Source organism: Camelus dromedarius, chromosome 16 (assembly GCF_036321535.1).
Source record: "Camelus dromedarius isolate mCamDro1 chromosome 16, mCamDro1.pat, whole genome shotgun sequence".
Lineage (NCBI taxonomy): Eukaryota > Metazoa > Chordata > Mammalia > Artiodactyla > Camelidae > Camelus > Camelus dromedarius.
In genome coordinates this window covers 52,767,516-52,824,799 of record NC_087451.1, presented here as the reverse complement: position 1 = coordinate 52,824,799, position 57,284 = coordinate 52,767,516, and the positions used below count along the sequence as shown (strand labels likewise).

The 57,284-nt window shown below is 52.3% G+C and overlaps 1 protein-coding gene across 1 annotated transcript; it reads right to left on the bottom strand.

Annotated features, from left to right (window-relative positions):
- Positions 1-3,596: 3,596 nt before the first annotated feature.
- ITGA3 (integrin subunit alpha 3) lies at positions 3,597-31,338 on the bottom strand. Its single transcript, XM_031469649.2, has 26 exons — positions 30,680-31,338; positions 23,388-23,515; positions 22,984-23,063; positions 20,879-21,128; positions 19,286-19,372; positions 18,718-18,925; positions 18,078-18,274; positions 16,378-16,466; positions 16,116-16,252; positions 15,864-15,950; positions 14,755-14,822; positions 14,545-14,681; positions 13,820-13,969; positions 13,625-13,722; positions 13,247-13,394; positions 12,935-13,003; positions 12,264-12,343; positions 12,072-12,149; positions 11,446-11,548; positions 11,158-11,340; positions 10,863-10,985; positions 9,998-10,111; positions 8,949-9,047; positions 6,244-6,369; positions 5,718-5,860; positions 3,597-4,992 (listed from the first exon to the last, which is right to left on the bottom strand). The coding sequence occupies exons 1-25, from the start codon at positions 30,883-30,885 to the stop codon at positions 5,750-5,752; spliced, it is 3,156 nt and encodes a 1,051-aa protein (XP_031325509.2). The 5' UTR covers positions 30,886-31,338; the 3' UTR covers positions 3,597-4,992; positions 5,718-5,749.
- Between the last annotated feature and the right edge of the window lie 25,946 nt (positions 31,339-57,284).

Sequence of the window (57,284 nt, the reverse complement as noted above, 5' to 3'; positions counted from 1 at the left end):
GTGGCTGGGACTGTGAATGTTTGCAAACTTCGGGATCAGGATGCGAGACCATGTTAATCCTTTATGTAGACGTGCAGCCACACGCTTGCACAAAGATTCAAGCGGCTCAGGAAAAGACGGCATTTTGCTTTTCTGGTTAAAAAACACGCAGTCAAAACCCTAACTAACGCCTAGCTCGGCGGAGGAAACCCCTACCATCAGTGCTACAAGTGAAGTTTTCAAAACACTTTTATTTTATTATTTTCTACTCGACCTGAGCAAGCAACCCTTTTCGCACTAGGCTTCCTTCGAGAAAGGTCCTGGAAGGTGATTTGTGCTGGAGGTCGGGAGCCCACCCTTCCCCAGCAGCCTGGCTCTCTCGTGGGAACATGGCGCGCCCTCTTGTGGTAGAAAGTGGTATGTCCTGTCCTCGGACTTAGCCCTTTGAAGTGTTTTTCACTGTTGGTCCTGGCCGCACGATCACCAAGTGCCTAATAGGTGCTAGGCTTTGTGCTGGAAACGAGAAACACAGATCGGACTGGGACATGGTCTTTTTCCTGGGTCGTTTCATTTCCCAGTTAGGGAGAGAGCAGCATAAGTAAATAATCAAATGGTTATAACAAAATGCTATTATAGTCAACACTGAACTATGGGCAAGGCTTTACAATGGAAGGGACTTTCTTAGCTGAATGAATAATAACCTAGGTACCAGACATTGTTTGCACGTATTATCTCATTTAATTCTCCAGATGCTATTATTATCCCCATTTTATAGATGAAGAAGCAGGTTCAGGGGTCATTCTCAACTGAAATCTGAACGTGTTTAGTTCCCTTGCTCACAGCCTTTTGATGGTGCTCCACTTTTTTTTCAAGTTTCCCAGTCCTTACATTTTATTATTTTATTTTTTGAGGGGGATAATTAAATTTGTTTGTTTATTTTTAGAGGAGGTACTGGGGATTGAACGTAGGACCTCCTGCATCCTAGTGCTTGAGCTACACCCTCCCACCTCACCACTTCTTACTGGAGCCTTTCCAGTTCTTACACAAGCTCTCTGGCTTGCCGCTCCAGCCTCATCTCTTCCCATTCCCCTGCTCAGCTCCCAGCCATACTTATCTACTGCCTTGAACCTGTCTCCAAGCTCTAAGCTGTTGCAATGCTGTCTCTTATGTCGGGATCATTCTTTCTTCTCTCTTTCACCTGCCCATTCTTCAGGTCCCTGATGCACTGTTATGGGCTGGGTTATGGGCTCCTTCCACAGTTCCTTAGGCCTCCTGATCTGGCACCATTTTAGCTCTTATCACGCTGAGTGTTAATCATCTGCTGACTCACCTGTCTTCCCAACTAGACTTTAAACTCCATGAGGGCAGGGCTATGTCTGTCTTATTCACTGCTCTGTCTCAGCATCTGGCACAGTGAAGGGAAATGAAGGTGAAAAAAGAAGTTGGGGGTCATCAGGGAGCTATGCCACAAGGATATCAGGGAGGACCAACAAACATCCACCCAGCTAGCAGTTAAGTCATTGATGATGCTGGTGAGTGCAGTCTTCAGGTTGCCCGGAAGAGTATACAGAAAAGTGTATGTAAAAAGCCGAGCCCTGTGTCTGGCACACAGTATATAATCAATAAATGGCAGGTATTACTATTATTGTCAAAATTAAAGTAACAAGGAAAAGGCTGTAATCTCTGAGACTACGTGTAAGAGATTTCCTATGACTCTTCCCTTAGGGCTAGACTTCCATAATAGGGGCTCCGTGCTTGGGTCAAACTCCTCCTGCAGAGACTCCGCAGGATGGTAATGGGAGCGGTGTGGTGTATCAGTCAAGCTAGGTTGGGGGGTGGGAGATAATGAACCCCCAAATTTCCCACTACATGTAAGACACTGGCTGGTTGGGGGGCTCTCGGGGACTCAGGCTGGCAGAAGCTTCATCTTAACACAGGCTGCCGCGGCAGCAGAAGCAGAAGCAGAACTGGGAGAGTCTCATCCAGCAGTTAACTATCTCGGCCCAGAACTGATCCACTTCTCTCCTGCCGACTACTCATTGGCCAGAATTAGTCACATGGCCTCATCCAACCAGGGGGGCCCAGGAAGTGCAATCCAGCCACGTGCCCAGAAGAGGGAGAATCACTTTATGGGTTCTTTCAGTGATACAACAGCCAAGACCTCTTCTGAAACAGTTTGGAGGTGCTACAGCTTCAAGGAGCTCAAGAAGCTTGGCATTATAAATGGTCCTTTCATAAGAAGTGGGCACTGCTGCATCTCTGCTGGTATCTTTCATTAAAGTATAGCTGAACCAGTCCTGAAAATGACTTACTCGGGGTGTGTGTGTGTGTGTGTGTGTATGAGAGAGAGAGAGGGAGAAAGAGAGAGAGAGAGGGACAGCAGACTGTGAGTTCTCATCCAACAGGAGATGGGCTGGGCCCCTGGGAAGCTGGCCACAGGAAGTGGTTGCAAAGGACTGGACTGAGATGGACTGAGCTCTGCTTTGACAACCCACACGTGTGTTATTCCTGACCCAGTGAATAACTCAGATTCTGGAAAACAAACTGAAGTTTCCAATGACTGGTTCTGGGAGCTCTGGGTAGGGGCTGGGGTTTTTTCTGGAGAAACTGGACATTTCACTGTCAGTCAACCTGGGAAGGGACAAATCCCAGCACAGAAAGCGGGAGGCGGGTTCTGGTAGAGAGGGTGGAGGGCAGACAGCTGCCACCGGAAGGCAGCTTCAGGAGGGGCCCGGGACAGCGGCCTGGGTCTGTGCACTCTGAGTAGCTGACCCAAGGATCTGTCTCCAGGTTTCTCTGGGTAGTAATTTCCAGCTTTCTGTCTTGCCAAAGGTCACAGCCTTGGGAACAATTCACAGAAGAAATGTGCCACAATTTAGGACAAAGAAGTCATAGGGAAACAGCCTCGCTCCACCCCCCAGGTCTGTGTGGCAGAGATAACCTTGGCACAGAGAAGGCAGTGGAGAACTGGACCCGATATGGTGGCTGTGGGCTGGGTACAGAGCACTCCTGGAGGAACAGCCGCAGACTAGCGCTCCAGGTACTCCTGCCCGGAGGCTGGGGAATGGATACTATGACCTTTCAGCTTTCCCAGTCTTGGGTCACTGGTTCACCTTCTGATCTACTCATCATGGAGCCTAGGGGTGGTCATGGGGAAACCGAGGCAGTAAAGCAGGTTCTTATCTAAATTCAGCCTCCAGACTAGGACTCTCATCTCTCCAGCCAGGCACCCAGCCTCCCTCCATCATTACCCAGGACTACCGGTTTCTATAGCAAAGACGCTTCCTGCCTCTTCCAGACCCTCACACCACCACCTCTACGCCCTCCTCCTTCCCCAGAGATAGTGCACTGTCCACCAAGAAGCCATTTTGGATTCCATCCAGTCTACTCAGGTCTTTCCCCTCCTCAGATGTTCTGGATCTCAGTTACGTGTCTATGACCACCCCTTAGACAGGGGCACCCCTGGGAACAGAAGCAGGTATCTCCTCCACAGAACTTCACCCTCCCAGTGTCTAAGACCCCTGCACCTGGCTTTGTCCACCTGGGGGTCAGCTAGATATCATGATCCATCAGACTGAATGGGGCTGCAAAGGTGGGGGTGGATGGAGGCAGCTGCGGTGTGTACAAACTGGGAGCTGTTTACTGGTTGCCGTGAGAAGCCTATATACAAAGAAGGCACAAGGAGGGGAGGGAACTCCCCTGCTACAGTACCGTGGAAGGGGGTAGAGGCTGGAGAGGGGGCCTGCCAACAGGCAGGGGTCAGGAGAGGTTTTCTGGAACCAGCCTCAACATCTAATGGGTCACAGGGGAGGAGGCAGAGCCAAGTTGGCTCTGAAAGCCAAGGACAGCCAAGAGCTCCACTTCTCGGTCCCCAGCCCGTGGTCACTGGGGGCAGAGTGGAATCTGGCTGATAGAGCAGGCACAGGGCTCCATTCCTCCTCTACATTCAAGTGTCGCTCCCTCTGTGATCTTGTGGGGGTCGCTCCAGGCCTTCAGAGGCTGGGATGGTTAATGTGGATGAGAAGTGGTCTCTCCTCTGTATCCTTCCAACATCTCCTTGGCTCAGGACCGGTCTCCTCCTCTGTTGAGGATTCCAACATGCTCCCAGGGCAGTCCCAGCAGTGTGTCGAGGCTGTCTAGCAGCATGTCCATCTTTGTTTCTTCATGGCTGCATTTCCTGCTAGTGCTCGGATCGGCTGAGGCTGAGGACAAAGGTTTTGCAGTGATGCATGAAAGAAAGCCATCCTGGGGACCTTCTTTACAGTTCATCCTGCTCTTGGGTCTGCACATGCCAGATCCTGCAAGCAGCCCCAGGGACAACCTCAGGTAGGCGCCCCACTCTCTGGCATGGGTCCTGGGAGCTGCAGCCGGGGTCCTGGTTGCCTGGCTCCCTGTCAGTAGTTTTCATCTCGAGGGCAGAGTCAGTTCAGTGACTATGGCTCATGATGGGTCCAGTGTGAACAGAGGAGGTGTCACCACATTGGGGGCCTTTTCCTCCTGGCTCTGGTGGAGCCCCTTTGGCTTGGTTTTGGCACCTTTGGCAGAGGCTGGGACATGTAGGTCCACGCACCATCCAGAGTGCACATACACAGTCCACAAGCAGTGCGACCCACACATGTGCATATGTGTCCAGGGCACAGGGCTGCGGTGCTCAGCCATGCAAGGTCCATGGTCCCAGCCCTCCCTCAGGGAGAAGGCCATGACCGGGCGGCACATGTGTGCACCTGAGCAGGTGTGTGTGCCTGAGCCTGCTGGTGCCAGCCAAAGGCAGCAGCCCCTGCGGGCTGTCGGGGCATAACTTACGATAAATAGAAGAAAGGGACACAGGGGGAACAGGGGGTGGGATCAGGGATGGTGTCAGTAGTATCGGTCCCGAGTCTGCCAGCTGGTCACCCAGTGCTTCTTGGTAGGCAGGGTGCTCCCTGGAGGTGGGTAGCGCTCTTCCTCCCGGATCCGCACGGCATGGTACTTGGGCATGATGCGGTAATAGCGGGTCCGCTTGAAAAAGTCACACTGGAGGTGGGGGAGACGACGAAGGCCATTAGCATCCAGCTTTTGAGCCAGCAGGAAGATATGCCCAGCCCCTTCCTTCCCCACCCAGAGGTCCGCCAAGCTAGGACCCCGGACCCAAACACAACGCCAGCTCCCTGTGCTGAGACGGGGAGGACGAGGTTCCCCACCCCAGGCCCCAGAGGAAGGAGGAGTTGAGGAAGGCAGAGAGCAGAGGGAGAGGCAGATGGAGACAGAGGGGCAGTCGCCAAGATTGCTGCCGGAGTAGCTAGGAGGGTGGTGGTCTACCCTTACCACAGTGTTGGGAGGGTCACTTTGTCACCCTGAGGGTGGCTCACAAGAGGAAAAGTGCAGTCTCTACTAGTCCCCTCCTTCCCTGTAGAATCACTCTCAAGTTTGCGTGGTGGCCTACAGAGGTGGGTCCTAGCCTTGGCCCAAACCCAGTTCCAATCCCCAGAGAGCAGAGGAGGGCAGAGAAGGGTTTTTTAATGGATCCCTCTCGGGGTCTCAAGTCCTTGAGGGGCTCAGTGGAGGGCTGGTGAGAGCATACAGCCTGAGCTCTCCCAGGGTGTGGACGGGAGGCCAACAGAGTGGCCTGCTCTCTGGGGTGGTGCTGGGGACAGAGTGAGGTGCAGAGAGGGCCCATAAAGGAAGAGGAGCAGACAGGACAGAATCAGAGGCCCCAGCCAGCTGGGGGCTTGGGGAGGGGGTCCCAGAGGCCGCGTTACCCAGGTGGGCCGGGGGTGGGGGGCTGCCCCCCTCAGTAGTCGTCGGTCAGCCTCTCCGTCTCTGACGGCTGGCTCTTCATCTCCGCCTTCTGCCTCTTAGCTTCATACAGAGCGCGAGTGCGGGCTCGCTTGAAGAAGCCGCACTGCGGAGGGGGGGAGGTAGGGAGGGGCCATCAGGGGGAGCTGGGGGTGGTCCTTGCCAGCAGCACTCGTGGACTAGGGCTTAGGGCCGGGGAGCCTGGATACGTGGGTCCCAGCCCCAGTTTGGTGGCGTGGCAGGAACCAGAGCTCCTGGTTCCCCTTTCTGGCTTGCAGGTCCCCCCATTAACCCAGGCACGAGCATCCCAGTGGGTATGGTAAGGATGGGGCAGGGGGTGAGACTGGAAGCCAGGGAGAAGGTAGGGAGGACATGGGGGAAGGGTGGGACAAGATGGAAGTGAGGAATGAGATGAAGGGGGAGTCGGTGAGGGTCTGCTGGCAGGAGGTCCTGGAGGGGGAGACCCAGTGCGGGGCTGGGTGTCCTAACCTTCCACAGCAAGAGGATGATCAACCCCAGCAGCAGCAGCCCGGCACTCACAGCCACAAGCACCAGCCATAGCTCGATCTCGGCCGGCAGCTCCTCCACCAGGTCAGAGTCAATGTCCACTGAGAACTGGAGGAGGTGAGAAGGGGCCCCTTAGCACAATGCTCACTCATCCTTCTGTTCCAGCTAGGCCCAGGACCCTGCTGTTTGACCTACTGCCAGTAGGGGTCACTCAGAGACTGGAAAAAGCCCCTGCTCGCCCACTGACAGCAGCAAATTCCTCCATTCCCTGGTTTTTCCTGGGTGCAGAGCTGACTCCAAAGGAGCAGCCTCAGATCTGGGAGGCAGCCTGGAGTCTGAGTTTGTGACCCACACATCTGGGCTAGGGTACCAGCTCCATTTCTCATGAGCTGTGGGACCTTGGACAAGTAATTTCACGTCTCTGAATCTCCATTTCATGCTCTCTAAGGGGATCATAATGCCTACCTCATGGTATAGTAGAGTGGCCAAAAGCATGGGTTCTGGAGCCAGACTACCTGGGTTCAAGTCCTAGCTGTGCTATTCACTTGCTGTGCTATTCACTTGCTGTGTGACTTTGGGCAAGTCACTTAACCTCTCTGTTGTTCATCTGTAAAATGGGGATTATGATAATAATACCTACCTCATAGGTTGCTGGGTAGGATTAAATGCATTTAATATGAGTAAACTATTTTGAGCAATACCTGATACCCAGCAAGCACTCCATAAATATTTAACAAAACACCAAAAAATGCATAGTATATAGTACCATTTTTTCTTTCCCTACAATGAAGATATATATATAATACATATTATTGTAACATATTACAATATTTACATATTATATTTTATATATATTTATATATAGAAAAGTATTTTTCTGACTATACATGACTATTACTTCTTTAAAAATTATTTTGATTATTTTTAAAAATATAGATGATATAAAGAAAATTGAAGGTTCCCAGTAATTTTATTCTATAGAAATAGCTATCTTCAGCATTTCATTGAATCTCTTTCTGTATTTTTAAATGCATATGTTAAACATATATTCTTTTTTCTTCCACATAAATGGGATCCGTGTGTACTATACACACTCGTCTGTGACCTTTTTCATCATCTTTCAATGTCAATTAATAAAGATCAACCTAACTCTTCTGATGACTGCATAGTCACTGGAGGAAATGTACCATAATTTATTGAACCAATCTCCTACTGAAAGACATTAAGATCGTTTCCAATTTTATGCCATTATAAACAATGCTTTAAAATATCCCCATTTATTTATGTTCGCATACTTGTCCTATTAGCTCCTCAAGATATACTATCATGCTGGATGAAAGGAAATGTGCATTTTAAAATTTAATAGATATCGACAAATTCATCTCCAAAAATAATCCATCAATTTATACTCCAATCAACAGCATTTCTTTCTTCCTCATCAGCACCAGACAGCACTATTCTTTTTAATATTTTTCTAATCTGATAGGAAAAAGATTTTACTACTGCTATTTTTATTTCTTTACTATTGAGTTGAACACTTGTCTTTCACCCTATGTGCACTGCCTGTTTGTCTTTATGCTGCCCTTTATCTTTACATATTAAAAATATATCTATCAACGCTTTGTCATAAATGCTATAAACTTTTCAAAGAGCAATATATCATTTGCCTTTTTAGTTTTTTTTACCGTCTGTTTTGCTGTTTACAGATTTAAAATTTCATATTGTCTAATTTGTCAAATTTTTCCTTTGTGACTTCTGGGTTTAATAAAAGAACTCCCTCTCTGCATAATTAAAGATCATCAGTAAATTATTTCCTGAATTTCCTTCTGGTATATTAGATTTTATTTCCTGTATTTAAATATTTAATCTAACTCAAATGTGTTTTTGTTTATGGTGTGAGGCAGGGCTTTCTTTCTTCTTTCCAAATGTGTTCTCCCAATACTACTTAATCATCTACCTTTTTCTACTGATTAAAAATGCCATCTGTATAATAAAATAAATTTGTATTTGTTCCATTGATCTTTCTGGCCCTTCCTCCACTACCTTAATTTATTTTAGGAAATGTACCATAATGTAGCGAGCTTTCTTCTTTCACCTCCTATACAAATCTCCTACATATCTCCACTTCTATCTTTTTCACAGCATATTATTAGCAATTTTGTCATATTTATTCTTCCCGATGTAACTCAGGATCAAGTTTGGGAACTTTTTTGTTTTTGTTTTTTCGAGGGAGGAGGTAATTAGGTTTATTCACTTCTTTATTTTGAGAGGAGGTGCTGGGATTGAACCCAGGGCCTCGTGCATGCTAATCGCGTGCTGTACCACTTGAGCTACACCCTCCCCCACGTTTGGGAACTCTTTTTGCGAGTTTCCACAGAGATGGAACATATTCACAGAGATGCTGTGTGGATCAAATAAGCTCCAGCAGAGATTCTGAACCCTGGCTGCACAGTAGAATCACTGGGGAGTACTTTCAAACATACCAATACTGTGTCCCACCTCCACAGACTCAGATTTCATTGCTCAGTGGTGCAGTCCAGACACCGGAAGTCCTCCAGAGGATTCCAATGTGCTGCCAAGATTGAGAACCACATAGCTACAGTGTGTGAAAGTGCTCTGAGAAGATGCCCTGCGCCCCCACGCCCTAGCCAGGCAGGCACTGGGGTCTCTTTAACACGCTCACTCACCCGCACTGTCTTGTTCTCCATGTTGATGGTGGGGATGCTGGTTCGGAGAAACAGGGTGGCCCAGCTGGCTACCCTAACTCGGTCAAAGTCTCTGTAATCCTGGAAGGGGAAAAGAATGAGTCAAAAAAAAGCAGCTAAACCCTCTGAGCCTCCCTGCTGGTCCTAAGCAGCCCCCCACCCCAGGACACCCTCCTGCTACACAGCATCCTTAAGCAGCACCCCAGAGGACCTGACACCAGGTCTCTCCTCCATACACATACACACATCATTCATTCATCTGTGCATCACGTCCTGTGCAGGATGCTGGGACAACAGAGACAATGAAGGTCACACAGTCTAGGTCCCATCTTTGGGCTAAATCTGGCCCATCACCTGGATTTGTATATAAAGTATTTCTGGCACCCAGACACACCATTCATCCACGTATTGTCTGTGGCAGCTTTGTGCTAAGTCGCAAAATTGAGTAGCTACAACTGAAACTGCCTGGCCCACAAAGCTGAAAAGATGCATAATCAGGTCAATTATAGAAAAGGTTTGGTATAGATGCCATGAGAAAGCTGGAACTGCAACCCAGAGTAGAGCGTGGTAAGCGCCATGCATGGCTTCTCAGAAAGTTCTGGGGGTGTCCAGAGGGGGAGAGGTCATCTTCAGCTGGAAAAGTCAGAAAAGACCTTGCTGGTGGTGAAGTATCTGAGAGATCTTGGAGGATGAGCAGGGGTTGACATGCAGAGATAACAGATAGGAACTGGCATCCAGGGGAAAGGAACAGCATTAGCTAAGGCAGGGAGGTGCAAAAGTAATGGACACACAAAAGAACGAAGGACACACGAGAGAAGGTCATCTTGGCCAGAGCCAAAATGATGTCATGTGCGCACACAATTTCACGCTGGCACAGCACAGAAGAACCGGCATACAACCTATCATGCATAAATCTCAGTGCTGTCACTGACACACTCGGGCACACACGTGCAACTGTGGCCTCACCCTCTCCCTGTTGCTCTCCCCACTCGGGTGGGTGGCAGTGGAGACCTCCAGACCCCGGCACTGACCTCGATGAAGGTGCTGTTCCACACTCGTGCTTGTATTGTCACGTTGGTGATGATGGGGGCATCAGGAATGGGGCACTCCAGCCACACACAGCGGGTGCGGTCACTGCCACAGCTCTGAGGTGGGCAAGGCACACAGGACATGAGACAAGGCTGGGTCTCCAGATTCTCCCCGCTTGGCCTCTGGCTTTGTCCCACCCATGGCTGACCTGAAGGAGCCTGACCTCATCCCTTCACTCATGCAGACTCCCTGCCAACCCTGCTCTTACACATTTAAGAGCCGAGCATATCTAGATGCCAGGGGCATGGAGAACAGGAAACCTGATCCCTGCTCATGGAAACGGGGCCCAATCCCAGACACTCCTTTTCCAACCCCTTTTGTTCACCCCAGTTCCCTCCTCTTGGGATGCCACTCCTACCCCTCCATCCAGATAGGCCTCAACTTGCTACCAAGGCCCGTTCCTCTCCCTTCTAACAGAGGGTGCCCTGCACCACCCAGGACTCCCTGCCCACCCTTCATCTTACTCCTTCTCATTCCCCAGCCCTAAGGTCCAGGGCTTTGAGCAGCTACGTCATCCCCAACAGGCTGGGGCTCCTGGGAATAAAACCAGTGTCTCTTCCTTTGGCCAACTGTTTTGGCTGCTCCCCAACAGAAGGCAAGGGCAGTGGGGTCCCTCTGAGGGTAGGAGATGAGTGTCTCCCCACTGACTAGGGGCTCTGCTCCTGAAGGCAGAGGCCGCATTCCCTCATCAGACCAGGGTCTCTTGGTGAGTAGCACCTCTCTCCCTTGCTTCGTGTGCCCCCAGGTGCCCACACGCCCTGTGACAGGGGGGTCACAAGCCTCTCCAACTCTGCCCTGGCTACTCACCAGCTGGATCTCAGACTTGGCTTTTTTGGCAGCAGCCAGAGTGACAGGCGGGGGGCCCTGGCCTCCCCCGGGGTCCAGTTGTCGCCGCCTGCGCTGTGGGGATGGTGGCCTGTCCCCAGGAACCTAGAGGGAAAAGGCGATTTGGTGGAGGGAGGAGTGAGAGCAGAAGAGAGGAGAGGAAAGGGCAAGGGGAGAGGTAGCCCCCAGAGGGGAGGAGGAGGAAGATGCTGGCCTTTGTGCCCTGAGGCATGCAAGTGAAGTGAGATGGGAGTGAAGGATCCCATGGTGTCCTTACCGAGAGAGTGAGGTTGAGAGGGTTGACAAGGTCTCCAGGTGGCTGGCAGGGCCAGGACTCATTGCTGCGGACGGTGATCTCCGTGGGGTACAGCAGCCACTTCCCATTGATGACTTCGTACGGCCACTCCAGCCCCAGGACCAGGGTCCCAAGGGCTGCCAGACCTTCCCCCATTGGACCCACCTGTGGGTACACATTGGGGTCGGTCATGGCCACTGTCTCCTGGAAAACCACCTGCATCTCACCAACCCCAACCCTCACGCCCTCAGACCATGGACCCACTGGTACCTGGAACTCGTACTTGAGAGGGCTTCCCACATCCTCCACGGTTTTCATGCCAGACTCGCCCATCACTGTCCCCCCAAAGAAGCTTTGTAGCCGGTGACTCACCCTAGGGGTAAGAAAGATGCAGGAGTCAAAGGGGACAGGAGGAGCCCTGGCAGGGGAAGGTGGGCACCAAGGTTAACTACAGCTCCTCTGACATTAGGCAGACCTGAGATAAACCCCAGCTCTAGCATTTCACTAGCTGTATGACCTCAAGCAAGTTATTTATCTTTTCTGAGCCTCAGTTTCTTCATCTGTAAAGTGGAGTTAATCTGTTAAGTGGGGTCACTGTATCATGGGGCTGTTGTGAGAAGTCAATGAGATGAAGTAGATAAGACCCTTAGCACGATGAGCTCCCATGTAATTATCGGGCCACACCAACACCTTAGCCCCAGGGTTGCTGATCCCTCCACTGCTACCTGCTTTGCAATAATAATAACAATAATAGTAACAATAATGATAGTGATGTTGTTATGTGTTAGCCTGAGATACCAGGCCAAGAGAGGTGTGTCAGAGGAGCTTGAGAGACACCTTAGGGGACAGGGAAGCCCTAGCTTAGTCTAGCGGGCTGTTGGGGGAGTGGTACCCACATGCTGAGCGAGGCCTGGAGTGTGTAGTCTACCAGCAGAGTCAGGGTCATGGGCCACAGGTCATCCTGGTGACTTGAGCTGAGGAAGGAATGCAGAGCGTAGGGGAGAAGATGTTTCAGTTGAGGCTGGGGTTGGGGGAGGGCCTCAGGACCCCTCAACCCCTATACAGACTGGCTTCTCGAGGTCACTCACGTGGAGAGCTGCAGTTGTGCCTGGAGTTCCCTTGTGTGCAGGGTCACCCCGATGACCTCGAAGGCGATGAGCAGCTCCATCTGCCATGAGGGTCAGGGAGGCAGAGAGGGGTGTTTGCGGCCAGGCAGGGGTGAAACCAAGGGGGAGAGAGGGGATACTACCACGCTAGGAAGTTGGTTCTCCAGCCTCCTCCTCCCATTCTGGGTGAGGTCTCCACCTCCCGTATGTCTCCATTCTTCCACCGTCCCTGCCCCATCTGTTTCCCTTTTCCCCTTCTTTCCTGTTAGTGACATCTCTGATACTTCTGAGCTACACGACCTTGAGCAATCACTGAAACTTTCTAAGCCTGTGCTTCCTTTCTGTAAAACAGCATGTGTCTCTTCAGAAGATTGTGAGAATTATATCATATAAAAGAAGCACAATATTGGGCTTAGGACCTGGCACGTAGTAGGTACTCAACAAAATTGGTTTCTTCACCTCCATCTGCTCTAGCTGTATGCATAGCTCTCTAGTGGCCCCACTTTCACAGTCTCTGGGTATCTCCCCCTCCCCTTCTCTGGCTCCTTGCTTCAAGGAAGCCTGGGAAGCAGAAAGGCAGAAGCAAGGATAAGGAATGCATCAGATGCGCAGCCTGGGACCCACAAGGCTGGGAGGGTGTGGTTGGCACTCACCCTCTGGTTCCGTTTGAAGGGGTTCCCCAGCTCACAAACGATGGTCTCATTGGCCTGGCAGGCTCCAGGCTAAAGAAAGAAGACAAATCAGGTCTGGGTGGCCAGAATAGGGCTTGCCCCTCCCCTCTCCTGTGGCACAGGGCCTGAAGCCCTAGAGGTTTGAGAACTAGGTTCCCTTAGCAGCAGAGACGCTGCAGGCCCCTGAGGAAGCCCAGCCCAGAGGAGTGGGGGGACATGTAGATGACAGGTACGTAAGGATGTAAATCCACGGTGGAGCCCGAACAGGGCTCTGAGGGGGCAGAGGGCACTCACGGGGCGCACTGAGGACAGCAGCAAGGCAGGAGGCACCTCCAGGGTGAGCAGCGCCTCGTGGGCGTCTTCCCCAGCTCGCTCTCTGCTCGGGGTATTGGTCACGTTGATGCTTAGGAGCAGTTTTCGGAAGTCTCTCCGGTACTGGAGCCTGAGAAGGGAAGAGTCCCGGACTGAGCCCAAAGCCCCGCCCCCGGGTCCTCCCCCCCGTTAGGCCCCGCCCCTCAGAAGAAAGCCCCTCTCGGAGAGCTCTGAGGCCCCTTCCATCAGACCTTATCTGGTCTCTCGGGGCTCCCTGACCAATAGGGCCTGGCCTCTCAATTCCCGATAGCCAATGACATCCGCCGCACCCTTGGCCAATCAGCGCGGCCCACAGCGCACCTGCTCAGCCGCTGCCCCAGCTCCGACACGAAGGCCGCCCGCATCTGCAAGTTGCTGTCGCACCTGTTGTCCTGCCCGCACTCCTTCTGGAACTGGACCTGGGGGTGGTCGGAGGTGTGAAGGGCCCACCACCCACAGCGTCCTCTCACCCAACGCTCTCCCGGCGCCCGCTCTTCCGGCCCCGGCCCCACCCACCTCCGTGTGGTTCTCCAGAGCCTGTGCCTGGTTGAGGACTGGGTAGGCGTCCAGGGGCCGCAGCCCCAGTCGGGGGCGCTCAGGCATCCGCAAAGGTAAAGAGTAGTTCATGGAGATAATGATGGGACGGAGTTTGTCTCGGACGTTGTCCTGGGAAAGCAAGGTGAGATGAATCCAGCTCTGCACTGCAAACCAAGTTTGAATCCTCACATCCTAAGCCCCTAGGGAGAAGTTGAGCACCCCTCCTCCACCCTGAACACCCCCAGTAAGGCTGAACCCCCTCTGGTCTGATCACCAAATTGACCCCCTTCCTACCGCCTTGATCCACAAGTGAGGAGATGGGACTCCTCCTCTCCAGAGATCCCTCTAGGGGGAGGGTTGAGCCTCCCTTTATTCCTGGGGTCCCCAGGTTGAGCTCTCTGTTTTCACCCTGATGTCCCAGAGAGGGCCTGAGCTTGCCCCTCACTAATGGGCCACTTTTCCTCCAAGGTGAGCTGAGTCTCACACCCCTCACTTTGGCCCCCATCCCACTCCGACGGTCTCTATCTCTTCTCTGCCACGGGCTGGGGACTGTGCACTATACCCTCTACTTACCTATGACCTTCCAGGCTGACCCACCGCCTGTCTCTGGGGAGACCTCATTCCCTCACCCTTAGCCTGGGCAACTCTGGCTACCTCCTCCTGGGACCGTGGAGAGCATATGCTGCCCCTCACCCCTCCCTCACCATCAGGAGCAGCTCCAGCGTCTGGCAGCGCATCTCGGGCATGGAGAAGAAGCCATGGAAGACAGCTGACTGGCTGCGTGCAAAGCGGAGCCGGGGTGGGCGGCGGTCCCGGTCGGCCTCCAGCGTGTAGGCCAGGGCTGCAGGTGCACAGGGTGGTCAGTAAGTGACCAGGTGAGCACGGCCCCCCTCACCCTGCCGCCCAGCACTCACTGATGTTCCGCCTGTAGTTGGGGTTCCCGGCACTCTGGTTGTAAGCAAAGCACAGCTCCACCTGCACACTGTTGAGGGGTGAGGGACATACAGGAGGGCTTGGTCACAGTGGGACCCAGATATCCAGGTCCTGGCTCTCATCCCTTTTACTGGTCAAGGGGAAACAGAGCCCTTCAGGGGAAAGGCAGGGGCATTACCACAGAGCTGGTATGGGGCGCCCCTGGCTCCTTCTCTCCCCACTTTCATTAGCGCCATAGAAAACATGGTTAGAGGGTACCAATGGGGAAACTAAAGCCATGAGAGCAGAAGGAGTTGCTTGAAGTCATTAGTCAGTTGTTGGCCCAGCCCAGATCTCCTTCCCCACCGCCCTCTGCTTCCCTGCTCTGTCTCCTTCTGCCTTCTGATCCAGTATCCTCATTCACAAACCGACCTTGGGCTCATCACCATCGTTATCATCACCATCCTAGCAACTAATATTTTTTGAGCACTTAACGGTATACAGGGCACCATACTAATGGCTTTTTGTACATTACCTCATTTGATTATCATAACCCTGTGAACTGGTTATTATTATTAATTTTGTTTTATAGGCAAGGAATCTGAGACTCAGACTAATAATTTGCTGAAGATGGCTCTCTCTCCTCCCCACATCTATCCACCTAAGTGTCTTCCTCTTCTCTCTTCTTCTAGGATCTCACTCCCCAGAGTCCACCACTACCACTGCAGTGGGGAGAGCTGGGATTTGAACCAAGCAGTCCAGAGCTCCCAATCCCACCTACCATGCTCTACTGCCCCCAGTCTACCCATTACCTCCTGCAAGGAATTTTGCTTTTTAGTTTTTCAAATTTTTTTCTTTAATGGAGGTACTGGGGATTGAACCCAGGACCTTGTGCATACTAAGCACGTGCTCTACCACTGAGCTACATACTCCTCACAGAATTTTGCTTTTTAATGAGGTGTGAAGGGAGGGCAATGCTTACCCAAGAATCAACCCTTTAACAGTAGGTTCTGAAGAGTTGCCAAGGGAGGGTTTGGGGAGCCAGGGTGCCCCCTAGCCTGCCCATACATCAGGAGGAATGGGTGGGCAGAGTGGGCCCTGAGAGTCTCACCAGGACGTGGCCGTGCAGAGCACCGGGTCCAGCACGGATGGCCTGGCTACCAAGGTCCTGTGGAGGATGTTGATGACAGGCCGGGCCCTGCACAGAACACACACAGACATCAGTGCCTCTGGCCTGCCCCAGGCCAGGCCGGGGTCGGGGCTCAGGCTTGCATGGACTTGGTGCTGAAGGTGGACAGAGCTGGGGCTCCATACAGACAGGGCTGGAGGATAGAAAGGCTCCGACCACGTCACCCTGGCTCACCGCAGCAGCACGATGCGGTCTGACAAGCTCCCCACCAGCAGGTCCGGGTAGAAATTCTCATCCACATCCATTTGCCCACTCAGGGAGTAGCCGAAGGTGTTCAAGCCAGGCAGTCCCAGCTTCTCTCCGTGGATTATCTGGGAGCAGGGGGAAGTGGTGGGGACAGGCTCTGGGGTAGGCTCTGGGAAGTGGGGCCCAGGGGGAATCGGGAGGGATGGGTGAGGGAAAGGAGGAAGGCCCCCTAATCCCTGTCCATCTATACCTGCTGGGGCTGTCTGAGGAGCCCCCCGGAGCTGCCATGGTAGATGTACACTTTGCCCAAGCCCTCGAATGGGGCTCCCACAGCAATGTCTGGGGAAGAGAGATAGTACATGGGTCATGGTACTGTGGATACTGTGGGTCCCACAGCCATGAGCCCAGCATGGCACTGATCTCATCATGCCAGGCAGTGCTCAGAGCATCAGGGAACAGAGCTCTGTGGCACAGGATTAAAACTGGGACCATTGGGTGCCTGATTACCTCCTTTTATATGAGAGAAATTAGGTCCAGGAGAGGGAGGTGACTTACCCAAAGTCACACAGCAAGATAATGTCTCAGGCAGGCCTAAAGCCCGGATTCCTGACCACTGGTTGTTGTTTGTTTTCTCTTATTATAGTACCTTCTTTCTCCCCCACCAACCACCCCCTCTGAACACCTGGTTCTTCTAATGACATTTACCAGCAGGGTCACAAAAGCAGGTGTTCCCTGCTGGTGACTTTGCCAGGTATTTACTAAGCACTCATCTCTCCAATCCTCACAAGAGCGCTGGTGGTAGTTACTACAGTCTGCACTTCACAGATGAGGAAAAAGGCTCAGAAAGCCCAAAGCCTCACAGATAATGAGTAGGGAAGAGGCTGTCTGAGCCCATGTCGAACACTAGGGGCTTGGATTTTAATCACGACACTGTTAAAATGTCCAGACTTTAAAAAATTCTGACCATTATTTCCACACATAAATCCAAAATGATTTCTCTTCTTAAACTTGCTAGTTTGCTGCTTTTGAACCGATAAGGTCTAGGTGACTAGAAAGCCAAGCTTGTTAGAAAAGTATATAAAGGAAGAGTAATAGGTCCTGAGTGACAACCGGACAAATCTTGTATCGTAAGTTCTTAGGCTCCATTAACTGAACTTTCCAGCACTTGCTTTGGCTCTTCAGTGGCTCCTCTGCCTTCCTTTTAGTTTTCAGCTATGTTCTGGGAAGTTGAGGCTGTCAGAGAAGTGACTTCCAGATAAGCCAGGTGCTCCTGTGGCAGCCAGGCTCGACCCCTTGATCTGTTCCTCTCTCCCTGACATACCAGGTCTGATTGGTCCCCAAGTCCTGCAGAGCATTAGTGACGCCCCCTGTATCTGGGACTTCCTCCCTGTCCCAGCACTTAACACCCCACACCTGATATACTATATTCCTTATCTTAACAACCCCCAGACTTGCTCTTCCCTCCATCCATCCCACATCTACCTCCAGAATCATCTTTCAAGGTACCAAGCTATTATATCATATTTCTGCCCCCAAACCTTTTTGGACGTCCCTCTACCATTACCCAAATAGAGAGTGCCAGTCTTTCCACCCAGCTTTCAAAGTGTCTACCCCACCTCCATACTACCTCTCCAGCCTCATCTCTGATGTGAACACCCCGCATTCATTAGATTTGGGCACATCAGGCAAGTGTACCATACTCATGTTGCGCCCCTTCTGTTCCCTCCATTGTGCACACTCAGCCCAGCCTTCATTGCCCAATGGTCGGTCCACCCCTCCAGGAGGTTCATCGAGCTTGCCTTGAGGACCCCCTCTGCACATCATCTTCCCAGCACTGCTGTGAGCTCTCCAGAACTGGGCCGTAGCCCGTCTCGTCTTCGAGCTTTGTCAAGCCTGGTATGCAGCTGGCTCTCAGTCAGCGGGTGCTGGGGTAGGAGTGCTGGCTCATACCTTGGAATCCATCCTGGTTGATGTCACCAATGCTAGCCACAGAGAAGCCGAAGGCGGAGCGACTGGGGCCATGAAGAAGGAGGGAGGGGTGGGCCGGGAAGGAGGTGCCTGCCTGGTTCATGAAGACATAAATAGCACCCCCTACCTCCTCTTTCCGCTCAAAGTAATAGGGGGCACCCACCAGAAGGTCCTGCCATCTGCAGAAGAGAGAAGGAGGGGGAGATGGGACATGCAGCATTAGTCTTACTTAGCCGGCAAAACTGTGCCAGGGCACACGATGTACAAATGGCGCCTCTGGCCATAGGTCATGGGAAGGACATGGAAGTGTCAAAGTGACTCATCTAATAGAAAACACATGTTGTGGAGAAGCCATGCAGGCACCCAAACAGCCCACATCCACTAGGGCCATACAAGTGATAGGCATAGACAAGGAGATGCAGGTGTCATGAAATTGACACGCAAACACCCAGAATCTCATAAATGTGATTGCAAATCAACATGCAAAATTGACTTGCAAATCCCTGCAAACAATGGCAAAAAAATGCATATTTGCAAACCTCCACTTCTCCACCCTGGCTTGGGCAAGCCAACCCACCTCGCCATTTTCCCTGGCCCCAGAGAAACGTCCCTGGATTCTCACCCATCATTGTTCAGGTCTGCCAGGGCAATGGCGCTGCCAAAATAGGCGCCCACCTGCGTGCCCTCCAGCACCTGCCTCCTCCGCAGGTCTCTACCTGCCTCTTGGCTCAGCAAAAAGACAGCGCCCACATGTTGGTGCCGCGGAGCACCTGTCACGATGGTGATGTCCGTGGGGTGCAGGATGGCACTGCCCACCTGCATTGTGTACCCTGGGATGGAGGGAAGATGGTCAGTCAAGGCCCCAGTAAGGTTTGTCCCCTTCTGGACTCATCCCCCCAAGTCCCCCCTTTATCTTCTATTCCCTATTCTAGGTTGGCCAAGAAAGTGGACCTTGGTTGCCCAGCCTCCAGTCCTACCTGCACACTGGACTGTGAGCTCCATGAGGGTAGAGACTCTATCTTGAGTACACAGAGGTGATGGTCAGCGAGTGTGTGCGAGCTGAACTAACACTAGTCACACTGCACCTGGCCTCATTCTTCCATCAGGCACTGAAGGTGAGAGGGCCAGGGTGCCAGGGACTGAGCCGCCTTCCTCCTCCCCACCCAATGGGCCACCATGACTGGACTCACCAATATAGAGGTTTCCTTGGTTCTCTGGGTCCTTGTAACTATATTCGGATAAATCCCAGTCCTTCCGCTGAATCATGTAGCTGTTTCCTTCACAGGGATTTGAGAAGAGAGAGTATAAGTCTCCCAGATAAGGATAATAATAACCCCATTTATTTGTGGGTACTTTGCCACTTGCAAACCACTTCCTCTTTAACAGTTCTGTGAGGTAAAATGATGACCCCCATTTTGCAGATGAGAAAAGTGAGGCTGAGGGATGGAGTGCTAGCTGGTCCAGCCGTGGCTGGAATCCAGTCATCCTGACACCTGGAAACTAGATGAGATTTCCCCCACCTTAGACATTGAAGTCAGACTCCACACCATCATCTCCTAATCTTGCCCCCAAACTCAGGCTGCCTACCTGTCCTCTGCTCCTCAGAGCTGCTGAATGCCAAGGTTCTAAAGACCAGGGGGTGGGAGGCAAGACTAAAGAAGTGAGCAGAGGCCTTGGCCTCAGGTGAGCCCAGAGCTATGACTAAACCTCAGGCTACCTGTTAGTCAAGAGGACAAAATAAATGTCACGGGGATGTAATATACAGCACACAGAATATGATCAGTAATAATGTAATCACTTTGTAAGGGGACAGATGGTTACTAGACTTATCATGTGATCATTTTGTAATGTATTTAAATGTTGAATCACTAATGTTATACACCTGAAACTAACATAATATTATACCTCAACTATACCGCAATTAAAACAAAGGACAAGATTCTGGGCTCCCTCTGCCTGTTGATTCTGCAGCAGTAGGGTGCAGTAAGGAAAAAGGGGTCACTGTTGCTGCACACTATGTGGTGGAACGAGGGGCAGAGATGCAGGGGGTGTAAGCCACCAGACTCCTGAGGGGCAGTGTGTGGTGTGGTCATTACAAGCATGGGTTTTGATACAGGCAAGTACTCTGCAGCCCTGCCCCAAAGATGGCCTTATATGTACTGACATGAAAAAATGCCCACAATTTATTGATAAGTGAAAAGGAAGTAGCAGACAGCAAGTTTAATATGATTTTGTTTGTGTGTGTGTGTGTGTTTCTTAAGATATCTATATATTCTAAAATAAGACTAGAATGATCCACAAGACACTTAGCAGTGTACACTGGGAAATGGGACAAGGGAGATAGGGGAGAGGAATGGCACTTTTACTCGTTATTTTACCAAATCCTACTGTACCATTTAGTAGTTGTACCAGGAATGTGTTTTATTTTTTAATAAGTTTTTAAATAGTTAACCTGGAGTCAGACGGACCTGCGTTCCAATTCAGGTTTCAGAACCTACTGTTGGCCTTGAGCGATTTACTTTACTTTCCTGAGGCTCAATTTTCTGTAAAATGGATGTAATAGTACTTGCTTTGTAGAATATTTAAGATTAATTAAGATCATATGTGTAAAGCATCTGGCACACATAGTAAGTGCTTTAAAATAGCGGAGGTCGTAATGGTTGCTGCTGTTAGCAAAGGGGTGCTCTCCTCTGCCCTCCGGTGTGGACGCTCTGGCAGGCTGCCCCAGGGGCTAGCAGGGGTGGTGGTCTCTGCTCCTCCTCTTCCCCCTGCACCATGCCCACCTTTCCAGTTGTAGGCACCAGGAGCGCCGAAGTACACAGTGTTCTGGGTGAAGCCGCCGCTCGTGCCCAGCTGGCACATGCCCGTCTCCAGGTAGTCGGTGTTGCTGTTACACATCTCGTTGTGGTAGGTCTGCCAATCATCCCTGGGGTCCAGCTCCAGGTCGTTGCCCCGTACATAGCACTTGCCCACCATGCGCCGCTGGTCCTCCGACCCCGACCACAGCACCTGGGTGTAGCGGTGGGCACAGACCTGGGGACCCCAACCCCCCAGCACACACAGCTGAGCCCAGAACAGGGACCCAGGGCCAGCGACTCCATGGCCCTGTGCCTGGCTTTGTGGGAGAGGAGTGGAAAGAGGCCTCCTGGCTCTTCTTTCTTGCCACAGTGATGCCTGGACGGGCACTGACTTTCCAGAATTCAGAAACCTGCTCTGAAAGTTAGGAATGCTTTTTTTGGAGGACCAAAAGCTACTGGATTTGAGAGTGGCTTAGACAGCCTGGCAAAACAAAATGGGAAAAGGATGAAGGATTGTGGGGTTCAGGCTCTAGATGAGGGGAGGGTATAGCTCAGTGGTAGAGTGAGTGCTTAGCATGCATGAGGTGGTCCTGGGTTCAGTCCCCAGTACCTCCATTAAATCAATCAATCAACCTAATTACCTCCCCCACAAAAAATAAAAATAAATAAATAAAAGGAGCTAGATACATAGCAGGTTATGAACTTGCTTCTCTGCTGCCCTCTTAATGAAAGGACCACTATCAGAAAATAAGAAAAGCCACGATAGGGGCAGCTAACACTGAGAACTTACTACACGCCAGACCCAAGTCTAAGCTCTTCACGCATTAATCCTTTTACGCTTCCTACCAGCTCTATGGAGCAAGGGCGATTATCTTCCCCATTTTAGATAAGGAAACTGAGGCACAGAAAACTAAGTAACTTGCTTAAGATCTCGCATCTAGAGAGGCAGAGGATATTGGAGTCTGAGCTCTTAAGCACCAGGCTGTGCTGTCGCTTCTCTTGGCACATTGGAGGTGCTCCAAAAATAGTTCTTGGACAAATCAATCAGAAAAGGGTATTTGTAAAAACAGCAGGGCCAGGCGAAACCCAGACCCAGGCTATCTTCTCGTTTGTTTGCCTTTTATGTGCTCTTCCAGCTGTGAGCCAAACCCAGGCTCTGGTCCGAGTCTGTCCCAAGTCACTGCTGAGTTTCTAGTGCTTGCACAGCGTGGGGCATGCAGTACGTGCTCATGAAAAAGTACGGAATGAATGGAAGGGTGCGTGGAAAACTGCTGAAGGACCCAGGATCTAGAACTTTCTTAAGTGGAATCTGAGACCCACACCATCCATAACAGAGACTAGAAAGGGTGTTTTAGGGAACTGGTGCAAACCTGGAGCTTACAAATGTTCAAATGTGACAGAAATCACAACAGTGAAGGCTCTGGGGTGACACTGACTGGAAAGGAGTGCACTTTCTGGAATGATGCAAATATGTTATTTCTTTAATACATGTTGGTTACAGATGTTTAATTTGTCAAAACTCAACTGAAACTTAAAATCTGTGTGTTCATTGTATATAAATATTACATCAGTTTAAAAAATGAAAAACAAACTGTCTATCTGGGACTCAAAAACTGAGCTCTCAGGGGCCGGCACTGAAGAATGCAGGCAGGAGGTGACAACTGACAGCAGGGAGTGGCCCCCAAACCCAAGCCGGGTGAGCTGGGGCAGCAGGGCTGTGCCTCTTCCGCCAGCCAGCCTCCCCGTTAGGAGCGCACCCAGGCCACACTGCCCGAGGCCCTCTCTGCCCTTTCCCTCTCTCAGTTCCCTCAGCTCTTTCCCACAAAGGGTGAGCACCCCCTGGGGGTGGGGGTGAGTGAGTGATTCAGACGGGACCCAGGCCGGGCCTTTGGAGACAGCCAGACCCCCCCACCATAAGTGCAGGATGAAAGGACACACATGTCTGTGGAGACAAACAGCCACAGAAATGGACATTTTCAAGGCTCCAGTGTGTGCACCGAGGATCCCTCTCCTGCCTGCTGCTTCCGTCCTCAGCTTCTGGGAGATGAAGGAGAGGGCTGGAGGGCAGGATTGACAGTGAGCTCACTTACCAGCACTCTGCCTGCAGGGCCCTGGCTGGCCACAGTCACCCCGAGCCACATGTCCTCAATAATGTGATGGTTAGGGTCACCTGTGGGCACAGGAGGAATCATGAGCCAGGGCACCTCACCCCATCCTCCCAGCGTCCAGAGCCTCCAGAGGGCAGGGGTTGGTCCCTCCAGGATTCTTCCCTCCAGCAGGGCACACCCCCTCCTCCCCTTCTCCAGCCCATCACAGACTGAGCTCCGCCGATCCCACATGGTCCCCCTCTCCTCTAGGGCTCCCTCTTCCCAGCTGGACAAGAAGGGACTTGAAACTGCACAGGTGAGGCTCCTATCTCTTCCAGCCATTCTCTCTGTGCTACCCCCTCCACCAGGCCCCTGACCCAGCACTGATCCTCAGGCCCTCCCCTCACTTTTCTCCGCGATGTCCATCTGCTCACAGTCATCCTTGTGGGCAGTGAGTGGGCAAAGGTACACTGCGCCAGTCCGGTTGGTATAGCCATCAGGTACAGCGAGGTCCTGGGGGGCACCAGCCAGGAGCCTGGAAACAAGGAGGTAAGTGGAGCCGGCCTCAAACTCCCCAAAGCCCGCTTCAAACAACTTGCTGCTCAACATGCATTTACCGAGCATCTGCTCTGTGCCAGACTCTGTGGTCTGGAGATGAATGGATCCCCACCCCTGCCCTCTAGGAGTGCCCAGGGTAGAAGGCAGACAAGGAGACAGACACCTTCAGGCAATGCCTCATGAGAGGAAAGCAGGGAACAAACTAGCCCAGACTATGCATGGGCGACCATCAGGGAGGCCCACAGAAGAGGGGACCTCGGTCTGAGTCTGAGGATGATGACCAGGGCACACCAGGTGATGGCGGAGGAGGAGCACTTTGGGCAAAGTTCTGGAATGTGCAAGAGCCAGGAAGTGTGAGCCAGGGATCTGCAAGGACCTCGGTACAGCCAGAGTCCCGAAACATGGGGAGGGACAAGAGGGCAGAGTGGGAAGGGGAGCCATGGAGGGATAATTAAGGGAGTGACTTGGCCAGATCTAGGTTTTGAAAGGACTGTTTTGGCATCTGAGTGACATAATCAGATCTGGGTTTGGGAAGGAATGCTTGGCCTCTGAGATGAAGGTAGACAGGAAGAGAGCAAGACTGGAGGAGGGTTCAAATTCCCGTGGCCTGAGGAGACAGTGTGTGAAGGTGGGGTGAGGTGGGTCGTTGGAGGCCTGGGTTCCAAGCCATGTGAGGACTTAGATCTAGGGGTCGGCACTAAAGAATGTGAGCACGAGGTGACAACTCACCCCTAACCAGGACTGGGTGCTGGGGTCAGCAGGGCCCTAAGTGACCTGGGTGATGTCTACTCCCCACCACTTTGAGACAGATATACGAGGTATGGGGAGGGGGTGGGGTGCTGGGTACCTGATGCTTTGCGTAATGTGGACCCAGGGCAGATTCTTGGTTGATGGGCGTGAGAGTGGGGATAGGTGGGTACTGTCAGTCACCTTGCCCCAGCTTGAGTGGAACCCATCTTGAGGGACCCCAACTGCAAGTTCCTGTAAGGGTTCTTGGGGCCCTGGCAGCCCATCCCATACCAGATAGGTGGCTGGAGGAGAGGAAGAAAGGTGGTCGGCCTTGAAATATCTCAAAAGACTTGGCTACCAGCATCAAAAATTCCTGGATTTTTGTCAAAGAGGCAAATTCCTCAGCCTACCACAGACCATCTGAATTGAATCTGGGGGTAGAGCCCTGGAACCTGCATATTTAACATGCACCCCAGTTTGAGACCCCAACTCTACCACCCCCTGCTCTCTCAGCATCATTTGCCTGCAGCCGCTGGATGTTCTTCCAGGACTGCCTCCTCAATCCTGCTGGGCCCAGCCTCCTCGGTGCCCCTCCATCAGGCTCCAGCAGGGCTATGGCCTGAGGCTCCCAGCTCAGAAGTTGGGCGCCGGGCCTCCTGCCTGCGTCTGGACGTGCAGAACAACAGCCCTGCCTGCAGCTCCTGCCTGGGACCTGAGAGTGAGGGCTGCAGGGAGTGAGCAGGGCAGGGCCTGGGCGTGCCAGGGCCTGGGTGCCTCCGCCTACTGGGTGTCAGGAATGCACTGCCTAGGGGTGGCGGGAAGGGGACCTCTGCCTGCACCTCACACCTCACCCTGGGGAAGGGTTCCTGGAGGCAGGGGTGTGGCTTCTCTAGGCAGAGCAGGGCTAGGAGCTCTGGCAGGAAGGCTGGCAGGGAGTCAATGTGGCGGCCAGGCCGATTAGTTGTCCTGGATCTGGGCTGGGGAGGGTGCCGAGTGAGTTGCCACCTGTCCACCTGTGGACATCTGCTCCTGGTATGCCTGACAGGTAAGAGAGGGGAGCTGCTGCCTGTGGGAAAGGAACAGCTCAACCTGGGAGCCAAAGGGCCTGTTTCTAGATTTGCTCTGCCTCAGGGGATGATTGCCCTTCCCTCTTTGAGCTTTGAGTGTCTCATCTGTAAAATGGGACAGCAGCTGTCCCACCAACCTCCAGGGTTGTTGGGGGAACAAATGGGTTCATTCTTCAAAAGGGCCTTCTGACTGTGAAGCTGAGGCCAACATGAACACTGTCCGTCTGCTCTCTTGTGGCCCCAGGACTGGTCCTAGCACACCCTCAGGCCTTGCTGCAGGGACCCAGGAATTTCCACCCTACCAATTAACGGGGCCAGGAGCAGACAGCAAAAAGCTGACCAGTTCAGGGGTTTAGGGTGGGCAGAGGATGAGACAGACGTAACACTTCTACGGCCTAAGGATACCAGGCACTTACTAAGGTGGGGGTAGGGTACTGGCAGCTAGAGTCATTCCAGGGCGGGAGCTCAGATTTGGCTGGAGATGGCTACAATGACCTTGAAGGGATGGGTCCAGGCCTCAGTGGGCAAGGGAGCCTTGAGGAGCCCAGATTGCATTCCAGGGTGTGCAGTCCAAGGGAAGTGCTGCCATGCCTGCTTCCAGGCCCAAGATGTGGAGGCAGGAAGTGGCCGAGAAGCAGGGTGGCCACACCTTCTCAGCTTACTCATCTTAGAGGGAGTGGCCTAAGGGACCCCTCCTCTTAGCCTCCTGAGGTTCTGAGGAGGTAGAGCTGGGCATGAACAGCAATTGGATTGACATAAATCCCCTTACCATCTATACCCCCTCGGCCCTCATCCCACATCAATTTTGTGCCCAGTGATGGGCAGTGGCACAGGGCCTTAATTCCAACCCTGCATCCCAGGCCCCTCCCTCCCCAGAGATTCCACAGGGAGCCTCCCCCAGGCCCCCTGGAGTATTTTTAGCTCCTACTTGGCTCGCTCAGAGGCCCTTTAAGGCCCTCTGGCTCCCAGCCCGGGATCCAATGGGTCTACAGCCAGAAGACTGGGAGTGGATGGGGGAAGCGGGGCGTGCAGATGGTCAGGTCCAGCTTCCTCCAGCCACAGCCAGGTTTGGGAGAATTCAGAGGGTGGGAAAGACCTCACTGGTGTGCAAATGAGATGTAAATAACTATGCAAATGAGAACATTGCTCCTGCTGCTGGATCTGGTCCAGATCAGAGTCTAGAAGCTGATCCCTCCCAGACCACCACTGAGGCCACCCTCCCAGCAACAGTCAGAAGTGAGATGCTAGGTGGGATGCTTTGCCCTGCTCTTAGAGCAAGGAAGAAAGGAAACTTCTCTCCCGAAGTCGGGCTGGGCTGGGTGGGGTCAGGTGCCCCTCCAGGAGGTAGGGAGATGGTGAAATGACCTCTTAAGGGCCTTTAAACAGCTGCCTCTTCACCCTCTCCTTTGGCTATAGACAGACAGCCCCTCCTGGCCTCCAGGGAGGCCCCTGGGCTCCAAGTTCCAGAGAAGCACTTCCTCACCCCTTCCCCACCATTCTTCAAAGCTAATAGAACAGCCAAATAGAAAACAGTAGAATCAGAGGCTGGGGAAGGGGGCCCAAGGGTGTCAGTGCACCAGGTTGGCTCACCCCAGAGAAGGCCCCCTGAGGGACACAGGGGTGGGGTGAAACTCAGAGAAATGGCCTGTAAGATTCCACTTCCCAGACTTCTCATCTCAGGGAGGCACTGGGGTGGCCCAAGTAGGAAGACTTCAGTTAACACGGAGGGGCCAGAGAGGCTGGCACTCAGGCATCAGGCCCCCATGCCTTATTCCTTAGGCCAGGAAGCTGGTTGAGGAGGGGGCCTGCTCCAGCTCCAAGCCCTGGGGTGGGGGCAGCTCTCGATGCCTGGATCCCAGCTCTGTGCCAATCCTGCTGCCCAAATTAGCCATGTCCCCAGAGGCTGCTCCTGTGGTAGCTGGAACTGCAGCGCTCTCCATCCTACACTGCTGCCCACCCAGCCCCCTCTCCCCTCTGGTGACTCAGCCCTAGAATCAGCAACAAGCTGAAGGAAGCGAGAGAATGAGAGAAGCTAAGAGAAAGAGGCCTTGCCCAAGCTTCGGTAATAAAGAACAAGGCTGTTTTTCTCATTTCTTCTCCCTTTCCTTGGCTCCTTAGTATTTTTTCCACATTTGATCCCTTAGGGCATTCTTTGTGTCATCTAACCTCAATTTCTCTTGTTGTAACTGACATCGTCTTCTTTCTTTCTTTGGTTCTGACCAAGCCCCTTTCACTTCATTTTCTACGAGATCAGGCTTCCCCTACTTTCTGCCCGGTTTTAAGCTCCTTGGCCTGGCATGGTCACTGGAGAGAGCCAAAGGAAGAGGACACTGCGCACCCAACCCTTCTTTCAGCCACAGTTGCTATGCCCATTTCCTCTGGCACGAGCCTTGGAGGCTGCCAGGCGCCTGCCCTGCCCAGAGAAACATGTTTTAGGAGAGCAAGTGAGCCTGGTTCCTGCCTACCTCAGGTATGACATCATCTTCCAGGAGCCGTGGCCACCCCAGCCCCAGGCTTCCCAGACTCCCATTTCCAGGCAAGGGCCCCAGAGTTATCTCCCAAAGCCCACAAAGTCAGGCCAGACCAGGACACCAGGATACCTGGATTCCCAGGAGGGAATGACAGAACAGGTGCTGGGAGAAGTGGGGGTCAGTGATCATCTCCCAGAGGAATGGTCCCTCTGCTTCCCCTGGGGTCCTCATGTATCTGGCCAAGAAGCCCAAAGCACCTTGGTCCTCTGTCCTGATCCTGACCTCTTACTTCAGAAACTGGGGAAGTGGGGCCTGGGTTGGGGTAAGCCTCCGATGTTGTGGGCATGGAACCTCAGTCTAGAGATGAAAGTGACAGGAAACAAAGACACACCTGGGCTTTTAACCATTTCCGGAATAAGGCCTTCTTTGACAATATGATGAAAGCTATGTTCTCCCCTCCTCCGAGCCCCAGAACAATGCACAAACACATATGATTTCGCATGTACTTTCCAGAGTCCCCGAATCTCATGAAAACCTTCAGTGAAGTCCATGAACCCTCACCCTTTCCCAAAGGGACTTTAAAGCTAACAGAATGTAAGACCGCAACTTGACTTGCTGGTTCTCCTGAGCTGTGCACTCTGGCAGCTGTTCACATCTGGCTACACAGCTGCCTGCAGCTAAGCCCAGCTGGCCCAGCTGGCTCTCCCAAAGGGTCACAGGCAGAATTCAGTGAGATGAGGAGACGAGCCAAGATGTAGAACCACCCTGGGAAAAGACTGAGGATACCCAAGACAGTGACCAGGAACTCTATCGATATCTACCTGCCTCTCCGAGGTTCATTAGTTTTAGAACTTTCTGGGCTCTTGGCAGGGCTAATGCCATCTTTAGCTGCCCAGAAAGAAATCCTGAGAGAGGCCCTTGGGTAGTGAGGGGGCATCCTGGTCCCGGCTTCAGTACGAGAACCCTTAGCTGCTCCTTAGAGAAATAGGCAGATGCAGAGTGTTTTACATGCATTGTCTCATTAAAGCCCCATTATCACCCCATGAAGAAGGTGCACTGTTCCCCTTCCCCTGACATGTGAGGAAAGTAAGACTCAGTTATTAGGGACAGATCCAAAACGGGAAACTGGCTATGGGACTCCAGAGCCTCTTCTCCCTCCATGATGCCAAGTTGCCTCTTATAGGCCAAAAGAGACAGGAAGGAATATATAGATCCTGGCCCAACCCCTCCTTGGGGAAAGCTGGCCCAGAGAAGGGAAATATCCTGCTCAAGGTCACATCGCAAAAAGAAGGGGAGAGTATTACAGAATCCACTATTTATTCCAGCTTTGCATTATTTACTCTTGCTTTTCTGATGTTCTCTTTGCACTGTGTTGCCTTATATCATGCAGATTCAGCATTAAAATTCTGAAAATCTTTTTCTGGGCTGGGACAGAAAGAGCACCAGTACAGAAAGTTGTTCTGATGGTAACTTAGGGTCTCCAGAAGATGGAGGATGGGCTAAGGCCAGACTGCAGCTGCTGGGGCTGAACTGGGAAGGGTGTGGTGACCCTGGACTCTGCAGAAGATAGATGGAATTGAGGCCAAGTAGGCAGGTAGACTGGGCAGGGGCTGGGCCAGCAGGGCAGAGTCTGGATGGACTTTGGACATTTCAACTTCCTCAAGTTTCTGCAGGTTCCAGCCAGAGTTGGGAAAGGTTTCAACACACCCTTTACCTTACCATGTCCTCTTGCTCAGCAAGGTTTGACATCTCGGGAGGTCAACCATTAGAGCTACCACCCAAAGAGGGTCTGCCTGGCCTGTCCTAATAACCTTCCCTACTGGAGCAGTCTCACCCCCAGCAGCTGCCCTCTTCCCCTAGCTGCCAACCTCAGCGCACTGAGCCCATGGCAGAGAAACTCCTGAAACCTGGACATGCCCCTCTGAGAATGAGTGTGTATGGGAGTGGGGGTGGGGGACTGTGCTAGCAGCTGGCTGTGTCTCCTTCCCCTCTCTCCCTTACGCTTAGCTCTTTCCCCTTTTTCTCCTTGCAGCTGTTGGAGAAGGAGAACAGAAGAAAGAGAAAAATACCATTTCCCTCTTTAACCAAAACAAACACTCAGGGTTGAAGATTGAACATGAATCTGTGGAATGCAAAGAAGTCTGGTGGGAGGGCATCACTGCTGGGGGCTGGGGTGGGTGCAGGAGACCCGACAGAAGTTGGGACAGCTGCTCATCTCACTTCTGCTTCCCCATCCTCAAGGGGTCAGAAGGAGCGATTGGACAGCTCCAAACGCCCAGACTTGCCCATCACCTCACTCTCCAACCGCCAAGCAGTTGAGAAGGCCCTCCAAGTCTAGTTCTGCAGAGGGTGTGGCTGGTGAGGCTGCAGACTAAGTGCGAGGTGGGGGCAGGCTTAAATGCATATGCCCATAGGTTCTTCCTAGGAAAGGGGGAAGAGGGATCCATTAGGTGTTTTATCTTGCAGTTTCCCCCCAGCTCCCAGCCCTGGAGACAAGAGGCATTCAGTACACCGAGTACTCGGTTCCCAGAATGGGAGGGAGCTCAGGAAACAAGGACTCCACTTCTGTTCTCCAGGGAGGTTGGAAAGGCTGAGGGGCTGAGTCTAGACAGGTTCTGGTCTGGTCGGCACTTGCCAATGATGACTGCCCCCCCCATCCTGCACCAATCCCTCCACTTCCCGCCAAGCCTCGGTAGCAGTGGGGCTGCCCAGGCCCCCGCCCCCTTAATCCTCGCTCGAAAGAGCAGGCGGCCTTCGAGCCTGGAAGCCAGCGGGCCTGGAAGCCAGAGGGCCCAGGGCTCAGACTCAGCTCCGGATCCGCGCCCGGTACACAAACTCTCTCCCTCCCACCCCACCCCTGCCAGCTTCACTTACAGGTAGCGCTGCTGCCGCTCCGTCTGCCGATGGAGGGCGACCGAGTAGCCAAAGAGACTGCCCTGGTTCCCGGCCTCCTTCACCACCAGGAATCGGGTGTCCAGGTTGAATGCGGAGCCGACGCGGCCGCCGGCGGCCACTATCAACACCAGAGCGCAGAGCGTCGGGCGTAGGATGCGGGCGGCGCCGCGGGGGCCGCGGCCCATGGCTGCAGGCGGGAGCGGGATTCCGGGCGACAGTGCGTGAGGGCGTGGAGCTGGGAGTGAGGACCTGTTCACCTGCTCCCCGGCGCCACCGGAGAACACTCGGGCCGGCCGCTTCGTTGAGCCCCTCAGCGCTGATCAGTTTTTGGCCCCCAGCCCTGGTCGTGTTCACGTCCGCTCAGGGTCTGCGCTCTCAGAGAACCTCGGCGGTCCGAGGGTCTATTCTCCCGCCTGCCCAGTCCCGGGTCACCGCCTCCCTGCCCCGGGCACCCTGACCCCCAGTTGGTGCCGGCCGCGCCCACTTGGTCCCACTGTCGCCTCCGATCCAGGCTCGGCGGCGGATCTGGGCAGGCAGACCGGTCGACCGCAAGGAGGACGGGAGGGAGGGGGGCCCCGCGCGCGCGCCCCGCCTCCCCACGCCCAGCCCCGCACCTCCCCACCTTGCGCGCCCGGCTCGGGCTACGCTTTCCTTCCGGGGAAAGAGAAAAGGTCCCGGCTCCGCCGCCGCCTCTTAAAGGGGCAGCAGCGCCCCTCCCTCCTCATCCTCCCTAACCCGGCTCCGCCCTCTCCCCCAGACACCTGTCGGGAGCCCCCAAAGGCTTGGATTTCCCCTCCCCGCCCCTTGCTTCTCCCGAGAAGCGTCACCTCCCGAGCAAGATGGATTGGACAGGCGGGGCCGGGGGTGGGATCTGTCCTGCCTCTTTGCTGCGGCTGCTACGGCTGCTGGAAAGGCGGTTCCGGACGCGGCCACCTCTGCGGGTCAGGGTGGAGAGTCCCAGCGCTGGCGCATATGGGAACCGACATTGCAAGCCACTGGCTGGAATGCCCTACTCGCCTCCGCTGCGCTGTGAGTCTCAGAGGCTGCTAGCGGTCTCTGGGCGTTCTTCCTCGTACCCAGCCCCTTCGTCGTCCTTGTCAAGATTTATTTCTTTTGCCAACCTGCCCCCATCCACCCTAATCCGTGCTGGGAATGGTCTCTCAGCAAAGCTAGACAGATATTTAGCAATGGGAATAACCAAGCATCGCTAATGTTAATTAACAACAAGATAGCATTTTCCCCGAAGGGATGTAATTTCTGATACCTCTTGTATCATCTCTATCCCGTCGATGTGAAAATAAGTCCCTTCTCCTTAAAATGCAGTGCGTGGCCAGAGAGCTCGGCCCAGACTGTACCCATTTCTCATCCACCCCTGCCTTAAGGGCCCAGCCCAGCAGAATCCCAAAGGTCCCCTCCTCCCACCCAGGCTCCAACTGAGACTGCGCGAGGACTCCCGCCCCTACAGGTATATCGTGGGTGGCACCAGGGGGAGGTAGGAGGGCGGGGCCCAAAGGTCTAATTATCTGCAAAAGAATCGAACTGAAAAAGGAGCTTCGAGAGATACTTGTACTTTCTTGAGTCTAACGCAGATTTCCCTTATTGCAGCACAAAAACCCATTTCTCCTGAGCATTCCTTTTTCTAGGCAAACGGAGCTTTCCTATTTTGGTCCAGGAGTTCAGTCCTTAGCAGCTCATTCCCTTGAAGTTCATTTTAGAGCCCCTATCTCTGAGAGTTTATAAAAACAAACAAACAAAAAAGCATCATAGAGTAGTGCTTGTACAGCAGAAACTATGCTAAGTGCTTTACAAATATTATTAAATTAAATCCTCACAACAATCTTTGAGGTGTTAGCTCTGCTATAAGATGAGAAAACCGAGGCTCAGGGAGGTTAAGCAACTTGAAGGCAACACAACTCGGATTTTAATCCTGTGTTATCTGACCCCAGAGCCCTTCTTGACCACTTATGCTAATAATTAACATTTGTGCCAGACTCAGGGCAGATCTAAGTTTGGTAGGGCCTGAAGCTTGTACAATTTGGAGCCCTCTTTAAGGAAAAGGATAAAGAATTTGGAGTACAGAATTAGATTTAGAGGAAGGGACTTGAGCTGAACTTGACAGCTTATGAATCCTTTCAAGTGCAGACTCATTTCATTCTCCTGGCCTCATTTGACTTCTCATTTGACTTAAGAAAGAACCTGGATGTCCAAGGTCACACAGCTCATGGGAGGCAGAGCTTGGACTGGAGGTCACAGGCCACAGCTGTGTCTTTAAAGAGACAAACTCCAGGCAGATGTTGGTCAGACAACCAGACATGCCTGAACAAAAGCAGCTGTAACAGCAACGTTCTCTGCAGTGTTTGGAGAGAGGACACTTGTCCCTGTCTGTCCTTAGGGCAGTGTTTGTTCCTGAGCTGTGACTCTCAGAGCTGCCCAACCTCTCTCGGTGGTCTGCCTTGTGGCCCAGAGCCTCCAGGGGTTGGGAGATGTCGGGCAAGGAACAGGAAGCAGACTTGGATGGAAGTGGAACAGTTACATTGCTCTCCATCCAGCTGGCTGCTGGGTCCCCCATCTCGTTCTTGGAGAAAGGGAAGCATCCAGGGCCAGGAGTTCAAGGGCCAGAGTGGACATGAGTGTGGGCAGGGGTCTCACCTAAAACAGCTTTGAGAGTCCTGTGATGACAGATGGGTTCCATGCCAGGCGTTATCTCTTTGGCCATCCCAAACAGGAATGACCAGCATGTCCGATCCTGGGGCTCGGAGCAGGAAAAGGATGAGGGTGGTTTTTCCACTCCAGGGGAGTGTCCAGAGGGAATGTGGGAGCGGGAGCAGGGCCGCCTGGTAGGGGGAGGGCCAGAGCTAAGGAATGTAGGGGAGTGTCAGACAGATCTAGGGGAGATGGAATGGGGATGGAGGGAGATGTGGGGACTGGAAGCGTCTCTGGGCTGGAGAGATGCAGAAAGAGAAATCCCAAGTTCATGCCAAAGGTCCAAGTCCTCTGATGTTAGTGACATTATCATCCGTAGCCTCAAGTGATCTCTCAGTGGCTTTATCACTCCAACCCTTCCCTGTGGAGAAGGGACCCACCTAGAAATGTAGACACAGAGAATAAAATGTGTAATGAGGAGTCCGAGCCCATTTTTTTTGATGTTTGACTGCTGACACCTTTGAAACCATCCCCTCTCCCTCTTGCCCTTGGGCCCCGCACCTGGACAAGCTGATGAGAAAGCCTGATTCCCTCCTTTGGCGTCCACGGGAAATTCGAACCGTGGAAACCCCTTTCTGCACAAATACTTATTCAGCCTCACTCCCTCACCACAGTGAAAACACAAGCCAGTCTCCTTTCCTTGCTCTCTCAGGCCATTTGGACCTGCTTGAGGTGGGGGGGGGGGCGCCCCACTCCTCCAGAGACCTCAGTTATGTAAATAATGAGCCTTCTCATACCCTCTTGGTGTGTGTTTGACATCATCAGTCGTGACCTTGAACCAAACGTTGGATGGGGTCCATCTGCCTCTATGGGTGACCATAACAACATACAAACTGTAGGTTCTGCTGTAGGGTCAGGGAGGCTCCCTGGAGGAGGGGTACCTGGATAAGTGAGAAGAAAGGGACTAGCAAGAGGGAGCCTTGGGAAAGAAAGCAGAACAGTTGGAGCCTAGTTTGCAGTGCAGTTTCCCAGTTGCAACATGACAACGTCTGTAAAGTTACCCTCCATTTATCCTGTGCTTGCTGTGTTCACACCAGCCTTCCTCTGTGCCCCCTTCCCCCCCACGCTCTCCCAGAGCCCCACCCGGACCACACCACTTCCTCACTTACTTCTCACGGGAAGGGCAGCGTGTAGATGGAGAGATAGCGATGGAGTGGAATTGTGGTTCCGTGGGAGTGAATGCAGGCTCTCTTCTGCCCTCTCACCTTGGGCAAATTACTTTCCTCCTCCAGGCCTCAATTTCACCCTCTATGAAATGAAAGTTCTGAAAGAAATCCCTTATTATTCCTCATCAGGCAGCCCTCATATCCCAAGGCTCCTAATATTTGTTGAACTAAGTGGACCCAATCTCAGCTATTGAATTAAGACTCAAGTCTCTATCTCAGACTTGAATTGAAAATGCAAATTACTGGGAGGGAGGGAGGAGCAGTGAAGCGTGAATGGGTTTATCAGATTTCCTTTCTCCTGTGACCCAGATATGGGGGCGGGGCAGGCACCAGGTCCAGAAAACTTCTCTGGCTCAGAATCTGTCAGTCTCAAACATTCATTGACAACTGAACACATGTTGGCACAGAGCTGAGAACCCCCAGGGGTTCAAAGATGGATAAGAGCATCTTCAGGGGGCCAGAGTTTCATCCTGGCCTTCCATTCTCAAAGCTCTCAAATTTAAACAGGCTAAACCCACACTGAGTTATATTTTCGGGCTGGTGATTGTGGAACAATGAGGGATGTTAGAAAGAACATTTTAGCTACACCATGATGTTGGCGTTGCCAGGAGGGACTACGCTGGGGGGCAGGAAGAGGCTGCTGTAATAATTTGGGCAATGGGTGGAGTGGGCTGAGTGGGGGCAGGGGCAGAGGGAGGGAGGGAGGGAGAAGGACCCAGGGCGCGGATTTGACTTGGACTTCAGGTATGGATGTGGTGGGGTGCGTGGCGTGTGGGAGAGGGGAAGACCGGAGGGGTTCCAGGGTTAAATGGGCAGTGACCCCCACGGAGGGGCCTGATGAGAGGACCCCAAACATCAGGAAACTTCCCTGCTGGCCAACCCCTTTGTTTTTCTACTTCCTCTGACCTTCTCCATAGGGTCCCCTCACTGCCCTCCATGGCCTGGCCTTGGGGCACATGCCCTGCCGTCAGGGCACATGCCTTGCCCTCCTGGCTGGGAGATTAGGACTCTGGTGGGCTCTAGAGCAGTCCCTACCTCATGCCAAGATGGTCCCTTCAAGTTTGGGAGGCCATGGGGGCCCACCTGGTAGCCCCAGCCAAGCTGAGTCATCAGCCCTCACCAGCCATTTCTTGGGGAGCCGCCTTCTTATTGGCAGGGTTCTGTGCTCAGGTGGGAAATCAGGACAGGTGGGGGACTTCATCCACCTCCCCCCCACACTCCTACTGACTTCCTAGAGATTCTGCTGGGGGTGGAGGGCCATGTGTGGTTGTCCGTGAAGTGCTCCTAGGTATGTGTTGATTGGGACACATGTCTGTGCACCTGGTCCCTTACGCCTTCACACGTGTTTGACTAGGTGACTATGTGTCTCTGAGTGTTTTATGTAAAACTGAATTCAGAAAGGGAGCTAATGTTTACTGAGCACCTACTGTGTGTCCAACTCTTTATGTGTATTTTCTAATAACCTTATAAGATGGAGATGTCACTTACTTTACAACTGAGAATACTGAGATGCCCCGGGTGGAAGAGGCGTGAGTACCTCCACCAGGAACCCCACTACCCTGGCCCCACCCCACCCACAGTCATCGTGGGTAACTTCTATTCTTCCAGGACACTACAGCTTAGACAGAACATCCTCGGAGTGCAGTCACCTGTCTGCTCTCCCCAGAGTAGGGATTCTACCCTCCGGTTACCTTGGTCCCTTCTATTTCTTCAGCCTAGCTTCAGCCCCCTCATCTCATTGAAACCTTACCTCCTTGGGCACCAGCTTCCTCTGATGGGCAAACCCAGCCGTAGTCTTTGATTCTTTGCCACTGACCTCTCTGCAGTGGCAGCAGTGACCCTGCTGACTGCCCTCTGTATTTAAACTCCTCTGTGACCTCTCTTGACCCTCCTTCCTGACTGTCCCTGCCCAGCACCCTCATTCCCTTGCGAGACTCCTCAGCCCACCCTGGGCTTCTGTTTATGGTTCTCATCCCTCTGCCTCCTGGGATCACCCTTGGTACATTAGCATTCTCCTCCATGCTGATGACTCCCACCCAAGCACCTCCTCCAGGCTCCAGCCTTGATGTTCAACACCAGCTGGCCACTTGCAGGGTCCTCAGATTCAGAGTGTCTAGAACAGGTTCAGCATCTCCCCCTTGTCCCCACCACCTGCTCCCTTGTCCCCATGCCTCGCCCCCAGCAGGATTCCATGACACACCAGAGCCAGTCTATGCCACTTGATCTTTGCATATGCTGGTCCCTCTGCCTGCATTGCCCTATACCCCCTTGTCCACTTGGAAAATATCCACTTGTTCTTCAAAATCTTCCATGAGTTTTCACTTTCTTCCCTCACCCCTGCCCCCTGCACCTCTTTGTACACACACACACCCACACACAGAGATGTAATCACTACTGTGTCTCCCAGGACTTGGCACTGACTTAGAGCCTGAGCTTCAGTGTGATTATAGATTATAGACTGACAGGGCTATGACATTGGATAAGTCTCTTCGCCTCTCTTAGTCTCAGTTTCCTCACTATAAATTGGATGTAAAAATACCAGACTCACAGGTTTGTTGAAAAATAGCAGAATTGGGATCCAGAAATCACTCACCAAGAGCTAGCTGGGCTGACTGTTGATTACATCTGTATTTCCAGCACCCACAATGGTCCCTCACACACAGTAGGTCTTCAACCACTGTTGTCTGGCTGGATTCAGGTGGCCACATACTCTTTATGGCCCTAAAAAAGGGAACCCAGTAGAGGTGACTGAGAGGCCAGTTTTGTCTCATAAATATCCTCTTGCTTCCATCCCCTCCCCCACCACAGGATCCTGTTGGGACAAACGTCTTGGCTCAGTGGGTTGAAAAGGAAAGTCAGAATTCTGAGGCATGAATCGCTGTGCCCACTGACTCACTTCCTCCTCCCCGCCCTCCGGACGGGGCAGTCCAGAGCCCTGAGTAACACAGGTTGTTGCCTCCTCCCAGTTCTCATCCCTCATCAGTGGGTACCCCTGACCCTACTCCTTTGCTTCAGACCTCACCCCAAGTGGCTGGCTGTGGCAAGAAGGGCAGTGAGGCCAGTTATTGCTGATTTGAAATCTGCTTGCAAGTTTCAGCGAGCTAAAGAGTAGATTACAGGGCAGACTGAGTGGGGAGGCACAAGCCAGTTCTCAGGACCCAGTCTGATGTACAAGGCAGAGCACCCTGCGGGAGTTTGATCTGGGAGGCAGCAGAAGTTCCTCCTCTTCCTCATGGCTCTCTCCTTCCCTGCCGGGATCACAGAAACTCTCACCATTGGGCAATCTGCGTGTGGCTTAAGGCCCGTCTCCTGAAGTTTCCTATTAAAATGCAGGGATCCTTACCTGGCAGGATAGCATGGGAACTCTCTGGCAGGGATAAGGCAGGATGTTACAGCATCACCCACAGAACCCAGGGCCCTGGGGTATAAATGACTCAGGCAGCCAGGAAGGTGGGGGGAGGGAGGAAAGGGTGGTGGGGGAAGAGCTGGGACAAAGAATGATTTAGTAGGGGTGGGCAGGGTGGGGGCAGGGCAGGCAGGGGTTCCAGACAGGCCCTGGTGCTGCCCTCTCTGGTTAACTGTTAGCATGAGGAGGACAATGATAGAGATTTTACTTTCCTGTAAAAGAATCCCCCAGGGTCTCAGCCTTTTCTCCCTGGGGGACCCCTTCCTCACCTTGTCCTGGACTTCAGGGACTCATCTGAGGGGAGAAGTCGGATGGGGCTTGGGGGATGCAAAGGCCACTTCGTCAATGGCGGAACTGTTCTGGGTGGCGCCCCTGACAGGTGTAGCTCTGGGGTGGGGTGAGAGCCCAGCCCACCATGGGAACTCAGGGGTCGGTGGTGGGGAGAGGACAGCCAGAATCGTGGGGAGGGGCACACGAGGGCACTGAGATGCAGTAGGGAGGGCAGTGGGCAGCAATCGCAAGCACAGCTGGCTGTGAAGGATACATACGCTCGGAAAGCACTAGGGCCTGGAGTTTGGGCTTCAGCTTGCTGGAACTGAAGGGAACTGATGAGAGTAACTCACGCCTGGGAGTAAGCTGATGATGGCTTTTGTGGATTCAGAAGCTTCCTTTGGTTGGGAATCAAGGAGACCCATTAGGGGCTGATGTGGGGACAGAAATGAGAAGGGATGAGGGGCTGCCTTACTGGGAGATGTAGGTGGACTTGAGAGGTATTTGGGCGATAACTGTGGGTAGGCTGTGGGCTGCAGGGGACACGGGAGGGGTCAGCAGCAAGGACAGCCAGTGAGTCTGTGGGACCTCTAAGGCTTTCTAGATGGAGGCAGAGGTCTGGCTGGCAATCTCCCAGAGGGCTGGGGATAGACAAGGAGGCCAGAGCCCAGGAGGTGCACCCCAAACCCACTGGCAGAGGGAAATTCTTAGAGGCCTCTCCCCAGGAGCACCAGCCTGGGCTTTGGCTTTGATCAGGCTGTGGTCAGCCTGGGCCCATAGCAAGCTCACCCAAGATATCCCCTGGGGCTCCAACTCCCACAGGCCTCTCACGCCTACACCCCAAGCTCCAGCCCCTCAGCTCTGCCCTTCCTTCTAGCCCCCTTGTTGTTCTAGCTCTTTAGTTCCCAGTTGTAACCCCAGGGGCCCCCACCTCATTCATTCCGTGCCCACCTTCCTCTCTGCACCCACAGACACCCTAGGAAGACCTCAGAGCACTGCAACCCACATTTGCTCTGGCCCTACCTCCGGGAGTGGGGTCTCCCACCCCAATGCTGTCAGCCTCTAACCTACCTCTGGTCAGTTCTGAGCCCGAGCTTATTTGCAAAGGGGTGATGATCATGTCCAACTCTAGGGACCGTTGGGAGGTTAACTGAGATCACACATGAGGCACCTGACATCAGGCCACACACCATGCCTTTCCCTTCTCTTCTCCTAGAGAGTTGTCACCTGGCCCCAGGAAGCCCTCATCCTTTTCTCTGATCTGACCTCACTCAAAACACTACCTTGGATGCCTTGCAGAACCCAACCCAAAGCCCATGTCTGGGGGCCTGATGTCCTCCATGACTGTCCTACTTATTTCTGTCCTTGCCTTCCACACTCCCATCCCCCTTCACGTAGTCCCAGCTGCCATGCAGATCTTCGTCCACTAAATGTCTGCTCACCCCCTTCTTGAGACCTTTGCCTGCAAGCAGGGCTCCAGCTTCCTCCTGTCCATTGACAGTCCCCGTTCCTTCATGGCCAGCTGAAACCCATCATCTTCCCAGGCCCCCTGGGTCTCAGTGGATGCTGTCTGCTCCAGCATAACCCTGTTTCTCCATCTGATAGAGCATTTGTCCCACTTGGCCAGATGTCATTTATTAGCTTGAGCAAAGTTGCTTAAACTCTCTGTGCCTCAGTTTCTATCTCTCTAAAATTAAGTTAAAAATTGTACCCTAACCATAGAGTCATTGTGGAGAGTGAAAGAGAATTGCACAGGCTCTGTCACATAGTAGTAGGTCAATAAGTGTTATTTTTTATTGAGATGGGGATGGAGGTGGAGGTGGAGTTGGCAGTGCCTATTTCTCCCCCAACAGCTCAGTCCTCCAGGAAAAGTAAGCTCAGGCCTGCTTTTTCTCCACCGTGCCAAAAGCTCCTTCCACAGTGCGCTGCTCGGAGTGGAGGCCAATGATGTGCATCGAATTGAACTGGTCCATTGAGAAACTCACAAGGCTCCCTGTGGGTCCCCTTCAGCCCCATTCACTATGGGATGTGGACATGCCTATGTCAGGGAAATGGACCCCTGAGAGCTAGTGGAGGTATCTGCACCTGGGCAACCCCATCATAGCACTTCCATCACAAAGGAGCCCAGGGGGCCTTTCCCAAGGCTCAGACTGAGACCCCAACACAGGGATGGGGAGACAGGGTAAAGGGGGCATCCTGGAAGACTTCCTGGAGGAGGAAAATGGGGAGCGCTAGGCTGAGAAAAGGGAAAATATCTTTTATTGGAAGTATCATTGTACCAGGCCCCTTATGTACATTATGTCCTTTATTTTTTATAACAAGCCTATGAGGTTAGTCCCGTTATCCCCTTTTCCAGAAGAGGAAACAAAGGCCCAGACTGGCAGTGACATGCCCCAGATCATGTAGCTGGTGGAGGGAGCAGGATTCTCATCTGGGTCTGTTGGGTTTTGAGGGAGGGCCCATCGGAGAGACAGCTGAAACTGAGGATGGTAGGAGATTTCCAGTCCCAGGTCAGCTGCCCACTCAGCCAGGGAGGCTGTGGGCGGGGCGGAAACAGCCAGCAGAAGTCAGTGGCACAGGACAAACAAGGGTGCCAGGAAATGAACTTGACCTGGGGCCCTTCCTCCCGGCCAGTCCTGTGCCCCTGGCCACCTGCCGCCTCCCATTCTCGGCGCTTCTTCCAAGGGAACAGTGAAAGCTGGGTCAGAGCCCAGGGGATGGCCCTTGAAACCTAGGAGGAGCCCTGCTAGGCCTAAGCTCTACTGTCCCCAGGCAGACAGGTAGGGCAGGGTCCCAGGGGTCTTGTTCTGTTTGCCTCAGTTGGAACTCAGATTGGAGCCCGGCACAGAGAAGGAACTCAGTAAATATGTGTTAAATGGGGGCCGAGCAGACAACACGGTGTCACAACTGCCTGTGGGAGGCAGAGAGACCTGGTCCTGACATGGTTTCTGCCCCACTTTGTGACCCCGGGTGAGTCACAGGGCCTCCCATCCATCAGATCAGGTTGTTATTTTGGAATGTACCTCACATTCCAGGAAGCTTGAGGCCCTTTCAGCTCCGACAGTGCAGTTCCATTAAGTCTTTTACTCATTTGCTAAGTTGTTATTTCAGCAAAATATGTAGTAGAGCTCAATAAATATATTTTGGTACCAGTGAAGTAGCGGGCAGTGTGGTGGTGATAAGCGAAGGTTGATGGGAGGACAGTGACTTGTTATGAGCAAGGACTCTAGGGTCAGATGGTCTGGGGTCAGATTCTCCCTCCATCACTTGCTAACTGTGTAACCTTGGGCAATTTACTGAACCATGTTGAACTTTGATTCCCTCATCTGTAAAATGGGGATAATAGGAGTATATACATCACAGGGTTAGTGTAAGAATTGAATGAATAAAGTGCTGCAAATAAAGTGCTTAGGAAAATAGTGCATAGCAAGTGCTCAATAACGTTAGCTCTTATCATTCCTTAGAGGATGAGTGAATTTCAGCAGGAAAAGATGGGAGTACGAACGTGGTAGCGGTTGGGGAAAGTGTTGGAGCAGCATATACTAAGGCATGGAGGCAGAAATACCTGGTGCAAGTCTAAGGAACAGCAAGAGGCCAGTCCTGATAAACTGGGAAAAGGCAAATTGGGGGAAGATGGTGAGAGGCCTTGGCCAGGCTAAGATACTTGGACCTGGATTGTGTAGGTCGGTATTTCCCAATTGGTGTTTCCTGAAGTACCGGAGTTCCACGAGATGCTACTGGATGCTTTGTAAATACACATGGTGGCATCAGGGAGGACTGGATAGCCACGTGCAGAAGAATGAGGTTGGATCCCTACCTCAGATCACACGCAAAAATTTACTCAAAATGGATCAAAGACATAAATATAAGAGCTAAATGTATAAAACTCTTGGAAGAAAACATGGGGGTAAATCTTTGTGGTCTTGCATTTGGCAATGGATTCTTAGATATAACACCAAAACCACAAATAACAGAAGAAAAAATAGATAAATTGAATGCTCTGGTCTGGAAGTTTTTGTGCCCCCCTCCCCACTCCAATTCATCTGTTGAAATCCTAATCCCCAAGGTAGTGGTTTTAGGAGGTGGGGCCTTTGGGAGGTTATAAGGCCTTGAGGGCAAAGCCCTCATGACTGAGATTAGAGTCCTTATAAAGGGGCCAGCAGAGCTGCCTAACCCCTTCTGTCGTGTGAGCCTGCAACAAGAAGTCTGCGACCCAGAGGAGGGCCCTCACTCCACCACGCTGACACTCTGACCTTGGACTCCCCAGTCTCTAGACCTGTGAGACCTGCATTTGTTGTTTAGAAGCTTCCTAGTCTGCAGTATCTTGCTCTAGCAGCCCAAATGGATTGAGACACTGAACTTAATCAAAATTGTGCTTCCAAGGACATCTTCCAGAAAGCAAAACGTGGGGGGAGGATATAGCAAAAAGTGGTAGAGCACATGCTTAGCAAGTACGAGGTCCTGGGTTCAATCCCCAGTACCTCCACTTAAAAACAAACAAACAAATAAACCTAATCACTCCCTGGGGAAAAAATTAATTAAAAAAAGGATAGTAAAAAAGATAACCCATAGGATGATATTTGTAAATCATATATCTGATAAGGGATTTGTGTCTGGGATATACAAATAACACTTACAACTCAATAATAAAAAGACAAGTAAGCCAGTTTAAAAATGGGCAAAGGGTCCGGATAGACATTCCTCCAAAGAAGATACACAAACAGCCAACAAGCACATGAAAAATGCTCAGCATCACTAATCATTAGGAAGTGCAAATCGAGCCACAATGAGATGCCACTTTGCACCCTCAAGGATGAAAAAAACCAAGAAGTCCTCAGGTAAGTGTTGGCAAAGATGTGGAGAAATTGGAGCCCTCAAACACTGCTGTGGGAATGTAAAAAGATGCACTTGCTTTGAAAAATAATCTGGAATGTCCTCAAATAGTTAAGCATAGAGTTACCATTTGACCCAGCAATTCCACTCCTAAAATTCAAGAGAAATGAAAACATATGTTACCAGAGAAATTTGTACATGAATATTTACAGTCGCATTATTCATCATAGCCCCAAAGTAAAAACAACCCAAATGTCCATCAACTGATGAATGAATAAACAGAAGTTTATCCACATGATGGACTATTATTTGGCCATAAAAAAGAATGAAGTACTGACACACATTACAATATGGGTGACCCATGAAAATATGTTGCTGAGTGAAAGAAGCCAGTCACAAAAGGCTGCATATAGTGTAATTCCATTTATATGAAACGCCCAGAACAAGGCAAATGTAGAGAAAATAGATTCTTAGTTGCCCAGGGTTGAGAGGGAGGAATGAGGTGGGCAGATTGAAAAGTATGGTGTTTCTGTTTGGGGTGATGAACATGTTCTAATATTGATCGTAGTGATGGCCGCACAACTCTGTAACGATACTAAAAACCATTGAATTGAGCAGGGGGAAGGTAGAGCTCATGCTTAGCATGCACAAGGTCCTGGGTTCAGTCCCCAGTACCCCCTCTAAAAATAAATAAACCTAATTACTTCCCCCTGCCAACAAAATAAAAAAATAAATTAAAAATAATAAAAACCACTGAATTGTACTTTAAGTGAATCAGTTGTATATGTGAATTATATCTCAATAAAGCTGTAAAAAAAAAAACATACACACAAGGTGGGGGGAGTATGACTGTCATCAAAGTCATCTGGGAAATGCTGGGTTAAGGAGGGGATTGTTTGCTTTGGGACTTCTGGGCCAACATGTGCTGGCAATGGGTTAGAGGATGCAGTATTTCCCAAAACTGGGACTGTAGTTTGATCATTGAACCATCTTCAAAGGAGCCTCTCTTAACCTCTCACAAAACACTTTTCACAGAACACAATTTGGCAAGTTTGGCTGGAAGCAATGGGGAGCAATTAAAGGTTAAAGTGAGAGCGGCACTGAGCAGGAGGACGGGCTGGGCTGGGGAGAATAGAAGCCGGGAGGACAGCCTAGTGGCTTGGTGCCAGCAAGGTGGTTAAAAGCATTTGAATAGACATTTCTCCAAAGAAGATCTACAAATGGCCAATAAGCACTTAAAAAGATGCTCAACATCATTAGTCATCAGGGAAATGCAAATCAAAACCACAATGAGATACCACTTCACACACACTAGGTATGCAGGCAGAGGTGGCAGGGGCCTGAACTCGACCTTTGGGGGTACCACCCTGCTTCCTCCCTCCCTAGCTCCTGGAAAGGGTGCTTCTCCCCTTTCTGGGCTCCCTAACCCAAGCCCTAGGAATTCCCTACCTCCCTGACCCAGACAGGAACCCCAACCATCCTGGCGCTTCCGGAGATGATGCTGGGGGCTCTAAATCCATCCCAGCTGTGTTTATGTCCCTCTTCCTGGAAGTGGGATGGGCACCAGCCTGGCAAGGCTGGAAGTGGGTGGGGACGAGTCTCTGGGGACCCACGAGAACCCAGTGGGGAGGGCAACAGTGGGTGGGAGGAAGTTGATTAGCGCCAGGCAGGTCGGAACAGGGGTCTGTCTGGTCCCAAAGTACATTACTTCTTGGGCAACCTTCCTTTCTCCAGACCATGAGAAGCACACCTGAGCTTGGGGAACTTGGCCTTTGAGTCTTGAAAGTCTTAGTCATCATGGTTAACCTTTACTGAGTACTTACTACACACTTTATCCGGGCTAAGCGTCCTGCCTGCATTACCTTATCTGATCCTTTAAATAACCCTGTGAAGTAGGCCCTATTCCAACCCCCATTTCACAGATGAGGAAACTATGCCCTGGAGGCCTGCAGTAACTTGCCCAATATTACATGACAAGACAGAGGACCAAGGGAGTCTCATGGAATGGGGGTAGATACTGAGTTAGACCAAGGGAGGGAGGTTGCACCCCTGACTGCCTCCTTCCCAGCCCTGACTCCCGCCTTCCTGCTCCATCGCCTATCCCGAGGCCCTAGGATGGGGCAGGGGGCACCCGGAGACTACTTCAGCCATCCCCCGCAGCAGGCGGCTGGTGGTTACCTCCAATTCCCAGCTGCCTGATGTGGGAACTGTCACAAGACTTCCTTCAAACGACATCCTTGTTGTCATGATCTGAGGCCACGGGAGAGGGGGAAGTGGAGGGCTGCGTGTTCCCCTCCAGGCTCCCCCTAGGGCAGGGAAGAGGACCCTCAAGCAGTTTGGAGGCACCCACCCAGGGCTGAGCCCTTCCAGACTGGGTGACAGCAGGCAGACAACTTTCCAGGACGGGGCACTGTAGAGCAGGGTGAGGACCACAATGAACTTTCCAAAGGCCAGGGTTCATTTCCACCCCAATATCAAGTAAAAGGGTCTCTGAAGGAGAGAAGCTAGATTTCAGAAAGAACATCCATCAACAAGATGGGGTCACGGGGCTACACTAGACCCTGGCCAGCCTAGAGGCAGAAGGATGGCTGGAGTAGCCCATCATAATGGATGAAGAAGGTGGTGTTCTCTGTGGGCAGACCTGGTTGGGGGCCCAGCAGGCCCCACCCCAAGGTATTGGGTGCTGCTCCCAGCTCGGAGGCAGAAGATGGACACTAAGGATGCCTTCTTCTGCAAGCCTTCTGGGGCTACAGGAGTCAGCTGAATGAGGAGGGGCAGGCACAATTCACTCCCCAAATATTTACAGACAGTGTTCCTAGCACTGGGCTCAGAGCCAAGGCCCTTGGGTCAAACCCTGGCTGCGTCCATTACTCTTGTCTCAGCCGGGCAAGCAGGCCCTGGACACAGGGAGGGGAAGCCGGAGGAGGCAGGAGCCTGGCTCACCCCCTGCAAGGGGGATGGGAGATGCAGAAGAACAGTAGCCTGCCTGCTGGAACTCCCACAGCCCACCCGCTCGCCCTGCGGGAATCTGGCTGCATCCCAAAGGCTGCTCTCAGAGGAGAGGTTGGGAAACTGGGGGCAGGGAGGGGGGCCTCCCAGGCTCCCAGAATGGCGGCAGGAGCAGTGTCTTTTGTCTCCCTAGCTCAGATTATTTGGACCCCTAAGAGTGGGGGCTCCCCCAGGGCCAGGCTGGGTCAGACAAGCTGCTGCCTGCCTTACATCCTGGGCAGGAGGCCTGTCCCTGGAAGGCAGAGCCAACAGGAAAAAATAATCAAGGAGCTTGACAGGGGTAGGGGCGCTGCCTTAGGCCTGTCGGCCTGACAAGCAGCCACCTCCCAGAGCACACTGCCCCATCACGGGGCCAGCCCTTAGATACACGCTCAGAACTACCCTCAGTTTCCTGTGGGGAGGCAGGGGCGGTCCCCCAGAAAGTTAACATAAATTTCTGGGCAGTCCCCTGTGCAACTCCCTCCCTCTGGGCCAGGACAATGAGCAGCCCTGCCCCACTCCCAGGGCTTCTGCCCAGGTGCCTTCTGGAAACTTCTCCCTTGCCCCCTCCACTGCTTCCATCACACAACTTCTGCCCCTCATCCTGTCTTCCTCTGTCTCTGTCCCCTCTCTCCTCATCTCTCTTCTCTCTGCACAGACAGGCAGGGACAAGAATCTAGGTGCCGCCCACCCGAAAGAGGTTTGGTGGGAGGAGGGGCCAGGTCAGGAGAAGTGGTTGTGGCTCCACATGGCATGCTGAGGGCCTGTCTAGCCCCTCCGTGCCCTGGGAGGTTTGGGGCAGCCACATAGGAACTAAGCATCTCTTTTACCCTTGGTGTAGTTTAAGTACCTAAATTTGAACTTCAGCCAAGCCTTTCCAACCATGTAAACACCTGTGCCCCTACCCCCAAGGCCACCCTTTCCCTGAGATCACCCCTGAGAATGGGGGTGGGCAGAGTTGCCCCACCTGCCTCCTGGGGAGCCCCATTCTGCTCTAGGCGAGTGTGCGGAGGGGCTGTCTGCCTAAGAGACTCCAGGCCCAAGGGTTCCCGTAAAGGATGGGTCCTCTGCTGAGTCACAGCCTCTCCTCCCCTAGACCTGGCATTCCCTGGCTGGGACTGGTCTGGAGGTGGGCTGGTCCTTCCATACTTTTGGGGGGGTTCCCAGCCAGGGCAGCAAAAGGTAGGTCTGGCCTAGAATCAGGGTACAGTAGGACACGTGGTTATCTTAGGAGATCTGAGCCTCTCTTCTTCTCCCCTAATCTCTGGAAGGTCCTCCTGCCTCTTCTGGGCTCCCTCTCCCAGGAAGTCTCCCAGGTGTAACTCTGGTTGACTCAGAAAGTGCTGTGGGCACCCACCCTGTGCAAAGCCCGCGTTGGCAGCTTGGAGGAGCCCCAGAGGAGCCCTTGCCCCTGCTGTTCAGATGTCAGTTAGTGTTTGGTGCAGAGACGGGCAGAGCAGGGACCCCACGGGGTGGGAGGCTAGTGTGCCTATGTTCTGGGAGGGTGAGGGGATGGGGATGAGGATGGGGGCAGCCTGTCTAATGAGGGCATCTGGGAAGGCCTGCTGGAGGAGGTGGCATTTGGAGACAGGATTTGATGAGGAGGTTCTATCTCTCTTGGGGGCTGCGTCCACCACGATACTCCCTCACTCCCACACCAGCCTGGAGCCTCCTTAACCACCAGGAGCAAAGTGGGCTCCTTGCCCTCGGCCAACTCACAGGGCGCGGCCTCTCCTCCACCCCCATGGCTTCCCGGCTGTGCACCTCAGGTCTGGACTGGATCCTCTTGGAGCCTCAGCAGTGCGATAGAAATAGTTCAACACTGCCTCCCGCTGTCCCCCTGCTGATCGACGGGGGTCATGCTAGTGACAGGTCTGTGAGAGGGGAGGCCCTACACCTCCGTGCAAACACACCAGACCCACGGGAAGCGGCACCTGCAGACTTCAGGGGATCGGGGTTTCCAAATTGTGAGAGGCAACTAAGATATTACAGCAAACATCCTTCTCCCCAGGTGCCCTGGGGGGAGCTGAAGCCCAATGTTCTTCAGTCTCAACTCCCCTGGAGCTGCCCCGATTTGTAGGGCAACAGGTCACCTGCTCCTCAGGGCCCCTGACTGTCCCCTCGGGGCCTTTGGCCTGCATTTAACCCCTGTTTCTTTGAGGGTGGGGGTACTTCCATCCAAGGACTGGCCTGGACCGGGCAGGTGTCAGGGTGGGTTGGGAAGGGGGCCTCCTTTAATCTCCTGGATGTCAGTGAGGTGAATCTCCATGGTCTCCTCCAGCCGTCTTGGCCTTTGACCACTGACATCCTCCACAGTGTCTGTGTCATGTCTGGTGGGAAGGGTCTGACCTGCAGTCCCTCACCAGTGCGGGGAGGGGCTTGGGGCAAGTCAGCTGAGCGGGATAGGCCTAAACCACATCCAATCTCTACTGCCTCGTTCACATGAAACCCAAGGGTCAGTCACCTGGGGAACTCAAGTTTCCACTCACTCTTCCCCTCTTGCATTAAAAATCCTACAGGAACAGTATGAGCCCCCCACCCCAAGGGTGCTGGGACTCCAGTCTCCCTCTAATTTCCAGCTTTTGCTGAGTTCTCTATTTCATCTCTGCCTCTTACCTGTGAGCTGTTGGCTCTGCACTTTGTCAGCCCAGGTATGGAATGCAGCCCCCCTCTCCCTTAATTCCTCCTTGAATACTAGTCACCCAAGGCGGTGAGGGTGGGGGATCATTCCTGAGGGGTGGGGGTGGTGGAGGAGGGAGAGGAGTGATGATCTTCAGATGCCACTGGTCTTCAAGCACCACTGCTGCCCTCCCCTCCCACAGGTGTGTCTTCATCTCACCCTGGTTGCCCACCATCCTGTTGTTTTGGTTCTCAGTCTCTCTCTCTGTCTCTCTGTCCCCTGCTGCCCTGGCCCCACCCACATCTCCCTCCTCAAGAACTCTCTCCTGAAACCCAGAGTGCTCCAGGCTATTAGCTGGGGCCACGGGGCTCTGCCTTTCCTGCCCAGAGAGAGCCCAGCGAGTTATTTCCCAGGCAGAGTCTCCTCTCAGGGGAACTCTGCTGCCGGCTTTTATAATAGCAACTGTGGTTTTGTTTTCCTCCCACTCCACACAGACAGGCAAACTGAGCCCCAGAATAGAAAGCAACTTGCCCAGGGCCTTCCAGAACGAGGAACAAAGCAGGAGTAAGAACCTAGGACTTTTAATGGACTGTCTAAGAGCTGTGTGACTCTGAGCAAGTCCACGGGTCTCTCTGGGCCACCACTTAATTTTGTTGTGATGTGAATGTTTTACTGAAGTGTTACATGCAGACAGAAAAGAGCATGGGTTTTCAAAAAATGAACACAAGTGTGTAACCAAACTGCAGGTCAAAAAATTGAGTATTTCCAGCACCCCTCAAAGCCCCTTGTGTCTCCTCCTAATCTCTCCTTTCCCCAAAGGTAACCACCACCCTGATTTCTACCACCACAGACTAGTTTTGCCTGTTTTTGAACTTTCTATCAATGGCACGGCACGGTATGTGTTCTTCTGTGCCTGGCTTGTTTTTTTGTTTTTGTTTTTTTTTTGGCTCAGTGTTAAGCTTGTGAGATTCTCCATGTTGTTTCTTCCAGTTGTAGTTTGTTCCTTTGCATTGCTGGATATACACCATCATATGAACGTACCACCCTCTCCTTGTCTGTTCTACTGCTGATGGATGGATATCCAGTTTTTTAAATTTGTGGCTGTTGACAATAGTGCTGTGGTGAACACTCTTGTACCTGACTTTGGGGACATAATAGAAGCTTTTCTGTTGGATACATGCCCAGGTGGGAAGTTGTTAGGTCACAGGGGTTGAATCTATTCAGCTTTAATTGATGCTGCCGTAAAGCTTTCCAAAGTGATCAGCTGGGTGCAGGAGTGCTACATCTTCTCATCCCTGCCAATATTTAATAGTTTGATCTTGTTCATTTTAGCTAATTATGGTGTTTGCACTTCCTTGGTGACTGATGACATTGAACATCTTCCCAGATGTTTACAGGCCATTTGGAAGCCTTATTTGTAAAGTGCCTGTTCAAGCATCTTGCCCATTTTCAGTTGGGTTGTCCACTTATTCCTATTGATATGTAAGAGTTCTTTATATATTCTGGATACAAGCCCTTTGCATTGCAGATATCTTCTCCAACTCTGTAGCTTGCCTTTTCACTTTCTTATTGGTGACTTTTGATAAACAGAACGTCTTAATTTTTAATGGAGAATAATTTATCAAATTTTTTTACTTTATAGTTAGTACTTTTTGTGCCTTGGTTAAGAAATCTCTGCCTGTCCCAAAGGTATGAAGATATTCCATGTTTTCTTCCAGTTGTCTTACCTTTTATATTTAGGTCTAAACTTATCCTGAATTAATTTTTGGTATGGTTGAAAAAGGGATCAAGATATCTTTTTTTTTTTCTAGATAATAACTAGACTTACTGTGGTGACCATTTTGCAATGTAGATTTATTGTGTTGTACAGCTGAAACTATTATAATGTTATATGTCAATTATGCCTTAATTGAAAAAATATGCTTTTCTTCCATATCACTATCCAATCAACCCAGCACCATTTTGAAAAGACCATTCTTTCCCCAGCATAGCATATCAGTATTATCTATGTCAAAAATCATGTGGCCATACTTATATTGACCTGTTTTGGGGCTCTGTGTTTTGTTCCACTGGTCTATCCTTGCACTAATACCACACTGTCTTAATATCTGGTGCTGGAATTCCTTTGCTTTGCTCTTCTTGAAGAGTGTCATGGCATTTCTTGGTCTTTTGCATTCTACACAAATTTTAGAATTAACTTATCAATTTATACATACAAACTCACACACATACACATTCCTGCTAGGAGTCTAATTGGGATTGCATTGACTCTATAGGTTGATTTGTGGAGGATGAAAACTTTTACAATATCTTCTATCCATGAACATGGTATATTCCTCTGTTAATTTAGATATTTTAAAGTATTTCTCAATAATGTTTTATGGTTTTCTGTGTATTGACTGACCTTGCACTATTTTGGTTAGATTTATTTCTAGGTAGGTATTTGATAATTTTATGGTGTATAAATGGTGTTTTTTAAAAAAATTCCTTTCCCTAATTGTGCATCAGTAATATATTGAAGAATATTTGGTTTCTTATACTGCTCTTTTATCCAGTAACCTTGCTAAATTCACTTCTTTATCCTAATAGTTTGTATTTTTTTTTTTAATTTTCTCTGTGTATGTCATGGTAAAATATTGGTAGTTTTATTTCTTCCTTTATAATTCCTATAAATTCTTTTCTTTGCTGCTCACTGGTCTGCCACCTCATAACTTTTATTTCTTGCCTCATTGCCCTGTCTGAAACTTGCAACTGTAGTGCTAGTCAGAAATGGTGCTAGTGAACTTCTTGTCTGTTTCTGGTCTCAATAGAAAAGCTTTCAGCATTTCACCATTGAGCTTGAAGTTGGCTGTGTGTGTGTGTTTGAAGATACTCTTCAATGGCACTGTTTTTTGGACACATTTTTCTGACAAGAAAATGGCTGGAGGGGTGGGGAACACTTGTGGAGGGGAGCCCCTAGGAGTGGCCTGCTCCTCACCCAAAAAACAAAATGGGGTTGCACCTCCATGATGCAAAGGGGGAACATCTCCATGATGATGCCTCTCTATGTCTTCCACCAAAACTTTAGTTTAGTCTAAGGGAGCTGGATGTTTCCCTTAGGCTCTGGAACATGAGACCACCAGTCCATTCTTCTCATTTCTCAGGGAAACTGAGGCTTAGAGTAGGATATTGACAAGCCTCAGATTAGTAAGTTAATGGCAGAGTCTGAATTAGAACTCGAGGTTCATGGAGCCCAGTCCCCCTTCAGCCACTGCTCTCTGGTCAAGAGTTGGGAGGTGGCCAGAAGGCAGAGGGATGTGTGTGTAAGTGTTTTAGGAAAAGGAAAACTTTGTCCAAATAGCCACAGATGCTGGGTAAATAAGGTGGGCAGGCAGCCCCTCCTTTAGCAAGAGAGGAAGGAGACCTGGGACTGTTGGGGGTGGAAGGCAGGTGGAGGAGCTGGCCCTCACTTCTGGTCCTGTGCATTTGGGAAGGAGGTTTTGGGGGAACTCTCTCTCCAGGGGAAATCTGGGCCATCAGCCTGGGAGAGCCTTAAAGTCCAAAGATTCAGACTCCAGGAGTTTAGCACTCTAAGTTCGGGGGTGGGAGGAGCCCATGGCCCGAGAAGGCAAGTCCTGGACCCAAGACACACAAGGGTGTGGTGCTGAGTTGGGGCCAGATGATAGGTAGAGTTCTTGAATGCCTTGAACAGGGACAAAGGCCCTAGAGAGACCCCTGGCCTGGTCCCCCCACTTTCTACCACAAACTCCAGGGTGACATAGAGGAGAGGACTGAGAGAAGGGAAAGAAAATGGAGGGAAAGGAAGAACAGAACAGACCAGAAAAGGATGAGGAGCTAGATATGGGGTCCAAGACGCAAGGGCCTTGGTGGCACTAGGAGGGGACCTGAGCCCTGGGCAAGGGGTGAGGCATGGGAGGAGAAACAGGAGCAGACAGACACAGGATGTGGAAGTCAAGCAGCATTCTCCTCTTCTGGCCACCCCTCCCCTGCCCACAGGGAATGTTTGGAATGTGATGAGCTGATAAGATCTGGACTCCCACTCCACCTGGCACTGAGGACTGGGGGTAGGGTGCTTTGCTACCCCCACTTTTGACAGGGGATTTTCTTGGGGATAGGGAGGTTTTCTGTGGACATAATTCTAATGGAGGAACTGCACGGAAGGTGTGAGGGAGGGTGCTCCACATGCAGGGCATCGGGCCAGATGCTTTCCAGCTGAGCTCCACCGTGAGTCAGAAGGCACGGGGTTGGGTTAAGGGAGGGGGTTGCCAGTTGCCAGGGAAGCTGGGGCAGGAAGAGAGGGGAGAGAGAAGTGAAGCAGAACAGTGGCTGGCACTCCTCCAGAGGACAGGGCTCCATGGCTGCTGACTGAGGAAGCCATCTGGGGCCCCTGTCCAAAGACTGTGTGGCCCAAGTAGGCACTACCCCACCCCTGCTGGATCTGGAGTTCTGGTGCGTAAGAATCAGAATGGGACGCCTTGGTCCTCATTGAGGTTGGTCAGGGGGTCCTTCGATTCGACTCAAGGCCTTGGAAAATGGACATTCTCAGGTGTGTTCTCAGGATTCAAGCTTACCTCTGCCCACCCTGCCTTCCTGAGGATCCAAGGAGCCTCCCTTGGAAGACCTCAAAGCCTTTACAAAGCTGCATTCTCTCCAATGATCCACACTAGGTGAGACCTACTACGTGTTAGGCACTGTGCGGGGTCCTGGGGCTTGGACAGTGAACAAGTTGAGGTCTCTGCACTTCTGAGGCTGTTCCTCAGGTGGGGGTGGGGTAAAGCACCCAGACGCATGCTTCCAGCACACAGGAGACCAGTGCTCTGGAGGTGACACTGGCCCTGGGAGCGCAGAGCAGGGGGCTGGGCTAGGAGCCAACTTGAGGAAGGCAGAAGGCTTACAGTGACCTCAGGTTACCCAGGACCTGGGTCTGCTCCCAGGGCCCACTTTCTGCTCTCTGGATAGGCATTTCTGAGGAAATTGGCCAGAAAAGAGCAGTGGAAGGGAGGAAGAGGAGGAGGGGATGGGGCTGGTGGTTTGAGGTTGGGCCTGGTGGGAGGAGGAACAGAAATGGAGAAAACCTCAGCCCCAGGGACCGCTGTGCGGCTACACCTGAGACCCACTGCGGGCTACCTGATCCCGGGGTGGGAGGCGGTCCAAACCCCGCTCAGGGCTCTCTGCCCGTTGGCTTTCGCTGCAGAACAGAGGGCAAGGGGCACCATCCCATGCGGCTGCAGTAGGAACCGACCTGGGCAGCAGCCCTGACCCACAGACACCTGGCTGCCGCTGTGGACCCTCCTCCAAGCATCAGAGGGGCTGCTGAGCAGAGAGGAGTCATGCTAGAACAGAAACCTTGTCTTGGCCGCTTTTGTTTCCTCCTTACACCTAGCACAATGCCTGCTGGCACATACGAAGAGTCCAAAGTGCTTGGGGAATAAAAACCATGAATGAATAAATGATGGATGAATAAGCAAATACATCAACCAGTCTGAGTTCCCGGCAGCCAGAGTCCTGGTCGGTGAGCAATGGGCAGGCCTGCCACCTGGTGGCGGTTGCGCTAACTGCGGCCGGCGCTCAGGGCCGAGCGTGCCCTTCTCCAGACCGCAGAACTCTGGGCTGTAACCACTAAGACGGACCCAAGGGCCACCTTGACCCTTCTCCTGCCTCCAGACCACATCACCTTATTTTCCAGCACACTCGGGAAAATTCCTCTTAATTTTTAAAACCTCCAAAGAAAGAGCTTTCTTCCTCACTCTTGCTCCTTGGAAAATCCTACTGATGGACTGACCTTCGTGTTTTCCTCCTATTCCCTCTCCTCAAGGCCGAAAAAGGATGAGAGGATGAGAAGGCTCTCACCCCCTCACCCAGACAGGATGGTCAGCCAGAGGAGGGGCCGGGCCCTGGGCGGGCAGGAATCCTGTCTGTCTGTCTGCCTGTCTCTCCCTTGCTTCTGGATGCATTCAGTTGGTCAGTTTGTGCCAGGATGGGTTGATCTCTCCTGCCTCTTCAATTGTGTGGAAAACTTGGCTTCTCCCTCCTCAGAGGAGGACAGGCAGACACCAGGCTGCTCTGGGGGTGTCTGGCAGCCCCAGTGGGCGCCCAGGGCCCAGAGCCGCACTGCCATTCACCTCCCAGAACAGGACGCCGTGGGGACCCACGAGGGCCTGCGATGAGCTGGGCAGCTCTGAAACGGGGAAATGCCAGGCTTGGGGACAGGAGGCATCGCTGTGCAGCTGTGGGCAGGTCATGGCCCCTCTCTGGGCCTCAGCTTTCCCATCTGTATATTTTGGGGTGCCTCTGCCTCTCCACACCCAGCTGACGTCCGTAGTGCTTCTTCCCTCCTTCCGTCAGCGCAGTTTCCATAGCTGCCTCCACCCTCTCCATTCCTTGTCCTGCTCTCTGCCCTCAGGGTCAGCTGCAGAAAAAGGTGACTTCTCAGATGCCCCCTTCTTTCTGTCCTTGTCAAGAAGCATCCCACTGTGGTGAAATCACGGGTTGCTTGCCCCTGACATCCACTCTTCCCTTTCTCCTTTGTCACAGACCCCACTTTTATTGGGGGCAGCCGAGACCTCTGGAGCCCCCAGAGGGAAAGCCCAAGAAAAAGCACAAACTCGTCCCCAAGCCATGGGTACCCGGCTGCACCCAGGCCGCTCCCCCACTCCAGCCCCCTAAGCTGAGCTCCTTTGCCCACAAGGCAATTTGAAGGGCCCTCGAAGGATGCTCTGGAGAGAACACCAAGGTCCTTCCCAGGGTGCTGTTTCCAGTGCTCCCCAAACTGCCAGCCCCTAGGGTGCCAGAGCGCTGCTCGGTTCAGGCACGTGGGCCCTGCAGCAGCTGTGCTGGGGCTCAGAGGCACGTAGTCTCTTACTTAAATGCTTCTGCCTAACCAGGAGCTCAAACCTAGGCCATGGGGCTGGACGAGGGCGGGTGCCTTGACTGTCATCTTCTCTCTGCCTCCTTCCTATCATAAAACAAAATCTCCCATGCTTTTTCTATACCTGCCCCTCCCCAGTTTTCTGGGCAAGCAACTAATCCTCTCCAAGTGCCCATCTTCCTGGGGACCAGTGCTGCTGATTGACACGCCATGGGCAGGGACCAGGAGGGCCGAGCCTCTAGGGGAAGCCAACTAAAGGCAAGAGAGGCAGGGGCTGACCAGAGAGGAATAGTGCAGGTAAGCTGCTTTGCAAACTTAAAGGGCTTCTGATCAGCTAAGGAAGTCCTATTTATGGTAAATATCTGCTCGGCACTCCTTCTTCCAAAGGGCTAGTCACTGTGTCAACAGGGGAATGATGGGCGTCCCAGTGGCTGGGCAGGAGGAGCTCCAGGGAAAGAAGGAAGGCTGGGTTCTGGTCCACAGATAGCTTTGAACTTGAAGAGGGTGAGGAGGCACTGACCATGGAATGGGGTAAGAGAGTGGGAAGCAGGGTGGAGGAAGGGCCATGGGGGCTGGGCTGAGAAGCGAGGCTGGTCAGAACAGCAAGTAGGTACAGGTCTCATGGGCATGAAGGTGGGACAGAAGTTATCCCCCCAAGCATTCATCCCTGTAGCTCAGGAAGCTACAGGCCACAAGCTAAATCCCGCCTGCTGCCTGATTATGTAAATACAATGTTATTTCCGTTCGTCTGCGGCTGCTTTCTTGTTGTAACAGAGACCATGGGGCCAGCAAAGACTGAAATATTTCCTAGCTGGCCTTTTACAAAGTTTGCCAACATCTGCTGTAGCTGGTCCACCGATCGTTCATTTAACAACTGATGTGCCAACCCTGTGATAAACTCTGGCTGGAGTCCCAGCGATAAGGGACCTTATCCTGCCCTCTGGGCACTTAGAGTCTAGAGGGAGAGACTGGTAAGTAGAAAGATCACCTGTCTAATGGCAGAGGTTTTAACACCGGGAGCCCAACTGCTATCAAGTACAATAGTGGACACACGAGGTAGGGAAGAGAAAAGCATAGAGGGCCTAGGAGCCCAGAGGCAGGGCTCTTAGCTAGGGGACGGGGCTGTGTATCATGGAGGGCTTCTTGGAGGCAAGCTTGGTCTTGGAGTGGAGGGAGTTAGCACCTGAAAAAGGACAGATTCTGGAAGTGTGGTGCTCCCAGAGGACCCCTAGGGAATGCGAGGCTCTCAGCAGGGCTGGAGCACAGGCAGAGCCGGCAGGGCTGACGTGCTGCTGGTGCGGGCTTGAAGGTGGAGGTGAAGCACTGAAGGGCTTTGGACTAGAACGTCCAGAGGAGGGGCAGGCTGAGGGAGGCCTGGTGCAGGACACCTGCTGCATCCTCAGAGGAGGGATGCTGAGGCCTGGGCGGGGCAGTGGGTGGGATGGGGGGCAGGGGAATTAAGAGGTATTTGGGGGCAGGACCAATAAAACTTGGGGAATGCCTGACCGTGGCAGATGAGAGCGTAGTACACTAGTGATTGATGGTGCCGTTGCTGAGAAGGGGAGCAGTGAAGGAGATTGTGTAGGGATGAAGACAGCAAGTTCAATTTCTAACAGATAGTGTTTGAGCTGTCATTTGGGACATCCAAGTTAGAGTGTCCAGAAGATGGTAGAATGCCCAGCTCTAGACTCGGGGGAAGGTCTGTGCCAGAGCTGCAGATTTAGCCATAG

Excerpts from the sequence above, each read along its gene's own strand:
- ITGA3 (XM_031469649.2), bottom strand. The coding sequence starts at position 30,885 with ATGGGCCGCGGCCCCCGCGGCGCCGCCCGCATCCTACGCCCGACGCTC. Across the intron at positions 23,064-23,387 it reads GATGGACATCGCGGAGAAAA|GTGACCCTAACCATCACATT; the intron begins GTGAGGGGAGGG and ends CTGTGCCCACAG. Across the intron at positions 12,150-12,263 it reads GCACAACTGCAGCTCTCCAC|CTCAAGTCACCAGGATGACC; the intron begins GTGAGTGACCTC and ends TTCCTTCCTCAG.